The sequence below is a fragment of the Equus caballus genome, chromosome 12 (genome assembly GCF_041296265.1).
Source record: "Equus caballus isolate H_3958 breed thoroughbred chromosome 12, TB-T2T, whole genome shotgun sequence".
Taxonomy (NCBI): Eukaryota; Metazoa; Chordata; class Mammalia; order Perissodactyla; family Equidae; genus Equus; species Equus caballus.
The window spans coordinates 25838257-25897578 of NC_091695.1; the positions used below are offsets into that span (position 1 = coordinate 25838257).

The window sequence follows — 59322 nt, forward strand, 5'->3', positions numbered from 1 at the left end:
ATCCTAGAACCAGGTAGCTGGATACCAGTCTGAAGGCTCCTACCCCACTCTGGGTCCAGCTGCCACATCAGGTTGCTGAAGCCAGATTCCTCGACTCCACTGCTGTGTCCACTCCCCAGGAAGCTGGGGCATGAGGGAGGAACACACACACACACACACAACATCCCCAAAGCTGAAGAGGTGAAACAGTAGTTGCCTTAAGCAGAAAGAAATGATTGTTCTGCAAAATTCTTCTCCCAAGAACATTTTTATATAATTCCCAAAGTCAATCATCATCTCCCTTCTTGTTGAGGAAAACATCCCTAAGAGGCTTTGTCAGAAATCCTTCAGTCGAGCAGGCCAGCTGGTGCCCAAGGCTCTCTGGGTGGCCTGATTCTCTGCCACTCCTCTTAAATCCTTCTAGAACGTTAGCTTCAGAAATAACCTCCAACTCCAGAACCCTCTCATTTTACAGATGGGAAAACTGATGCTCAGCCCAGAGGAGGGTCTGCTCAAGGGCCTCCAGCAACAGTGGCAGAGCTGGATCTCAGGTCCAGGGGCCTCCCCACCCCACCCCGTCTCTCCTCTTTCTCCCAAGACTCTCTAACCAAGCCTTTGTCGCTGCCACTCTCTAACCAAGGCTGTGCCTTTGAGGGAGAGCTGGGCACCACCTCCAAATGCCAGGGGGCGTAGCTGAGGCCATGACAACCTCACCCTCCACCTGGAAATTTACCTGGCGGTACAGGGTCCAGGCACACATGGGCTTCAGGGCCAAAGAGGCCTAGAGAAGCAGGTGACACACCTCCTCTCCCATCACATCACCTCCCTTCGGGTCAAGGATCTGCCAAGGCCATGTGCTTCCTGCTCTGGGACTAAGGAGAACTTTCACAAGCTTTTGCTTTGGATCTGTATGGTATCAATCAGCTTGGCATTGACATTCTTGTCCTGCCTATCAGAAGTCTCAGCTAGCAGTTACGTTTCTTCTTTTTTTTAAGAAAAAGTAATTTCTGCTTAATACAAGAAGCCTGAGTGAGCAAAGACTTTCTGGATACGAGGTCCTCAAAGGTAGGGGAAGATTAGCAAAAGCATCTGCAGAGCGGAAAAGGGAGGGCTCCCGAACTAAGCGATTAAAGGGGGGCCTTCCTTCCGCTGGCACTCTCGGTACACCAGGAAGGGGTGGATGAACGTCCGAAGAGTGAGGAGCACCAGCATCACGTTCACCTGGAGGGAGACAGGAAGCAGTGAGGTGAAGTCCAGGAACTCTGAGCAATGCCCACGACCAATGAGGGGACCAGAATTCCGCCTAGTTTATCTTCCACTTTTCACTCAGACACTCTGGTAGCCTGGAGGAAGGACTGTGCGTTACTTTTCATTCTGACCTGCGGAGCCAGGTAGGGAGGGATATTGTGCCCATTTCATGGAGGAAGAAAGAGAGGCCCAGGCGGTATTCAGTGACCAGCTCAGGGTCACACAGGAAGCTGACGGAGGGACCAGAGCTGCATTATATCTTCTGAATATTCAGTTAGGGTGCTCCGATATCACAACCAAGTAATTCTCCTCAGTCTTTCAGTTCAGGGCTTTTTTTTTTTTTCTCCCAATTACTGATTTAAACTCCTGTTCTACACTTTGCTGATCTTTTCAAAATGAGGCTAAAGGGCTGTGCAGTGGTCAGAACACTGAATTCAAAGTCAAAGGACTTCTGCTCCTTTGCTGTGGGCTTCTGAACATACAAGTTACACAACCCAAATCTTTGAGCCTCTGTTTCTTCTAGTTCAAACAGCTGGATCGTCACGCCCACCTCCCAGCGCTGGGCGGTTGAGCATCCCTGGCGGTGTGGGCATGCAGAGGTGAGAGCACAGAGCTCCTGCCACTCAGATCAGCTGTGTAATCCAATGCACGTTACATCCCTAGGGCCGATTCCAAGGTCCGCCTGTGCTCATCACAAGCAGGAAATATCTTTGAAGTCTTAGGTTTTCATGAATCATTGTGAGGATTTTGCGATCTCCTCTAGAATATGATTACTTGTCTCCACACACATAAAAAAATATTTTCTCCCCAAATCTCTGAAGCACGTAGGCCCCCTGGGCAGCCACCCCATGATAGCCCTGTGGTTTTAGGTACACACAGCACAAGGCAGGGTGCTCCCAATGACCCTAGTTTGAGAAGAAAGCCCACGGATGTACCCGTGTGCAGCAATGTTCCTGCAGGAAATACCTCAGCCAGATTTGGGGCGCCCCCTGCTGGGTGCCCATTGAGTCACCCAGATCCGGATGTCCGTGGTGGTCTGAGGCCCCCAACACTCACGTAGAACGGGTCATTCTGGAGGGGGCCCTTGATGAAGGTGAAGATGGGGAACTGGAGCAGAGACACAATGGCTGACAAGGCCATCACTAGCCCAAAGATCTTCCCAAAGTGTTCCGGAGGGAAACTGGGAGAGAGACAAATGGGGTTCCAGTGAGACTCAGGGACCCTCCCTCCAGGCAGGGCCTGATCTGGGTGGGCCTTCGTCAGGTACTTGCTCACAACTCCCCTGTCCTCGGCCTGCCTTCACCCACCCTCACCCATACAGCCCACTCCCCTTTGCCTTTGGTCAGGCTTTCAAACCACAGAACACAGAGAAGTTATTGTGCTTGACAGTGGGAAAACAGCAGGGACCCAGACACACGCTGCACCCCAGGGAAGTTGCAAGAAAAAGATGAAAACAAAAACACATCACTATATGCCAGATGATGTGCGCACCATCAAAGGCAGCAAGAATAGAGTGCCCAGGGCACAAATAAGAGAAGACACTTTCCAGCTCTTCCCTGGGAGTGTTGGAACAGAAGTGGACCTCGGAGGGTGAATATGCATTCACCAGGTAGAGAACAGAGGCAGAGGGAGAGCTGATATGAAGGCTCAAGTACATGAAAACTCTACTCCTCCGGCCAGCCTCACCTCCAGGCACCACCCCTACGCCTGCTCCCAGGCCCTGTCACCATCACCTCACCATGTCAGGCCCATCCTCACCTCCCAATTTCTGTACCTCCAGCACACTTCCCTTTGCCCCGTGTGTCCCCCATTATGTAACGCACCCCAAGCCCACTTACGCAAGGGTCAGGAAGGCAGCATTGCCCCCATAGAGGAAGGAGCGGCTGATCACTTGCAGGATGAAGGTGACGTACTGGAGGGGGAGGACAGGGACTGAGGCACAGAGGGCGAAGCCCAGGCACAGCAGAGACGTCAGCGCCAGAGAAGGAACCGTGGAACAAAGGGCCACCGCCGAGGCTGAGAAACCTGGTCCAAAAGTAAAGAGGAGAGGCTGCCTGGAGGCGGACACAATGGAGGGCAGGAAGGAGGCAAGAGAGATCTGGGTAAAGGGAGGAACCACCATCCGTCTAACTTTCCAGGCAGAAACCCAGGGGGTCATCCTCGAATCCTCTTTCTCCCACATGCCCCATCTCCAGTCCATCAATGAATGTTGATGATCCACCTCCTAATTATCATTCAAATGTATCCACTCTTCTCCATCCCCACCAACTCATCCTACTTTTAAACCACCATCACTCACTCACAGATTACACAGTTGCAATGGCCTCCTAAGAGGGCCTCCTGCTCTGGTCCCTGCAACCTGTAGCCAGGCAGTCTGTGTAGCATGACAGGTACTAACAAAAGATAGGGGCGATCCAAACAGGCATCCGGAGGGACAGCTGTCTTGGCTGTACTACAGCCCCGTCTCGGATGACTAGGCAGCATGAGAGGAGTGAGGAGAAGGCCCTGCTGGGGAGCATCATCGGGACAGAGAGTCACACAGCAGGAAGACTGCAGAACAGCACGTGCAGTATGTGGCCTTTATCTGAAAGCGAAATCTTGTCTATATAGTCTGTCTTTAAGAAAAAGATCATTGCGTAAAGACAGAGTGAATGAACAGGGTGCAGGGAACAGAGAGGAAATCTAAACTTCTTTCAATGTATACTGTTTCATGCTTTTGGCTTTGGGAAAATGTAAATATTTGATATACAAATGTTTAAAAATTCAATTAAATTAAAATAATAGGAAGAGAACAAGCAAAGCAATCCTCCAAAATCAGGAACGAAATGAAACCAATGAACAAAACTTTATGTCAAGTTGGTGTTTCTTAAAACATTAATTTGACTGTACATCCTCTTGTGGGATATATGCTAAGGAGGAGAATGGAAGGAAGGACGGAAGGACAGAGAGAGAGAAGCACAGCATTCAGCAACAGTATTGTTATTAATAATATCGATATTGCTAAAACTAGTGACAATATATAAAACATATTTTTAAAATACTTTACATGTGTGTGTCTGTATAGTATTGTTAGGAACCAAGATTTTCAGAGGAAGAGAAAAAGAGATACGAATGTAAAATTAAGGAAGTAAAATTTGAATTAAAGTATCATTATTAGGCATTCATGATATATTTTTTCTTCCAAAAAATTATGTACGCTTTAATTCTATCCAAAGCCCAAAAGCAATGATAACCCAGGAGAATTAGAAATGCTAGCATCCAGACTACAGTCTTTAAATACCATTTCCCATTAAAGGGACCCAGGGTTACTTGGAGAAACGGCTGGTTTCAGGTCTGGGATAGGAAACATACCTGACCAGATGGACGTCAACGTCTCATTGTGCTAGAAAGTAAAGACACTCTCTAAAACTAACAGGATGATGTCTAAAGGACACAGATACTGGATTGGTAAAGTTCCCAATGGCCAAAGATGTGACGATTTGAACATCAAAAAGAATCATGGTGAAAATGGATTGAAACACATCAAGTACATTTAAAATGAGACTTTGAAAGAGAAACAATGAGTAGTCACCCCTGGAAGTTGCTAGGGCATCACTTCATTATTCTCAAAACTGGTAAAAAGAAGAAAAACCAAGCATTTATGCCAGGGTAACAAAATAGTTAATAAGGGGAAGTTTTTCTTTCTAAAGGAATTCTCGCTGTTGAAAGCAGAAGGAAAGATGGAAACAGGAAATCACGAGTTGGCAACCCTAGTAAACTAATGGGTCTAGGCATTGATCATCAACGGCTGCTACAATCATCAGACGCACAGTCGATGGGAAACTTTGTAATAAGTGGATGAGACTGACAATGTCTTAGCCCATTGATCAATCTTAACATGATAAGAACAGGACAATAGGTACCAGGGGCCTGCTGACGGGAGCCCTTAGGAAGCCCACAGCTCCACCTCTGAATTACTCTTGCCAAAACTATTAAACTGAGGCTCCTTGAGCTTCCAACCTGTGTGTTTACAGGAAATACCCAAAGAAACATTTTAAATGACACCAAAAGGATGCCAAATCCAAAATGTGGAAATGTGACAGAACAAATCACCCCATTTCTTCAACAAATAAACAAGGACAAAAAGCATGTGGGAGATGACACTTATACATTTAAAACGACATAAAAGGCACATCAAACAAATATAGTGTGTGGCTCTTAATTTGAACAAATCAACTGTAAAAAGACATATTTGAGACAATTAGGGAAATTTGAGCAGAGTGCATAGTAGATGGTATTAAGAAATCATTGAGGGGTTTTTGTAGATGTGATAATGATACTATGGTGATATTCAAGTAAAAGAGGGCTTATCTGTTAGAGCTACAACCTGAAGTATTTACAGATGAAATGGTTTGATGACTGAGATTTGCTGTAGAACACTCCAGCAGGGTAGGAGAAGCAGGGCAGGGGAGTCAGGGAGGGGTGTAGATGAAAGTCATAGGAGAAATGTTACTCTCTACTTTTGTCCCTCCCCATCCCCAACCCCTGCAGGTTAAAATACCTCAGCACCCCTCTGTTCCTCGACTGATGTCCAAGGAGCTTGTCCAAGCTCCTCGGCATGGGGCACAGCCTGCCCCTTCTCACAGCTCTCTCTCCAGACCCTTCCATACTCCTTTGTACCCTGGCCAGCCTGAATTACTGTTTTTTTGTTTTGTTTAGTTGTTGCTGAGGAAGATTTGCCCTGAGCTAACATCTGTGCCAATCTTCCTCTATTTTGCATGTGGGTCGCCACCGCAGCAGGGCTGATGAGTGGTGTAGGTCCACACCTGGGATCCAAACCCACTAACCTGGGCCACCGAAGCAGAGCGTGCTAGGCTTAACCAATACACCTCCAGCCAGTCATTGAATCCCTTTAAGGGAGTCCTCGGAGTCCTCAACGTTTCCCTCTCTCCTTCACAACCTTGAGCCCACCGTATTCTTGGGCCACTCTCCCAGGGCCCTCCTCTTCATCTCCTCACTTCTGACTCATCCTTCAGGTTTCAGCTTAGATGACACTTTCTCCAGGAAGCCTTCCCATACACCGATCTCGTCCTCATCTGGAACAGGTTATGTGCCCTTATTGTGTCCCCACAGCCCCCTGTGGGTTTACTTCATGGATTGTAATGCCTAATGACTTGTCTTTCTCCACTCTCTAGACTGAGGACAAGGACATAGCTGTCTTGTCCGTTGCTGAATCTGGACTACGTATGGCCCATAACTGGCACTCAGCGACTAGTGGTTAGACAGACAGATGGATGGATGGGTAGATGAATGGAGGGATAGACGGATGGATGCAAGTAGAAAAAGATTAAGAACAAAAGAGAAGATGGGCATGAAGATAAATGATCTCTCCTCTCCTGGTTCCCTGATGCTCCCGAGCCCAGGTCTCACCTGTCTTGCTCGCTTTCTTCTGGTACCTCTGTTTAAGCTGGTCCATGAGCAGGCCATTCCAGGGGGCACAGAGCACTCCAAAGAACTGAGTGATGGCAAAGGCATTTGTGTAGATGCTGACTGCAGAGAGCAGAGAAGCATTGAGAGATAAGAAATTTCCAGGACTGCCTTACAGGAGGGGACCCTCCCACCCTGCCCTGACCGACCATCCTCCCCACATCCCTGCTCAGACCTTTCTCTGGAGCACATAGCCCTACTGGGCTTAGCACCCCGCACCGCTCGAGGTTCCAAGTCCCCAACTGGGATGCACAGATGGGATGCCTCCCAGCCCCGCCACATACCTAGTGCCCTGTCTCCCTTGGCCAAAGTGGTGAGTAGAGAGTTGAGGGTGCCGATAAAGAGGTAATGCCACAATTGTATCATAGACAGCCACATCAGGTGCCAGGCAAAGCGCCGCGAGAAAGCGTAGCTCCAGAAAGAGTGGAGCTCCTTCTGCTGCCCTGGATCTGGAAACTCTGATGGAGAAAGGAGGATCTGAGCATGAATTACAAGGAAAGTGGAACACTGGGGTGAACAACAGTGTAGAGGCCTTAATGGAACAGTTTGAGGTCCACGTTCACCTTGTATTCTTACCTCCCAGAACTCATCCAGCGTGCTCTCTGAGCTGCCCGCAAGTGGCACATGCTCACCTCTACGCCTTGGTCATTCTGGCCCTACCACCTTGAATGACCTTCCCCATGTTCTTCTCATCGACTGAAATCTGATCTGTCTTTCACAGTCTGATTTCAATGACACTTCTTGCACTAACACTTTCCTGATCTTTCTCAGCCAGGATGGTGGAAAAAAAGACATGGAGAGGAGAAAGTTAGACATGAGATGTGGGTTAGTGGCTGACAGCTGTTGTCTCAGCTGCTCTGCATCCCCTCTCTTTTGGTACCAGGATCCTGGTTTCCTCTGGAAATCTTCCCCTGCCCTTTTCCTCATGGTCCAGATGGGCCTGTGAATTAAGCATTCTGTTCCTCAGCCAGGGTGGCCCAATCCGATCGTTCTCCCTAGAGAGGCAGACTGGCTGTGACTTTCGACTGGGACCCCCAGGCGTAATCTGGTCCTGCTCATCCTGGAGCCTGGAAAGTTCATTTTTCCCTTGATTCTGTGAGCTTCCCAGAATCCTGTTCCTGTTTCTAATTCAGCCAGCAGGGATTGTGATGTTTGTAACCAAAGACCCAAAGAGATGAGGAGGCAACAGAGGCGGTGATGGAAATGGAACAGTGAGAGGGCAGACCCAGGAGACCTGCAGAAATGGGGACAAATAAGGCAGACTTAGGACTGAAGAGTCGGGGGACAGGAAGGAAAATGATGGAAGATGGAATTCAGGGGGTAGTGTGATAATGACATGAGAGAAAGAAGAGAGGGACAGAAAGGAGAAAAGAAACAAAAGTCTTGCCCCTGTCTGGACCCTCTATAAAGTGAGGGGGTCGAGAAGACCCCACAGGTCCTTTCTCCACCTGACCTTTCCTGACTGAGTCTCTAGGGGAGCTCTGGAGGTGAGGGACCAGGTCGGCCGCCACGAAGACCAGGTTCTGAAGGGAACTGGGTTCACCAGCAGGGCTCACCTTCCTTTGGCGAAACGAACTCCGACTGTCCCTCCAGCTCTTTGGACTCCACTGTCTTCTGCTCCTCCTCCCTGCTGTCCTTCCCAGAGCACAGGCTGTGGAAACAGAAGTCCCCTCAGCCCAGCCCAAGGGCTGTGAGCTGAGCCTGAGTCTCAGGCTGAAGGGAATAGTGCAGAGGATCCCCCATTTCACAGCACAGTGAAATCACCTCTTAACAACCCCGAAGCCCAAGTCACAGCCAGACCATTTAAATCAAAGTGTCTGGGAGTGGCAGCCAGACTTCCAGATTTTTTGAAGATCTCTGAGTGATTCTGTGATTCTGATACCCAGCAAAGTTTGGGAACCACTGGAGGCGTGGGAAGAGTAGGAGAGGCTGAGTTCACATCCTAGCTCTTGTTCTTCCTGGCTGTGGCAACATGGCTCAGACATAACCCTTCCGACCCCCATTTTTCTCATTTGGAAAATGGAGATAAGCCCATCTATCTGAGAGGATCATGGTGAGACGAAATCAGAGAGCACGTGGGATCTGGCAGATAGTAAGTGAGCAGCAAATGAAAGCTCTCCCTCTACTGCTTGTGGGGAAGAGCTGCAAAAAGGGTCACATTTCTTCACTTCCTCTGTTCTCCACGCTTTGCAATGGAATTTTGCAGCTCTGACTATTTCCCCATCCCCTGAATCTTCACTGAGCCATGTGAGCTGCCTCAGCCAAGAGAATGCAAGAGAAATCATGCTGTGCTCATTCCAGCCCTGAACTTTAAGAGAGCTTGTGCATTTTTGCACTCTCTCTCTTGGAACCCTGGAAGCACCACATGGACAAGCCCAATCCAGCCTGCCGGAGGATGAGAGCCAGGTGTCCCAGACATCCCTGTCACCCCCAATGACCTCCAGAATAAAACTCGTGTGAGTGAGGTCATCCTAGACAAGCCAGCGCCTAGCTAGCCCATTAGATGATCAGAGGCAAGAATGAGCCCTGTCAAGATCATCCAAGTCTGTCCCTGATCAGTAGAACTCTTCAGCTACCCACAGACACAGGAAAAATAATAAATGCTTAAGGTTTCAGGCCACTGAGTTCTGGGGTAGTCTGTTATGCAGCAATTGCCAGCTGACACACCCATTCTGGTCTTCCTCTCCTGTGACAGGTTTCCTCTGCCCTACTGTGACCACGACTTTCCCATCCCCTGCTTCCGTCCTAGGTCACATGGGGGGCTCTGGCCCACAATCGCTAGGTCATAGTGCTTACCCATAGCGGTCGTTGGGGGGCAGCGGGTAGGGGATGTGCCCCCGGGGCAGCAGGAGGAAAGTGCGCCCAACATGCCAGACACTGAAGACAGAGAAGAAGAGGAAGGAGGCCCTGAGGCTGATGCCCTGTTCATAAAGGAGCTGCAGATAAAGGAGTGGAAAAAAGTCAGTGTAGGGGCCAGCCCAGTGGCATGGTGCTTAAGTTCACATGCTCTGCTTTGGCAGCCTTGGGTTTGTGGGTTCAGATCCCAGGCATGGACCTGCACACTGCTCATCAAGCCATGTTGTTGTGGTGTCCCACATACAAAATAGAGGAAGATTGGCAACAGATGTTAGCTCAGGGCCAATCTTCCTCAACAACAACAAAAAAAGGTAAGGAAATTCTGACACGTGCTATAACATGGATGAACCTTGAGGACATCATGCTAAGTGAAATAAGCCAGTTATAGAAGGATAACTACTACATGATTCCATTTGGATGAGGTCCCTAGAGTAGCCAAATTCACAGAGACAGAAAGCAGAAGGGTGGTTGCCAGGAGCTGGGTGGGGTGGGATACTGGAGAGTTAGTGTTTAATGGGGACAGAGTTTCACTTACACAAGATTGAAAAGACTTCAATCTGGAGATGGATGGTGGTGTTGCTTGCCTAACAATATGATGAACTTAATGCCGCTGAACCATACACTTAAAAATGGTTAAGACGGTAAATTTTATTCTATAGATTTTACCACACCAAAGAAAAGTCCGGGTAAGAAGCAGGAGCTGGAACCCCAGTTTCTAAGAATGAGTCTTGGTACAGGCTGTTGCCTTCCACCCTGGAAGCTAATTAATTACACCTCGTACACACATAGCCTCCCTGTCACCCCAGGGCCCAACCAGCAGCAGAGGAGGCAGTGTATTATCCATCCCCACAGTCTTATAGAGCCTCCTAGTGAAGTGAAGTTTCTCAGAGATCTTCCAGCCTGCTGCCTTTTTTTTTTAATGGCAGCAAAGTCCTTTTGTTCAAACAGAATTTTACACAGAAATTACACTTATGAAACGTATCAGTGGGGAGTGGCCCTGTCATCCTCCCCCTTATTCTCCTTGGTGACCAACACAACATCAAAGGGAACCCCTCGGTGTTCTTCGACACCCAGTTTGAAAACCATTGACCTAGCCCAACCTCCTCACTTTACAGAGGGTGAAACTGAGGTCCAGAGAGGCACAAGGAATTGCTCAAGGTCAGAGTAAGCAGCAGCAAGGTCAGATTAAACGGAGATCTCCAGCTCCTGCTCTGGCTCGCTCTCTCTCCTTCCAACTCCAAAGAGGGAAGAGAGAAAGGGAAGCACATCCAGGGGAAGGAGGAAGTACCTGGAAAGCGGTTCTTGCACAAGCGGTAGAAAGGCTTGAGTACGTGCCCCAAGGCTCAGCCTGTGGGCGACCCTCCAAGCCCAGGTGCTCACAGTACTAAGATAGTTTCATATCTGGATAGTGACTCCCAGAGATCCTCTTCTCTTGCCCCTGGCCCACAGGCTGTGCCAGCTGCCTCTGGCCTAACACAAAGCCCAGAGGGAAGTCCCAAGTTGGTCGGCTTCAGGTGTCAAGGACTCATATTCTTTTATTCCTTTCACTCATTCATCCTTAGTTTGCTAGCTTTTGTCCTCCAGTTTGTTGCCTCATAATCACAGAATGGCTGTCACACATCCAGCTATATTCAAACATTCAAACAGTTGCCACAACATTCAAAGAGGAAGGGTGGAAAGGGGGACCAGGGAGGAAGGCTTTCTTTTTGCTCTGCTTTCATCTTCCAACAAGGAGAGAAATATCCTTAAAGTCCTCGTGAATACAACCCCTTCACCTCACTAACAATGACTGGAGAATATGCCCACCTCTACTCTCATTAGCAAGGAGGAAAAGGACTGCCTCAGTTGGCTGAGATCAATCAGGATTCATCCCCTGGGCTGGGCACACCACTGCCCAGATGAAATGTTAGCAATGAAGAAGGGAGAATGGCTGCTAGGTGGGCTACTAACAGCACTGGCAACAGCCCATCCCCTGATCACTAACCTCGGCCTTCAGGAGAGCTGGAGAGGACTCTGTGTCTGCCCCTGCTGCTCCCACGAGCCACCCCCCACCTCCCTGTCCAACCCAGAAGCTCACAGGCGCAAACACCCCCTTGCAAAGGGCCCCAAGCCTCTGCCCAACGCTGGCCCGGGCACATCATGGCCATGACTTCCCCTAGCCTCCGTGCAAAAATCCTACAGGAGTGTGAAGAAGGAGTTTAATGGTTACAAGCTCAGCCTCTAGAACCAGACAGGCCTGGGCTCAAGTTCAAGTCTCATGTTTTCTAGCTGCAGAAAGTTTGATGGAAAGAAATCATGTAAAATTCACAAGACAAGTGTCTGGCATATATTAGTGCTCAATAAATGTTGGCTATTACTATTTTTTATGTTTTCGTTTTTGTTTTTTAACACTGGCACCTGGACTAACATCTGTTGCCAATCTTCTTTTTTTTTCCCCTTCTTCTTCTCCCCAGAGCCCCCCAGTATGTAGCTGTATATTCTCGTTGTGAGTGCTTCTGGTTGTGCTATGTGGGACGCCACCTCAGCATGGCCTGATGAGCGGTGCCATGGCTACTTTCAGGATCCAAACCAGCGAAACCCTGGGTCGCCCAAGTAGAGCATGCAAACTTAACCACTCGGCCAATGGGCTGACCCCATATTTTTTACCTTAATGATAAGGAAGACTGCCGAGGAAGAGTCAAACGCTCCATTGTAGAGCGTGATGATGGTTGAGCGGTGTTTGCCAAACAGGTTTCCCACCTGGAGAGAATGTGACCAACCTGAATCACTTATTTATTCATGAAATAAATATTTCCTATGCACCCAGCATGTTCTAGGCCTTCATGACACCCAGACTCACCCTCCACCCCAGGAGCTACCACCCTGGCCTGGGCCAACCCCATTTAAGGTAGCCAATGTGGAAAAGTGCTTCTCCCTCCTTCCACCCTCCTGCCAGGTGCCTGGGATGAGGGCAGGCTCACACCTGCAGGTTGGTGATCAGAAACAGGATTCCCCCGACGGTGAGCATGGGCATGGCCAGGAAGAGGAGCAGGGCTGATTCTGGAACAATCAAACCAGAGGTGGGGCAGTATCATAGTGCAACCCAAACATGGAACCCCAAACTCTGGCTCCTACTTGCTCCAAATTCCCAACAATCCCGGGCTCAGGGCCCTAATTCTAGCATCCTTCGAGGTCTTACGGTACTGGTCCAGGCTCCCCCAAATGTCCTTGCAGAGGTCTCCTGAGCCACCTTCTTCCCCACCAAAGATGGTCCTTGGTCTGTGGCAGACCTGGATGTCTCCAGATAGACTCGAAGTGAAGCCACTGCTCACTTCTCTCATTCAACTACAAACAGCCCCTTCTATTCATCCTTGACACTGTGGGGAGAGAAGTCTGGATTCCGTCCCCAAGCCCACCTTCTTATTCACTGCATGACTTTGAGTTGGATTCTGAATCTGTGACTCAGTGACCCTATCTGTGAAATGGGAATAACAGTCCCTCCTCTTGCTGCCTTATGGGGTGTTGGCAGACCTCAGTGAGAAAATGGGACAGACTCTTTCCTTTGTTCATCAAACTTGAGCACTTCCTTCATGGGGCATTGTGCTTGGCATTGGAAATGAAGGATGGGTTAAGCATACTTCCTACCCTTGAACAGACTGACCTGCAAACAAACTACTACGATAGGTCTGGAAAGTGTTGGATGATAACAGAATTAAAATGCCGGGAGTTTGGAGCCCTTAATAAATTAGTCTTTCCAAACTACAGACTTCTTTCCTGATTTGGGCCATAACCCATGCCCATCCTATTATTTGTTAAAATGTTTTCTTCACGTTGACTCCCTTTTATCCAAAAGAAATCTATTATTTTTAAAGGAAACTTTGTATCACTACTGTAAATGAAAAGCAACTCATGTTGCTTGTCAAGAATAGAAAGGAATAGTAAAAATAAATACAATGAAAGGAAAACAATGTTATTAAATTGTAACTAGATGCAGTTGCCCTCAGAACGTTCCAAGCTTGAAACCTGCTCCTGCCATAGTGTTAAATTCATGCCGGCCCCGTGTCAAGACTTTCGCTCATGAAATCAGAGGACTGAAAGAGAAATAAAAAAAGAATGATTTTTCCACCAGACGATTCAGTGCTTAACGCGGCATGGTTGTACCTCCTAATGTCCTCTGAAGTAACTATTTTTCTATACCTTGAGAAGCACTGTAAAGTGCTCATTTTAGACTATTCACGCCATTTACCATTCAATTTCTGTCTTTATAAAAGGTACCTCTCTCCTAATGCACTCTCCTAAGGTTGGGTGAGATTCCTTTCACAATTGGGGCATTGTGGCCCCAACACTTTTTCCAAAAACCAAAAGCCCCGTTTTATGGAAGAAGGGACAACAGCTGCTCAAATGATTCACAAGGTGAGTCAAACATACCTAGCCACCACCGCCACATGCAGAAATTAAAAATCATTTACAGGCTCTTAGATAAGATAAAGCTGGTTTGATGAGGAGAGTGGTTTTAAATAACTGGCTTGAGGTGCCAGGCTATCTCATGAGATCAAAGACGCTCAGCCTGTGTTTACGGAGCACAAATGGAGACGACCTCATGATGCCATACGGCTTCAGCAAAGCACTACACACACAACAGTTATGTACTTTTACTTCCTATCCCCAAAATTGAACCACGCGATCTGATGCTGGGGAGAAATATTAGAAGGCATCTCTTGGCCAGCATAACCAAGATGCTAGGAGAGGGCACGGCCGGGGACCCCAAGCCCACTTCCCACTAACTTGCTCTGTGGCCTTGGGCAAGTCTTTGCAAGGGGTCTCTCTCTAGCTCAGTTTTCTCCTCTGCATACTGGGAGAAAGCAGGAATAAACCAGATTGGAATTCCTAGACTTTGGGAATTTTATACATTTATAGACCAGTAAAATTTGAAAAGAAAACTTTTGACTACCTAGGATCGTCAACTTTTGACCTGCTAAGTAAGGATATTTTCGAAAGCAACTGTCATTCATATTATCATTTCGTTGAAATAAGAGAGAGTGACCATTTTAAGACATAGAAGAGGAAAGATGTAATCTTTGGAAGAAATTCTTCTCTCTGAGGCAATCCCTCCATTGTGCTTATTTGTTGCATTTCTCAGTAGGAGAAACTGTTTTCATAGACCAGTAATACTCTCTCAAGGATTCTTTCAAGCTCAAAGTCTGTGGCTCTCTGATAACCGTGGGGGATCAGTGTGTCCTGTCCATCACCTTCGGCAACTGTCCCACCCAGCAGGTGCCCCTGAGCTTGTGTCCCTCCCACCCCACTGACAGCACTCACCTGCAGAGGTGAAGGCTATGGTGAGTGTGGCAGTGGTGTACAGAAATCTGAAACACAGAACAGGGGATGGAGGATGTTGTCAAGGAAAAGGAAAACTGGGGGACAATACCGAGAATTCTATTCACCCAATCTCCAAATTTGGCGCTAGAGTGCATTCTCAGCCTGCGGGTCCAATGGGCATGGATGCCTCTGGACCCCAGGCTCAGAGCCAGGTGCCAGAAGCCCGGATGTGATTTATATGTGGCCCTGACCTCACAAATGAGGGTATTTGGCTCCTCTCAAGGTCCAAGGCTACACTGGGAAATCCTGGGCAATGAACTCAGCTAAGGATGCAATGAGTTCAGGAGAAGGTTATCTGGCTTGGCCAGAGACAAAGTGAGTGGAGCGAAGGCCCTCCCACCTGGGAGTCCCAACAGGCCAATCTTTTGGAGAAAGGTGTTAGTGTCTGGTCTACAAATCAAAACCTTCAGTCCTAATTCCTACTTGCTGCGTGACCTTGGTCAAGACACTGCCCTTCTCTGGGCCTCAGTGGCCTTTTGTATAAAAGGAAATGATTGGACTGACCTAGAACCCAAGGTTAAAGTTCCAGGGTTCTGTGATTATAGAACCACAATCCAAAGGTTATGGGGATCTTCTAGCAGTTTGGGGGTCTTATAAGACGTGGGGTAATAAAAGTAGTGCCTGTGTGATATAGTGATTTAGAATAAGAAATATCTATTTGGTCCTTGTCCCTAGTCCCTATCACAGGACTTCTAAAATCCTTCAAATTCCTCAGTGATAAGAGCACTAGGAGCATCTTTTGTTCTAATGAGGTGACTCTGGGTGGGCTCCTGGATGGCTCCTGGAAGAGACTGGTCATGAGAAATACCAAGCCATAAATAGAAGATTGGAATTTTCAGCCCCGCTCCCCACTTCTCTAGAGAGGGGAGAGGGGCTGGAAATGGAGTTAGTAATTGATCATGCCTACTTGAGGAAGCCTCCACAAAACCCCAATAGTAGAGGGTTCGGAGAGCTTCTGGGTTGGTGAACATATCCACATACTAGGAGGGTGACACACCCCAACTTCCCAGGGAGAGAAGCTCCGGGGCTCAGGACCCTCCCAGACCTCGCCTACATATCTCTTCATCTGACCATTCATCTGTATCCTTTATCACATCCTTTAATAAACTGGTAAATGTAAGTAAGTTTTCCCCCGAGTTCTGTGAGCTAGTCTAGCAAATAATCAAACCCAAGGGGGAGGTGGTCATGGGAACCTCTGCTGTGTAGCCAAGTCAGACAGAAGTTGTGAGTAACCAGGGAACACACCACTTGCGACTGGTGTCTGAAGTGGGGGCAGTCTCGTGGAACTGAGCCCTTACCTGTGGGATCTGACTCTATCTCCAGGAAGATGAGGTCAGAATTGAGTTAAATTGTAGGTCACTCAGCTGTTGTGGCAGGACGGCTTGGTGTGGGAACACCCCCCACAAACACACATTTGGGTGTGAAGTATCGTGCGTAAAAGTAAAGGAGAAACACAGGAAGGAAGACTGAGTTTTTCTTAACACATGGAGGCTGGAGAAGAGGGAGGAGAGGGAAGAGGAGGAGAGGGAGTCAAACACCAAGAGAGACGAGATAAAGTCATTATGTGCCAAGCACTTAAAGACCAAGGGACCTGGCTATTTCCTGGCCCAGCTGGCCCTCCAGTCCCTCTGACAACTAATCTCTCACAAGCATGCCAGGGGCTGCTTGCTTTGGGTTCTATCAGCTCCCAGCAGGGCACCGCTTATCAATGACCCAGGCCAGTTGGAGTGGCACCCTGGATGAGCGAGAGCAAGTCCTTGGCCTTTTTGACTCATCTGCATGGGAAACCCCATTGCCTTCCCTCCAGCCCCAGGGGACCTGATATCCCACCACTGTGGGTCCCAGGAGACCTCACTGGCTAAGCCTCTGGGGAGTGACGGGGGTGAGGAAGATGACAATTAAGTCTGAGCAACCTGGCCATGAGGCCTTGTAGGAGCTATAGACAAGGGTCCCCGGGATGAAGTCAGAGTGACATTTTTAGGTTTTGCTAATTTCATAACCCCGGGCCCAGGCCAGCCCTCTCAGAAAGCCTGTCACATAGAACACACATTCACACCTAGCAGAGAAAGGAGTCAAGGAAAGGGAAGTAGGGGTGTGGGAAGAGAGCAGGTCTAGCCAACTTCACACTCTGGGCTGTTTCTCACACAGCTGCTGCGGCAGTGCCTGGCAGGGCTGCCGAGTTGCCTGGCCCGAGGCTCCCTCCAAGAGAGGCTAATGCCAGAAGAATTCCTCTTGCTCATCTCCACCAAGACTGGGCCTTTGGACTTACATGGCTACGAGGCGGGCCATGGTGGTCTTGAAACTGTCAAAGAGTTAGCCGGTGGGGAATGTCATGAAGTTGTTCATGAAGGACGCCAGGGTGAAGATGAGCGAGAACTTCTCATCCTGGGCTTTGCAGTCTGGAGGCTGGAAACGGGGATCTCAGAAGCCAGAGTGGATGGGCCAACCTCCCATCCAGCCCAGCCTTCCTGCCAGGTGGGTTCCCAGCCTGGCTCCCCTCCAGAGCAGCCTCTCCCGTCTTGGACAGCTGGCTGGTGGAAAGTTCTCCCTTCGGTGAGCTGAAGTGTGGCAGCCTCTAATTACCCCTCAGGAGCTAGTACTTCCCTCTCCAGGCACCTCCTAGACTGAGGTTGAGGGGTAGGGGACAGGGGAGGCTGACACCCCCTTTCTCTCACTGTAGAAAGGTTGGCAGGGTGGGCAGGGGATGGAGTCCTCCCTACCCCTTCCCACCAAGTGAGAACCAGCCTCAGCCTCCTAGAGAAGTCATCACTCCCTTACGAGCCTGTCCCATGGCATGCTCATCAGCGCGGTATTGCCCGTCAGCCTGGCATTTGGTTCACACAGCTCCTCAAAGTGATGCTCTGTCTTAAAGACAAACACCAGCGACACCCAGCCGAAGAGGATGCCTACAAAGCCAAGACATTCCAGCAGCCACCACACTTCAGTGGACATGAAGTTTGAAGATCCAGAAGGCCTCTCCCATGGAGGGTCCAGATCTTCCTAGCACCACCTCCATAAGCCTCCCACCTCCCATGCCTTATCATCTTTGATCCCCACTTCCACATCACCTCGGTTCCACATGGACACACAGAAGCCACCAGAGGCCAGGGGCTGGCTGAGAGCCCAGTACCAAATCTTCCAGGCACTGCCATCAACCCAGTACAAGCACTGGCAGCTGCCCTAGAGGAGAGAGGAAGGGAGAAGGTGGGCTGGAGCATGAGGCAAAGGGAAAGCAGGAGGTAGAGCTGGAACTGTCCCTGTCTGATCCTCCTGCTGCCTGCTGGGCATTTGCCTTCTCTGTTGGACCATCATGGACACAGTCCTCGTCAACCAAAATGTTGATCCACAGTGATCAGCACCATCACATTCTATGCATCCTCGTGACACACTCATCCTTCTGGCCCTGACAAGAGGTGGGACAGGAGTTTCAACCCCATTCTAGAGATGAGGACCCAGGCTCATAGTCCTGCCCAAGTCATACAGACAGTCAGAGGCTGAGCAGAACTTGAACCCAAACATACTCACCTAAAGCCTTGGCTCTTCCCGATGCCTAGGCAGCCACCTTGCTATCATGCCCAGGTGTTCAACTCTCCCCAATTCTTCAGAGGATCAGAGAGCAGAAGCACAAAGAAATTTGCAGCATGTTGAGCACAGGCTTGGGTCAGAAGGGGCTCCCCATTTAGATCTGGGACCCCTCTTACTCAGCCTGTGCTCATGCCTCAAATCCAGACTTGACCCTGGCTGACACTTCTGGCTGAGCACTGGATGTGGTAGGGAAAGATGAGGTTATGGATGGAGACGAGTTTGCCCCAGTAGCACCTCTGCCAAGTATACTGCAAGGCAGGATAAAAGAGGAAAAATGGGGTACCCCTCCTCAGGAATACACATGACATTAGCCCTGGGTCTTGAAGTCTCCACAATTCATTCCCCCACTCGCCAACCCAATCACACAGCCATTTGAAGATGGGAGATCAAAATGTAACTTCTGTTTCCACTTGACCCTCACTTCTTACCCTCTCTTACCCACCTCTAACACTTCTGTGAGCCTCAGCCCCTCCTGACACCCCCAGGGTCCTCAGTGAGGAAAATAAACAGTGACTCAGAGCCTGGGGACATCCCCTCCCTGCCTTCCTCCCCACCCCTGGACTCAGCCTCAGCCACAGGCCACTCACCTGAGCTTGACTAAAAGTCATGGCTCTCGCCACCACAACAAAGCGGCAGGTCTTGCATCCAGGGATGCTCACCTGTTTGACTGTATCCTCTTCCTTAGGGCACTGAAAGTCTTTGTCCATCTCTTCTAGGACTGAGACTGATTTGACAGCCCCCTCTTCCTCAGGGGCATCTTCACCTCCAGAGCCTCGCTCCTCCTCTTCCTCCAGCAGCGTCAGTCCCTCCCTAGGAGCCTCCATTGTCCCGTGTTCTGGCATCTCCCCATTCTAAGGCAGGATCTCATCTCCCAAGGGGCTCTCAAAGTTGGATGTTTCAGTCCCTGGCAGAGAGAAAGTCCAACTGCAACCCCTCACATCTTTTCCTGTTCCTCTCTAGAACCAAGGACAGTTCCCTCCTTGCCCTAGCCATCAGAATGCTCAGCCTTGGAAAGAGAGGAACCTAGAACCACGCCTCCATGAGGATAACCTAGCCTCCCACATGAGGTCATGGGGTGAAGATCAAGGACTCAGCACCAGGCCCTTGTGGGTTTGGGTACTGATTCCATCATCTACTAGCTTTACTTCATTTGCAATAAGCGTATACAATACTACATTCCTCATGGGGATGCTATGAGGATTAAAGGAGATAATGCATACAAAATGCTTAGCACAGTACACTAGGTGAGCTCAAATAAAAGAAAGTCATTATGGTGATCATCATGGGCATTATCTATAAAGGACAAAATTGAGAATGTCATACTACAAATGAGGCTGCAGATATACAGATGCCCCAAGGAGTCCCTCTAACTCCAGGTTCTACAGTCTCTGTTCCCTTAAATGCACACATCTTGCAATAGAGGATGGCCAGCAAAAGAGGTGGCTTTGTGACTCTGACCCTACAGACTTTAGAAAGGAGCAGAAGAGAAAGAAAGACTGAAGGCTAAGGAGACTTACCCAGATGAAGAGCTGAAACTGCCCCAGATAGAACAGCCAGAAATAGGGAGAGATTCATCTTGGCTTTTTCCTGCAATGGGGAACATAGTTTGTCAAACACACACATACACATACACACACACACACACACACACACACACCCCACAGCCACACCATTAGGGGACATTGGGAGTGAGGTAAAGAAACAGCAGGCATGAACAGAAGCCAGGATGGGCCAGAAAAGCTAATGCTGAGCCCAGCCTTTGATTCTCCAGGATGCTAGCACTTCTTTCTGAATAGAATGAAGCAGACCATGAGGGGCAGACAAGGTTGGCTTTCCCGTGGACCTGAATGTGAAGAGGGGAATATTATTTTTATGTTTTGTACTTAATAAGCCCCTCACAGTCTCTGAAACAAAGAGAATCCAGAAACAATGATTATTGGCCTTCCTAGGCCACGCAGCACTTAGAAAGTAGGTTCCCTCCTCAGAGCTCAAAAAGCCACATGTGCATCTCTGGTTCCCCAGAAAAGGAGACCTTTCACGTAACTCAGAAGGAATGTGACAGGCAGAGGATGAGAATTCCTGTCCCTGCTGACACCCTTGCAACCTGACAGCCACACACAATCCCAGCCAGCCCTCCAGAACCTCCCAGACCAGGCCAAATGCCTCCCAGGAGATGAACATTTACTTGGAATAAGTTCCACTACACCAGAAAGCACCTACCTGCCCAGAAGTCTTCCTGGGTCCTGAGGAATTCCCAAATCCCAGATCTTCCTTCTCTCCATCCCACAGTGACATTTTATGTAGGGACTTCGGAGGAAGTTCCTCAGAGGAAGGAAGGTTTGCCACAGCCTGAGGGAGGTGGGAGGGCTGATAAGAACCCTTCATTTCTTCACTTCTTTGGGGACACCACTCATTACCCTCCAGCTTCTCTCCTGTCACCCCTTTCAGGAACCTGGGGGTGGGGGGGGGGCCACTCTCAGATGTCTCAGAGCCTGTGGTTCCAATCCTGTACTGCATTTCAGAATCTTCTTGGGAGTTTGTCCAAAATGCATGGTTCTCCTTCTTTATTGGTGGGAATGTGAACTGTCACAGACATATTAACCCGGAAGTAGGTTTCATTGGCTTCACAGTAAATCTGCCTCCAGGAAAGTTGGAGTGTGGGCATGACCATGAGGACTTAGCAGAAATGAAGTTAACTGTAGATGAGGGCTGGCCCCTCGAAGGAAGGTGCAGAGAAAGGGGGTGTGGGCAGCTTTGGGAGTAGTTTGGGACGATCAAGCAGTGGGCACTTGCAAAGGCCCAACACCAGTGATCTCCCACCGCAGGGAGAGAAGGGGTAAGATTCCCACACACAAGGCCCATGTCGCTTCCCTGACTCTGCCTTCACCCCTCAGCTCCATCCGCAGGATGGTGGGATAATACCACCCCAGGAGCAGCCTCCAGAATAAGGCCATGTCTGGAGATCTGATCAGCAGACAATGAAGACGGCACTGCATTCTCCAACCAGGAGGCCCACAGGCATTCCCGGTGAATCCAGCTCTCAGGAGCCTGGGCTGGGGCTGAGGACGTTCTGTGAGGAGGACATGGAGGCAGCGGTGTCCTGGAGGGACCCCCTTCCCCAGCCCTCTCTTTTCCCACACTGGGCTGGTCCTCCTGTGGGTGCATCAGCCCCTCCTGGCCTGAACCCATGGGTGTGAGCCTGACACTGTCCTCCCACAGCTGAACTAAGTTAGCGCTTCTGTGTGCTAGACTTCGGGTTGACATCAGTACTAATAAAGTAGCTAACTTGTCTCTCCTGCGTGCTGGTGTCCTCAGCACAGTCACCAACATAATCACATGGACCTGCACACCAACCCTGGTGAGCTTGCTGTGGTTTGTTATTAATCCTATTTCATAGAAGAAGAAATGTGCAATACATGGAAATTCAAACTGGAAGCCATGCTCATTCCTACCACTACACTGCTTCCTTAATGACTCTGCACAAAAGCCAACATTTAGTGACAACCTGCCATTGCCAGGCCGTGGGCTAAATGCATTACAGATGTTGTCTAACTCAACTTTTATTTTATTGAAGAAGAAATTGAGGCTTAGTAAGGCTAAAAAAATTGAAATGTAGAACTGGGACTCAGACACAGAGCTTTGTGACTCTGGTGGCTGGGATCCTGACTTCTGTGCTATGTCTGTCCGGGAAAAATTAGGACATTCCTGGGCACCTTCTTGTCTATATGTGTTGGGTTCAACCAGGTTCTGCTGCAGTAACAAGTAGGCTGTGAAATCTCAAGGTTTACTACACACAGCAGGTCAGACAGCCCCTTCCATCGGGTAGCTATGCCTTCAGGGACACAGGGACCCCCAGATCCCTGTGGCAAGGACAGTGAGAACAGGAAGATCATAGGAGGTCATTTAAAGGCCAGGTCTGGAAGAGACTTACATCATTTCCTCCCACATTGCATTGGCCACACCCAGTAGCATGCTGCAGAGCCCAACTTTTTTTTTTTTAAGATTTTATTTTTTCCTTTTTTTCCCCAAAGCTCCCTGGTACATAGTTGTATATTCTTCGTTGTGGGTCCTTCTAGTTGTGGCATGTGGGACGCTGCCTCAGCGTGGTTTGATGAGCAGTGCCATGTCCGCGCCGAGGATTCGAACCAACGCAACACTGGGCCGCCTGCAGCGGAGCGCGCAAACTTAACCACTCACCCATTGGGCCAGCCCCTGCAGAGCCCAACTTATGCAAGGAATACCAGGAAACACACTCTACCTCAGTCCCCAGCAAGAAAAAATGGTGAATATTGCACTCTCTGCTTCCTTATCCCCTTTTCAATGGCTTCTCTTCTCCACAACTGCCCTCTCCCCATGCCCACTGACAGTGGCACACATCCTTGCCTTCTGTGTTCCTTCTCACAGAACCACGTTCTTGGCAAGTTACCAATCAACCTCCCAGACGAATTAAGAGATAATGCTCTTAGGGGTTTCTTCTCCTAAGAGTATTTGCTTTTTAATCAAAGGCTATTCAAGACTGCAAGACCTTAAACAACCAAAGGAATGAATATATAATGGTTGAAGTTGAGCCCAATAACAGACAGTGCTGGATATTTGAGGGACACCTTATCTACCCTTGCCTGCCTCAAGCAAGCTTCAATCTGGAGACGTCTAAGCCCCTCCTCTCCCTGCCCTCCCTCTACCTCCAGTCTTGGCTGGCAGGACAGTGGGTGACCGGGATTGGCTAGAACCAAGTCCCCAACAAGGAGTAAAGTGGAGTCTTGCCATTCAGCCGAAATACCAGTCCAAGAGCTCCCTATGCAGATCTTCCTTTACTGCCTATCACTCCCACCCCTGAAAGCCAGATTCTACTGTTCTTTTAGAAGCAGAGTGTCAAGAATTACCCTGTTGCAGGGTCGGCCCTGTGGCTCAGTGGTTAAAGTTCCACACGCTCTGCTTCAGTGGCCTGTGGTTTGCAGGTTAGGATTCCGGGTGTGGACCTACTCCACTTATGGGCCATGCTGTGGAGGCATCCCACATACAAAGGAGAGGAAGATTAGCATAGATATGAGCTCAGGGCAAATCTTCTTCACACATACACGAAAAAGAATTCGCTTGTTGCAGTATGCAATGCAGGGACCTAGGTGGGGCCCTGACCCCCAGGCAGCCCCCATTCCATGCCGTTGGGGAGACTGACATGCTGTGATTAGCAGCTTCCTGACCCAATCTGCAACCAAAGCTGAGGGACACACCCCTCTGTGGAGGACAGGCCTCTTCACCAGAAGCAGTCCCTGAGGTCAAGCATTGGTGAGATTCATGGCAAGCCCAAGACCCATGGTCCCGTTGTCAGAGGCCCGCTCATATTCAGGGAACTCAGCCCTGCTGCTTCTTCGCCACCCGCTTCCCCTGGGGTTCTCCGACCCTGTCCTGTTCCACCACCTCCAGAGCCTTTAGAAAGAAAGCACATCTGGGAGACCGTTCTTTTAGTTCCTGAAACTCCACATCCCATCAGATGCCGGGACAGGCACACACACATGTTCACACACTAATGTAGACCTGTACACAGGTGTGCTCAGACACACACTAACATGTATACACACCTCAAAACATACTGGCCAAAGGCACCCAAGTACACACGTGCGTGCACAGACACATTCAGGCATCTTACGGTGCGGAGCTTCATAGGTGTCCACGGACACACAGGCCTATCCATTAATACAGAGATGTACAAAATGTACACTCTCAAACAACACACAAATACACACTGACTCAAAGATTTACGCACATTTACATATACAGATTCACACATACACAGATACACACAGGTATACAAAGAGTGACTCGCTTACACACCAAAATACACATACACGCATGTGCATGTGCATCTCCAGAAATATTTGCACCTTCTCCCTGTGCCCCATGTAGAACGACACCCAAAGAAGTATTTCTGTCTCAGAGTGCCCCCCTCATTCTCTCCCCACAACCCAAGGCTGTCTGCCCTCTTAATACCCAGTCTCAGATCTGAACTCCTGCTGCATCAACTCCAGATCCTACCGGGAGCCAAGCATCCTGCCTCGAACAAGGTAAAGAGCAGCAACAGTGCTCTCTCTCTATGTCCCCTGGGTCAGAGAACAAGGGATGAGGGAGAGAAGCTGAAGCCTGGGGCTATAGACACAGCATGGGAGCCAGAGGCAACCAGATACCCTGACTGGCCCCAAGACTCTAATGCTGGGAAGCACCTCTCCCTCCTGAGAATGTAACCCCTTTAGGGAGGTAGACTGTGGATGGGGGAGAGGGAAGGACAGGCACCCTCCTGGGTATGGAGTGGGGAACAGATCTCAGAAAAAGTTGGGGCCTTTCAATTCACCCACAGTGGCTGGAAGAATGGAAAACAGGGGCCAGTATCTGAGGCCAACAAAACAGAAGAATAGAGGAACAGGCTGCCCCCAGACAAGACTACTTTCTCCTCCCTCCCACATGCTTATCCAGATGGCATCTCACTGCTCCACCCCAATCCTTCAATCAGCAAGATCAGCTCCGTTTTGGAAAACCACCCCACTCCCACCCCACCCCACCCCGCATACTGAACCCAAACAAAATAGGAGGGCCAGTTCCGCACCCCCCACGGAATGGGATCTTCCCCCAGAGCCTGGGGGAGAGGGGTGAGAATCCCTGAGCCAGGGCTGAGAAGGGTCCTCCAGAGTCCATGCTCCGCCCCCAGGTGGCGCTGCAGCCCAAAACCTCAGCACCCCCACCCACCCCTACCGGGAGCCCTATAGGCTCCACCACCTTTTACTTTCCTCAAAGCCCCACCCTGCAGGAGTGATGGCTTTCAGGTGTTTCGAACCCCAGGGAGTCCTCCAAAGTGAGCGATGAAGAAAAGAGTCAGGAAATGCTGTGGGAAGTCTGGTTTTATTTCGAGGAGGGACAAGGGGACAAGGCCAGTGTCCAGGGGGCTGACAGGATGCTGTGAAGTGAGGAGGCTTCAAGGCAGGGTCTCCGTGCCAACGGCTTAGGAGGAGCAGATGAAAGGCAGACGCCTGCTGCAAGGAACTCGTCGCCAGTGACCCCCTGGCAATAGAGAGCACAGTGAGGTCAGCTGCCCATCTGAGTGTGGCTTGTGCCCCGCTCCTTCCCTCCTCAGGCACCTCATACCCTCCCTCGCCTGCTGTGGCTGTGATCAGTCAGCCATATGTTGCCTACACATCCCTACCAGCTCACATTTCGTGAGCTCCCACAGCGAGGGAGACAGGGTGATTGAGTGCTTTCATCTTCACAATGACTCCAAGAGATGGGTGCTAGCTCATCCCCATTTCTCAGATGAGGAAACTGAGGCTTAGTGGGGGTAATAATTTGCCTGTGTCTCTACTGGCCCGTGGCAGAGCCGGGATGTGAACCGCAGCAGTCTTACTCCAGCGCCTGTGGTCTTAGCCATTGTACTGTGCTCCCTCACATCCCTCATCCATGCTGTTGGAAGCTGGAGAACTGTCTGTCAGCCATCCCTAATTCCCACATCTTTCCTTAGTCCCTCATCCACAGTTTAGTTCACCTCTGCTACTCTCATCTGTCGCCATCATATCAGAAGAGGGAAAGGACCCCCACCCAGGCAGTAAGATGGAAAGCCCGCATCTAACCCCCACACAGGACACCCCATCACCTGGTTTTGCTTTGAGGAATCTGTCCCTACATCTCAGCCCTTCTCACAGAGAGGACGTGGCTCTCCAGTTGGGAGAAGGGTGTGAGTTTGGGGAGGAGTGTTGAGACAGCCCAAAGGGACAGTATGTAAGAGGTCACCTTACCCCCATTCCCCTTGCCCTGGTGCTCAGTTCCCCTCACCTCTGGTGCATAGAGCCACGCAGCGGCCTCTCCCCTTTCTAGGTTGCCCTGAGGCCCAGTAGCTAAAATTCCAGCGGCTCCCATCAGTCCAGCGAAATCTCCTGCGGCAGCGCTAGAGAAGGGATAGGCTGCATCAGAGGGCAGAAATCCAGGAAGACAGAGACAATCACAGGCTCCGGAGAATGCACACCGAGCACCAAGCATCCCTTTCTGGACACTCACTATACGTATAGTCTCTTCTCGCTGTTCACCCGGCTAGAAGCCAGATACCCTAGAGATCCATCCCTGAGTGCAGGCAATGGCATCATCACACAGAGTAGGCTTCTCAAACTTCATTGTGTATACAAATCTCCTGGGGATCTTGTTGAAACGCAGATTCTGATTCAGGAGGTCTGGGGTGCGGCCCAAGATTGTGCATTTCAAGCAAGCTACCAAGGATGCTGATACTACTGCTTCATGGACCACACCTGAGTAGCAAATGTGATGGCACTTATTCATCCACAATCCCAGAGCCACTCTAACAGAAGAAGGACTCCATTTTTGACATGGGGCAACTGAGGCTCAAGGAAGTCATTCAGCTAGTAAGTGACCAAGATGGGCATGGAACCTATCTCGTGACGCCAGGGGTGTGCTGGTAAGTGTTTAACAACCATCTCTGGGGGAAGGTGAGAAGGCAGAGGGACTTGTAGCAGTTGCCAACTTCCTTGGTGTAAATTCATCCACCATGGGAGATTTCAAGCTACAAGCGTGAAGTCACTGAACATTGAGTTGGGAAGAGACATGCATAATCAGTGGTTCTCCTGAGCCAGTACAAGCCAGCTCCAGCTCATCCCCACCTGCCTAGGGTCACCTCAGCTGCTGGGATAAGACTTGAGGCCAGCAGGTGTACCCTCGAGGTGACCAGAAAGAACTTCCCGTACCTGGGAGTTGGCCCCACACTTACCCAGCCTCTCCTGATGCCTCCAATCCAGACCTGGCCTTGGTTGATACACCTGACTGAGCACTGGAGGCGATAGTTTAAGTGGTAGCTGTGTATGGAGACAAGATTGCCTCGGTAGCACCTCCTGCAGACATTCTGCAGAGACAAGAAGAGGTGGTGTAAAGAATTCACTCTCCTTTTACTCAAGTCCATGAGTCTCCAGCAGAGAGCCTACATCCCTTTTCAGTTCATAGATCAGGACCTACTGCCCTCCTCAGTATCATCGCTTGCTCCTTTTACTGTTGTCAGGAACTTCTTGCAGGAAATAATAATAATACTCAGCATCATTATAGCCCCCATTTATTGAGAGTTTACAATGACCCAGGGAGTATTCTAAATACTTTCCATGTATTATTTCATGGAAACTTCACCAGAAGTCTAGGAGCTTGGAACTATGTATCTCCATTTTACAAATGAAGATACTGAAGCTCTGAAAGGTGAAGTGACTTGCCCAGGTAACACAGCCACTGACAGGCAGAGCCAGGATTGAACATAGGTCTATCTAATACCAAAGCCTTTTGTCCAAATAAGTGGTTCTCAAAGTGCAGTCTCCAGGCAACAATATCATCATCACCTGGGAACGTGGTATAAATGCAAACTCTTAGGCCCGACCCAAGACTTGCTAGATCGGAAATTTGGGGTAAGGGGCCCAGAAATCTGTTTTTTAACAGATTTCATCTCACTAGGAGATTCTGGTACACATTAGACTTTGATAACCACTAGTCTAAATGAGTATGGAACGGAAGGCTGAATCCACTCTCTTCTTCTCCCCCAGGTCCTCCACAGTAGCTTTCCTGCCACTCACCTGAGCTTGTTTAAACCTCCTAGGAGTTCGCACCAAGCGGTAGCGGCAGGTCTTGCACCCAGGATGGTGCAATTCAATTGTTTCCTCTTCCCTGGGGCACTGCAAGTCTTCACCTAGGGCTGCTGGGTCCGACTCCATGGCCTGCTCATCCTCAAAGGTGTCTTGATTGGTGGAAGCCTCAGCCTCCTCTCCTTCTGACTGGATCACCTCCTCTGTTAGGGCCAACTCTCCCTCCTGCTCCCCTGAACCTTCCACATCCTGGGTCAGGTCTGCCTGTGTCTCTCGGATGTCCAAATGGGGGTCATCACTCTCTGGGAAGAAGAGGTAACTTGCCATCAGATGAGTTCTCCCCTCTTCCAGTGCCATGGACAGCTCTGATCCCACTCAAGCCTTCCTATGGATGCCACCTGACGACAAGACTGGAAGGATCTCCAAGGTGTTGAGTGAGGCAAGAACTCTTGGGTCATATGCACAAAGGGATGAGAACCTGACTTCTAGCTGACACCACAGGTATGTATTTTGAGTTGGGAGAATTCACCTGTGGGAAGCCCTTCACCTACACGAGTGGGTGGTTTTTCCTTGTGAAGGAGCCCTGATAGAAAGTTCAGGTCACAGTTGTGAGTCCAGGAGAAATCTTAACAGAGATGAGCTAGGTCAACTGAAGAGGGGAGGCTGTGGCCTCGGCCCCACCAGTGCAAAAAGGGTGCAGAAAAGAGGAGAAAAGAGAAATATAGACGAGACGAGAAGGGGAGGACTTACCCAGATGAAGAGCAGCAACTGTCCCCAGCAGGAGAAGGGGCAGGAGCAGAGGGCATTTCATATCTGCTCAGTCTTGTGACAGGGACACAGCTCCACCTTGCCTCCCTGGGATGTCCAGTGTGTCTGCACAGCCCCTGGCACACGGCAAAGAAGAAGAGTTTGTTTAACTGGTTTATTAAAGAGCAATCTAGAGAGCTTGCTTCTCGTCCAGTGAACAGACTGAGCTGGAGAATCAGGGAAAGGACGTGGGGGTGTTGGCTCAAGGTGAAAAGTCCCCTCTTTCCTGAGAACTCCATCACTGCTCACTGGAACAACACTTAGCCCAGACCCTGGAGGAACAGGTCTGCTCAGGTCCAGGGCCTATTTCACTCACAGTGGAGAAGAAAAGGAAGAAGTGTAGCCATTAGGCTCTGAAGGACAGACCTCTGAGGTGTTTGCCAGATAGGGTTCTGCTTCCTCCCAAGCCCTGGACCTCTCCTCCATGGGCAGCCAGGGGAGCACTCACCTCCTGAGAGTCTGAGGCTCTGGTCTCAGCGTCTCTGGCTGCTGGGCCCCAGAGGCAGCCCTTATACTGGGCTTTTGGGGAAGTGGGAAGAGACTCAGTGTGGGGTGTGGGGCATTGGAGCTGATCAGGAGTTTGCTCAATCCTCTCCCCCATGAGCCCTGCTCTCTACTGGGGTCTACTGCCATATGTGGGTACGCATCCACCCTGGTGTGATTGAGAAGACCCCAGATGTCTATTGTCGAGGCAAAGTTATTATTAGTGCCCCTAAAGGGCCCCGGCCTGAACAATGCTCCTTAACCCCAGGAGCAGCCTCCCTTTGGTCAATATCCCAACAAATGGAGTGGAGCATCCAGGGATCCGGGAGACCATGAGAGGAGGAGGGAGGAAGTGAAGGGAGCCTCAGTGCCCCTTGGCCCTTATCTAGAACAAGTCCTTTATATGCATCGCGTCCCTGAAACTTCACTTTCATCTCATTCCCTTGAAAATGTATGACTATCCCTACTTCACAGACATGAAAAGTGAGATTCAAAGAGGGAAAGTGACTGGACAAGATTTCACTGGAAGTGGGTGAACCAGGATTTCGAAGTCTTTTTGGCTCTACAACCTCTGTCTCTCTGACTCCCCTCCCTCCCTCCTTTCCTAACTCTCCTTGTCCCTCTCCCTCCCTTTCTCACCTTTAATGTGTGAAAGACCTATGCTCTTTCTTCTGCACTGAGGATCTAGATCAAGATGCTCAACCTTTGCACTCTTACTATTTGGAGTCCATTCTTTGTTGTCGGGGGCTACCCTGTAAATTGTAAGAAGTTTAGCAGCATCCCCAGTCTCTACCTATTAGATGCCAATAACACCTCTCCCAGTCATCACTATCAAAATTGTCTCCATGCATTTCCAACTGTCCTCTGGGGAGCAAAATGGCCCCAGTTGAGTATCACTATCTAGAATATGACATTTTGTCCAAACTCAGCTCGTATCTTCTGGCAAGGCGGCAACAGCTTGAATGGAAAGCTTCATGCAGAGTCCTTCAAACATTGGTGGACCAGCTTCCCCACCCCACCCCACTCTCCATCTCCCTCCCGCCATCTGCCACCACAGGGTCCGGAATAGGGGGAAGTGAGTGATGCATTCGTCTCGAGTGCAAGATTGAAGGGAACACTACAGAATTCAGTAGTCAAGGCAAATAATATTTCAATGCAATCTTTCTTAAAAGTCAAAAAAAATGCAAAAATATCAAACCCAGCTTTCATCAACCAAGCTCCAGCCAAATTCAGTGCAGTCCAAGGAGAGACTAGCAAGTGCTAAACAGTGACTTACCTGGATATCACTGCCAAGAGCTAGTGGACTTGTTGGGATGGAGGACTCAACTCTGTGACCTCCTGGTTTTCCTCAGATTCCAGCCCAGACCCCAGTTCTCAGGGCACCAGGAACAGGTAACTCAGAGGGTGAAAAGGCCTGGATTCCTTCCTCTCTTCTGCTCTCCCAGGGGACCTACAAATGGAGAAGTATCAGAGAGGTCACTTCTTGGCCTGATTGCAGGGTAACCGTCCTGGCTGTTATCTCCCCAGCCCAACGGACCAGACCCTCAGCTTATCTAGCTGACTGAGGGGATTGGCCAATTCCAGGGCCCCCAAACCCTGGTCTCTAGGTTTCCAACTTCAGATCTCTTAGTGGAGGAGGGGATAGAGGACTAGACTTCCTCCTTATTGTTCTCCCCCCTCTTGGGGTCCAGGCCAGGGGCATCATTTCACTGAGTGGTTGGGTTGACCAATAAGGTCAACTACTCTCGTGAACCAGCACCATGACAAGCTTTGCACGTGTTGTCTCATTTCAACGTCCATATTTCACAGATGACGAAACAACATCTCAGAGCACTTAAACAGGTGCCCAAGATCACACAGCAAGACAGAGACAGTTCTACACCAGAGACAGGCTCTTTATGCACTCACGACTGCCTTCCCTCTGCCTCCTCTCACTCACCTCCCTTCTCCACAGCCTGCTCCTCCTCTGCATTGACCCAGTTTTCTTTGCATATGAACCCTGGGAAAAGTCATTCCAATGACTTGCTCAGTCACCACAGTGATGCCTATCTAATTTAAAACTGAAAATAACATTTTTAAAGATCTACCATAGGCCACATATTATGCTTCGTTAAGGCTTTTACATCCATTATCCTACTAAATTAGTCACTAAAATCATCCTACAATCTGGTGTTGCCAACTCTAGCCTATATATCTGCTACAAAAGCTCAGAGAGGTTGAATGACTTGCCCAAGTCCACACAACTCATAAGAAGTGGCATGCTGACCCTACTCTGTCTGACTCCCAAGTCCTCCCTTTATTGGACACACCCAAATTTGTTACCTCCAGACACTCTAGCCAATGGTGCCAACATTTTCAACATCCGTCAAGTTCCAAGTCTCTGGCTCACTGTTTGCATTTATGTTCATAGGGTTTTCACACTCTGCCTCCTGAGAGTCTGTCCACCCCCACATTGTGCAGAGGGTGTGTCTTGCCATCTTGAGAGGCAGTGTTGTGTGATGTATAATGAAATCACAGTTCACAGAGTCAGCCCTCTGTGTCTCAGTCTTCTCATCCGTAAACTGAGGCTAATGCCAGAACCTACCTCTAATGAGATCAGCTTCAGTACAGCTCTCAGAACTGTCCCTGGCGGATGGTGTTGGGAGCGGCCCTTGTCAGGAAAGCAGGGCTACAACTGTGACCCTAATCAACACACAAGCCCTGAGTGTAGATTCGGCTCTGCGCTTCGGACGGTGTGAGGAGCTCCTCAGGTTCCATTGTAAACACACCATCTTCCTCTCACAAAGCTTAGTTAATATCTTGTTGGAGAAAGAAAATGCACACAGAAACCCATATTTTCAAATGTAAAGCCAGTGCTCTTATTTCACTCATTCATTTTTGTACAACATTTTTTGTGGATGTATAGCATGCATTCTGTCAAGTATGGTACGCTGCTCAGGGAAGTTTTACAGAGTGAATGCTCCCACACAACTGTGCCCACAACAAGATACAGGACGTTCCCGGGAACTCAGTCGTCTCCTTCATGCCCCTTCTTGACGTTAATCCCCCGAAGGGGATCTCCACGGACTGGAAGTCACACTTCTATCACAACACATGCCCCCAACAGAAGAGATTTGTGAGGGGCAACGCAAAATCCACCTACCGCTTAGCACAGAGGCTGGCACCCAGTAAATGCTTAATAACTGGGTGATTTTGTTACTCTTTTTATTAATATAGGAATAGAGGGAAGTAATGCCTTCCCACACCAGAATATAAGGTCCGTGAGGGCAAGGAGTGAAAATTCTACTTCAGCTGCATCCTCCACAGTACCCAGCACAGGGCTGAATCCGTACAGTATTTCAGAATTCCAGCATCTTTGAAATCAACAGACTATCGTGGTACAATTACAGTATTACAATGGACCTGTTTTATTTCTATCTCTTTCTCAATTTGCTGTGCAAACTTCAGCAAGTAGCTTCTCCTATCTGAGCCATACTCAAAAACTTAAAGGTCTTGATTGGCCTCTCTCTATGACCTTGATCCCATCTGTAATTCTCTCGATTTGAGGTGTCCTGGAGGAAAGGGGCTTCAGGACACTGACCCCTTACTTTCTGCTTGCCTCCCAGGTGGAGAGAGGATTCAGAATGCCTTCCTTCCTCATCTCTGATTGAGACACCCTCACCTCCAGCTAGGTTGGAGTCCTATGCCCCAAGATGAACACAAGGTTAAGGGAGTCCATCCTGCCCGCCTCCCTCTGCCCCCTGCACTGTGCTCCATCCCCATAAGATCATGTCCTGGAGGGGAGATCAGCCAATGCCTCCACCCAGAGAAGCAAAATGGTTAAAGCAACATGCTCTGGAGCAGATAGTAAAACCACAGGCTTGCTTGCATCTGGGTATTCAGCCTTGAGAAAATCTTTTAACAGGTCATCCCTTCTCTGAGCCTGGCTCTGTAAGATGGGATAATAATTATGGATCACACAAGGTCATCTCTGTATAGTGCCTGCCACAGAAGGGGTCATTTGTATGTGCACTGTGTGGTAACAGTTAGTGGATATTGTTGTGCTTATATTATAAACAACTGTATGTTCCCCAACAGTAAGGGGCTGTGTCCTAACATATTCCCAGGCCTTATATAGGGTTGAACATATAGCAGGTTGTCTGATATTGGGTATCCCAAGGAGCAGATCCTAAGTCAAGAATTTGTGTGCAAATTTGTTTGGGAGGTGCAAGGGTACTAGTAGCAAAGAGAATAATTCACAAGAAAATATGTGTTGTAAAGACAGCTACCTCCATGGGTAGCTGGAAGTTAATTCCACTGGGAAATGGTACCCAGGGCATGCCTTAGAATTATTCCCCCCGAGGACTGGGGTGCTCAGATACCCACTCCTGAGAGTTGTCGGCTGTACCTGGGTCATGACAATTTCTTAGCACATTAAGGTAAGCACAGTCTGTAGGAGAGAGAGGCCAGGACATTGAGGATCCACCGTGAAAGGTTCAAGAGGGATGGATGGGGTCCTGGCAGAACCTGTACATAGGCGCCCGGTAATTTGGTGTTGTATGAAAAGAGCTAGCTGAGCCCATACCTCTGTCTTCAGGATGGCCCCACCAACATCATCCCATATTTCATGCTTCGTGAGAGTGATAACTTCTGGTCCCTTTCATGATGGACAGTGGAATAGGGAATCATTGTAGGACACAAAGTTCATGAGTGGGGCTAAGCCGAGTGGATCAAGGATCAGAGGAAAAATAAATCAATTTCAGCAAAGCAATTTTACTGCTGAGGGTGAAGGGAGGGGAGGCAGGCAGGCGAAAGGAGGCAGTGTCCTAGGAGGGGGCAGCTCTGAAGTCTTGGCTGGGTTCCGCTCAGTGGGAACAGACAAAGGGGAGGACCATGTCACACCGAGATAGTCTCCAGCGACCTCCTGTGAAGGCAGAACCAGAAGCGGCCTTCAGCCTCTTGTTTCCCCTGACTCAGCCCCAGGAGTTTTCACTCCCCACCCCACCCCACACTTCAGTGGAGATGAAGTCTGTAGATTCAGGAGGCGTCTCCCTTGAAGGGTCCAGCTCTTCCTCGCAACTCCTCTAGGAGCCCATCCCACCTCCCCAGGCCTTTTCAGATTTCATCCCCACTCCCACCTCACCGTGGGTATACATGGACACACAGCTTCCACCAGAGGCCGAAGGCTGGCCAGCAGCCCAGAACCAAAAATCCCAGGCACTGCCATCCATCCAGTAAAAGCTCCTGCAGCTACCCTAGAGGATAGAGGAGGGAGAAGGTGGGTTGGAGCATGAGGCAAAAGGAAGACAGGAAGGAGAGCTGGCACTTTCCCTGTCTGTTCCTCCTGCTGTCTGCCAGCTATTTTCCTTGACTATTGGACCATGATGGACACTGTTCTGGTCAACCAAAATGTTTATCCACAGTGGTCATCACCATCACATTCTATGCATCCCTGTGATGCCTTGATCCCTCTGGCCCTAACAAGAGGTGGGACAGGAGTTTCAACCACATCCTAGAAATAAGGAACCAGGCTCACAGTCCTGCCCAAGTCATACAGACAGTCAGAGGCTGAGCAGAACTTGAACCCAAACCTCCTCGTTCTAAAACCTTGGCTCATCCTGATACCTAGGCAGCCCCTTTGATGTCTTGCCCAGGTGTCCGTTTATCCCCAGTTCTTCAGGGGATCATAGAGCAGAACTACAAAGAAATCTGCAGTAAGTTGTGCACTGACTTGGGTCAGGAGAGGCTCCCTTAGAGCTGGGACCGGTCTTACCGGATATCTGACTGCACCACCAATCCAGACTTGACCCTGGTTGAGAAATCTGGCTCCCCACTGGATCTTGTAGTTACAGGTGTGGTCATGGATGGAGATGAGGAAGCCCCCATAGCACCTCCGGCAAGTATCCTGCAAGCCAGGATAAAAGAAGAAAATGAAGTGCCCATCCCACAGGAATTCACACTACCTTAGCGCTGGGTCTCCAAGTCTCCACAATTCATTCCCCCACTCCCCACGCCAACCCCACAGCCATTTGAAGACTGGAGATCACAACACAACTTCTGTTTCCACATGATCCACAACTCTTATCCCCTTACCTGCCTCTAACACCTCTGAGGGCCTCAGCGCATGCTGGCACCCCCAGGGTCCTCAGTGAGGAAAATAAACAGTGAGACAGAGGCCAGAGACATCCCCTCCACGCACTCCTCCCCACCCCAGGCCTCAGTCACAGCCACAGGCCACTCACGTAAGCTTGATTATATTTCATGGCTGTCGACACCACAATAAAGCGGCAGGTCGTCCATCCAGGGGCGCATTCCAGTTTGACTGTATCCTCTTCCTTAGGGCACTGAAAGTCTTTGTCCACCTCTTCTAGGGCTGAGACAGACTTGACAAGCCCCTCTCCCTCAGGGACATCTTCACTTCCGGAGCCCCCCTCCTCCTCTCCCTTCGTCAGCGTCAGTCCCTCCATAGGAGCCTCCATTGCCCCACGTTCTGGCATCTCCCTATCCTGAGGCAGGGTGTCATCTCCCAAGGGGCTCTCAAAGTTGGGTGCTTCAGTCCCTGACAGAGAGAAAGGCCAATTGCACCTCCTTCACATCTCTCTCCCTTCCTCCACAGAACCATGGACAGTTCCCACCTTGCCCTAGGCATCTGAGGCTTCAGCCTTGGAAAGAGAGGAACTTGAAACAAGGCTCCCTGAGGAGAACCCAGTCTCCCACATGAGGTCATGGTGTTAAGAGCAAGGTCTTAGGGTCAAGGGGTTGTGGGTTTGTGTACTGATTCCATCATCTACTAGCTTTACTTTATTTGTGATATGTGTGTACAAATGGGCAAGCTCCCAAGGGGAGCTCGTGGGGATGACATGAGGATTAAAGGAGATGATGCACAGAAAATGTTTAGCACAGTGCACTCAGTGAGCTCAAAGGAAAAGGAAGTCATTATTGTGATCATCATTAACATTATGAAGAAAGGACAAAACGGAGAATATCATACTATAACCAAGACTGCAGATATACGGATGCCCTGAAGAGTCCCTTTAACTCCAGGCTCTAGAGACCCTGCTCCTTTCAAGGCAGAGATCCTGAAATAGGGGATAGCCAGAGAAGGGGTGACTTTGTGACTCTCACCTTATGTAATGTAGAAAGGAGCAAAGGAGAGAAAGAAAGACTGAAAACCAAAGAGACTTACTTAGATGAAGGGCTGAAACTGCCCCAAATAGAAGAGCCAGAAGTAGGGGGAGTTTCATCTTGACTTTGTCCTGAAATGGAGAACACAGTTTGTCATAAACATACACAATCACAGCAACACCATTAGGGGACCTTGGAGTTAGCTGGAGAAAGAGTAGGCATGAGTAGAAGTCAGGATGGACCAGAAAAGCTAATGCTGAGCCCAGCCCCTGAGGCTCCAAGATGCTAGAATAGAATGAATCAGACAATGAGGGACAGCCAAGGTTGGCTTTCCTGTGGACTTGAGTGTGAATAAGGGAGTTATTACTTTTACTTTTTGTACTTAATGGGCCCCTCACAGTCTCTGAAACAAAGAAGATCCAGAAACAATGATTATTGGCCTTCCTAGGAGTACACAGCACTTAGAAAGTGGGTTGCCTCCTCAAAGCTCAAGAAGCCACATGTGCATCGCTGCCTTCCCCAGACAAGGAGAGCTTTGGCATACCTCGGAAGGAATGTGAAAGGTAGAGGATAAGAATTCCTGTCCCTGCTGACACCCATGCAACCTGACAGCTGCACACAGTGCCAGCCAGCCCTCCAGAACTGCCCAGTCCAGGCCAGATGCGTCCTGATAGATTGAACATTTACTTGGAACCAGTTCCACGACACCAGAAAGCACTTACCTACCAAGAAGTCTTCCTGGGTCCTGAGGAGTTCCCAAATCTCAGATCTTCCGTTGCTCCGTCCCACACTGACATTTTATATAGTGGCCTTGGAGGAAGTTCCCCAGAGGAAGAAAGGTTTGCCACCGCCTGAAGGATGTGAGAGGGCTGATAAGAACCCCGCATTTCTTCACTTCCCTAGGGAGCCCACTCATTGCCTTCCAGCGTCTCTCCTGTCACCCTTTTCAGGAACCAGGAGGCCATTCTGAGATCGCTCGGAGCCATTGGTTCCTATCCTGTACTGCATTTCAGAATCTCCTTGGGAGATTGTCCAAAACGCACAGCTCTCCTGCTTTACTGGTGGGAATGTGAACTGCCACAGACGTTTTGGAAGTGAATCTTCCAATATGTAGTAAAAGTAAAAGTATCATTTGATAAATTTCAGTCTTGGAGACTCTCCTTTGGAAAGAAAACCAGCTATAAATAAGAACACTTTTAGAAAGTTGTGTATTGCTTTACACTTTGTAGAAATGAAAGTTTCCACGGCAACAAGGAGCTGACTCCCAGCTAGATGGATTGGTAGTGAATAGAAAGGAAGGAAACAGGGGCATTCCAGGTGGAAGGAGCAACATGAGCAAAGGTGTGGAGGTGGGGCGACCTTGGCACATGCACAGGACAGTGTCCGTTCCTTCATAACTGATGCTAACAGTGTACACAATGGAAACGACTGGGAAAAACAGGGAAGAATACATCCCATCTTAAGGCAAGGAATGGAAATGTCCTTCCTCTGTATCCACTGATCTCCTTAAGGAGATCGAAGCAGAAGTCAAGGGAATGAGTCAACAAGAAACCAGACAGAAGCTTTGAGCTGCCTCCTGCTCACTTGCCTCCCTTAGCCTTGCCTGCGGGGCCACTTTGCATGTTGGACAGAGCTACTGCAGTCAATGACAAGATGGAGCTGATTCTTGGAGGTCAGTTGGCCGCTCAGGCACCTCTCCCCCAAGGAAAGTCTCCTCTAGGTCACTCAATCCACAATCTGAAAGCCACAGCTTAGTGACCCTGGAAATTCCATTTCATGAACATCCAGTGGAGGTATGGAGCAATGGCTGAGGGTGTGTGTTCTGGAGTCTGACAGTCCAGGTTTGAATCTAGGATCTATCACTTACTAGCTGTGTGACCCTGGACAACTTCCTTCACCTCTCTGTACATCATATCATCGTTTATAAAGTGAGGATAACAGTACCTACCTCACTAGGTATTCAGTGTGTAGTGGACATACTGTGAGCTGCCTGACTCCGTTACCACCTTCCTGAGGTTTCTGGAACTCCTCCTCCTATGGATCTTGGTGGGTAGCGGCCTCTCATTATTGAAGATGAAAGAGCCAAATAGGTTCCCAGCCTCCTTTACAGCTAAGGGATATGACTCGGCTCTGTTGAACAGAAGCATCCATTCAAGTCTTTGAATGTGGACCTAATGACCAAAAAGTGGGGGCCACGAAGACCTCTCTCTGGTTGTGGCAATGGCAATATCACATTCCTGGCACTGCAGTGGCCATAGTGTTAGAAGATGGATCCAGAGTCCCTATGGTCCCAGCCACAGGGTCTGAATTATAGCTGCGGCAGTGGGGTCCTCCCCAGACCTGTCCTGTGTCCTGGTTTTGGCCCCAAGTCTGCTTCTGTAGCCCTTCCTGCACTTCTATTAGCTACCTCACTTCCTTTGAACAAACTCATTTTTCTTCTCAGATCAACAAGCGAGAGTTTCTTTTGCCTGCCACTAACATCCCTGAGCGATGCAGGAACTGACATTTAGTTATTGCTCAACAAATGACAGCTACTCATCTTAATAGGCAGAAGTGATCAGGGTCTTTGGGGCTGACCCACATTAATCATCTCTCAAGAGACCAATGTCTATATCTGGTCCGAATAACGTAATTTAAGTTGACCTATGCCAACAATGGGCACACTTGCCTGGGCCCTCTGATCAGTGCATTCTCTCCTTGTATCATACACTACAGTGTGTTCAGTAGACCTAGATTTTTTTTTTATTGAGGGTATAATAGGTTAAAACATTGTGAAATTTCAGTTGTACATTCTTATTTGTCAGGGAGCTTATAGGTGCACCACTTCACCCTTTGTGCCCACCCATCACCCCCCTTTCCCCTGGTAACCACTAATCTGTTCTCTTTGTCTTTGTGTTTGTTTATCTTCCATGTATGAGTAGAGTTATACAGAGTTTGTCTTTCTCTATCTGACTTATTTCGCTTAAAATAACACTCTCAAGGACCATCCATGTTGTTGTGAATGGGACTATTTTATCCTTTTCTTGGCTGAGTAGTATCCCATTTTATGTATATACCACATTTTCTTTATCCAGTCATCAATCAATGGGCACTTATGTTGCTTCCATATCTTGGCTATTGTGAATAATGCTTCGATGAATATCGGGGTGCATTCATCTCTTTGAATTGCTGATTTCAAGTTCTTTGGATAGATACCCAGTGGTGAGATGGCTGGGTCATATGGTATTCCTATTTTTACTTTTTTGAGAAATCTCCATACTGTTTTCCATAGCGCATGCAGCAATTTGCTTTCCCACCAGCAGTGTATGAGGGTTCCTTTTTCTTCACAACCTCTCCAACATTGATTTTCTGTTTTGGTTATTTTAGCCATTCTAATGGGTATAAGGTGATATCTTAGTGTAGTTTTGATTTGTATTTCCCTGATCAGTGCTGATGAGCATCTTTTCATGTGCCTATTAGTCATCTGTATGTCTTCTTTGGAGAAATGTCTGTTCATAGCTCGTGCCCATTTTTTGATCAGGTTATTTGATTTTTTGTTGTTGAGTTGTGTGTGTTCTTTATATATTATGGAGATTAACCCTTTGTCGGGTATATGACTTGAAAATATTTTTATCCAGTGGTGGATTGTGTTTTTGTTTCAGTCCTAGTTTCCCTTGCCTTGTAGAAGCTGTTTAGTCTGATGAAGTTCCAATTGTTTATTCTTTCTATTGTTTCCCTTGTCTGAGAAGACACAGTGTCCAAAAAGATCCTTTTAAGACTGATGTCAAAGAGGATACTGCCTATATTTTCTTCTAGAATCCTTATAGTTTCAGGTCCTACCAGTAGGCCTTTGATCCATTTGGAGTTTATTTTTGTGAGTGGCGTAAAAGAATGGTCCATTTTCATTCTTTTACATGTGGCTGTCCAGTTTTCCCAGCACCATTTGTTGAAGAGATTTTCTTTTCTCCATTGTATGCCCTCAGCTCCTTTGTCGAGGATTAACTGTCCATAGATGTGTGCTTTTATTTCTGGGCTTTCAATTCTGTTCCATTGATCTGTGCGCCTGTTTTTGTACTAGGACCATGCTTTTTTGATTACTATAGCTTTGTAGTACCTTTTGAAGTCAGGGATTGTGACGCCTCCAGCTTTGTTCTTTTTTCTCAGGATTGCTTTAGCAATTCGGGGTCTTTTGTTGCCCCATATGAATTTTAGGATTCTTTGTTCTATTTCTGTGAAGAATGTCCTTGGGATTCTGATTGGGATTGCATTGAGTGTGTAGATTGCTTTAGGTAGTATGGACATTTTAACTATGTTTATTCTTCCAATCCATGTGCATGGAATGCCTCTCCATCTCTTTATGTCTTCATCAGTTTCGTTAAGGAAAGTCTCGTAGTTTTCACTGTTTAGGTCTTTCACTTCCTTGGTTAAATTTATTCTATTTTATTCTTTTCCTTGCAATTGTGTATGGGATTGTGTTCTTGAGTTCTCTTTCTGTTAGTTTATCTTACAGTATAGAAATGCTACTGATTTACATAAGTTGATTTTGTACCCTACAACCTTGCTGTAATCGTTAATTACTTCTAGGAGCTTTCCAATGTATTTTTTCAAGGTTTTCTATATATAATATCATGTCATCTGCAAACAGTGAGAGTTTCACTTCTTCCTTGCCTATTTGGATTCCTTTTATTTCTTTTTCCTGCCTAATTGCTCTGGCCAAAACCTCCAGGACTATGTTGATTAAGAGTGGTGAGAGTTGGCACCCTTGTCTTGTTCGTGTTCTGAGAGGGGTGCTTTCAGTTTTTCCCCATTGAGTATGATGTTGGCTGTGCATTTGTCATATGTGTTCCTTATTATGTTGAAGTACTTTCCCTCTTATCCATTTCATTGAGAGATTTTATCATAAATGGCTGTTGAATCTTGTCAAATGCTTTCTCTGGGTCTATTGAGATGATCACGTGGTTCTTCTTCCTCATTTTGTTAATGTGGTGTATCACGTTGATTGACTTACGGATGTTGAACCCTCCCTGTATCCCTGGTATAAATCTCACTTGTTTGTGGTGTATGATCTTTGTAGTGTATTGCTGTATTTGGTTTGCCAATACTTTGTTGAGGATTTTTGCATCTATTTTCATCAGAGATATTGGCCTGTCGTTTTCCTTCTTTGTATTGTCCTTGTCTGGTTTGGGGATCAGGATGATGTTGGCCTGGTAGAATGGGTTAGAAAGTGCTCCATCTTCCTCAATTTTCTGGAATAGTTTGAGAAGGATAGGTATTAAATCTTCTTTGAATGTTTGGTAGAATTCTGCAGAGAAGCCACCTGGTCGTGGACTTTTATTTTGGGGGAGGTTTTTGATTACTGTTTCTATTTCTTTACTTGTGATTGGTCTATTCAGATTCTCTTTCTTCCTGATTCAGTTTGGGGAGGTTGTAAGAGTCTACGAATTTATCCATTTCTTCTAGGTTGTCCAATTTGTTGGCATATAGTTTTTCGTATTATTCTCTTATAATCTTTTGTAATTCTGTGGTATCAATTTCTCCTCTTTCTTTTCTGATTTTATTTATTTGAGTCTTCTTTTTTTCTTAGTGAGCCTGGCTAAAGGTTTTTCGCTTCTGTTTATTTTCTCAAAGAACCAGTTCTTTGTTTCATTGATCCTTTCTACTGTCATTTTTGTTTCAATTTCATTTATTTCTGCTGTAATTTTTATTATTTCCCTCCTTCTACTGACTTTGGGCTTTGTTTGTTCTTTTTCTAATTCTGTTAGGTGTGTTTGAGATTGCTTATTTGAGACTTTTCTTGTTTATTGAGGTGAGCCTGTATTGCGATGATTTTCCCTCTTAGGGTCGCTTTTGCTGCATCCCAAATGAGATGGTATGATGTGTTTTCATTTTCATTTGTCTCCAGATAATTGATTTCTCCTTATTTCTTCAATGATCCATTGGTCATTCAGTATTGTGTTGTTTAATCTCCACATGTTTGCCCCTTGCCCACCTTTATTCTTGTAATTGATTTCTAGTTTCATAGCATTATGGTTGGAAAAGATGCTTGATATTATTTCAATCCTCTTGAATTTCTTGAGGCTTGCTTTATTTCTCAACATATGGTCTATCTTTGAGAATGTTCCATGCACACTTGAGAAGAATGCGTAACCTACTGTTTTTGGACGGAGTGTTCTATATACATCTATGAAGTCCATCTGGTCTACTTTTTCATTTATTTCTACAATTTCCTTGCTGACTTTCTGACTGGATGATCTATCCATTGGTGTTTGTGGACTGTTGCGGTCCCCTACTGTTATTGTATTGTTGTTGATACCTCCTTTTACTTTTGGTAATAGTTGCATTATGTAATTTGGTGTTCCTGTTTTGGGTGCATATATATTTACGAGTATTATGTCTTCTTGATGCAGTGTCCCTTTTATCATTATGAACTGCCCCTCTTTGTCTCTCTTTACCTGTTTCGCCTTGAAGTCTATTTTGTCTGATATAACTATGGTAATACCTGCTTTCTTATGTTCACTATTAGCTTGGAGTATCATCTTCCATACCTTCACTCTGAGTCTATGTCTGTCTTTGGGGCTGAGGTGTGTTTCCTGGAGGCAGCATATTGTTTGGTCTTGTTCTTTAATCCATCCTGCTACTCTGTGTCTTTGATTGGAGAATTCAATCCACTTACATTTAGAGAGATTATTCAATTGTGGGGGGCCTAGTGCTGCCTTTTTATCACTCATTTTCCAGTTCTCCTGCATTTGCTTTGTTTCTTGTCCCATGAATTTTAGACTACCAATTCAGTTAGGTAGTTTTCCACGTTGGATTTCGTCTTATTTTTAATTTCTGTCTCTGTTCTAATTATTTGCTTTGTGGTTTCCATGTGGTTTGTATAAAACATCTCATAGATGAGATAGTCCATTTTCTCATAGCCTCTTATTTCCTTAGACTAAGCCAGTTCCATACCTTTCCTCTTCCCTTTCTAAGTTGTTATTGTCACATTTCTTTTCTTCTTGTGTTGTGAGCTTGTGGTCAAAATCACCAGACTATATTTATTCTCGGTGTTTTCCTTCCCTTTATCTTTAATGTTATGCTTAAGTATTTGTTAACCTGTTCTGATGGAGAGCTGTGATTTTCTGATTTTGCCTTTCTCCTTATATCCTTTGATCAGGGTTTGGTAACCCCTTTCCTCTTTTTTTTTTTTTCCAAGTATGAGGGCTTTCCTGAGAATTTCTTATAGAGGGCGTCTTGTGGCAATGAACTCCCTTAACTTTTGTTTATCTTGGAAAGTTCTTATTTCTCCATCACATTTGAAGGATATTTTCATTGGATAGAGTATGCTCGGCTGCCAGTTTTTGTCTTTCACAATTTTGAATATATCATTCGACTCTCTCCTAGCCTGTAAGATATCTGCTGAGAAACCTGCTGACAGCCTCATAGGGGAATCCTTTGTAGGTTATTGTCTTCTCCTTTGCTGCCCTTAATATTTTCCTTGTCATTGACTTTTGCAATCTTCACTACTATCTGCCTTTGGGTTGGACTTTTTACATTGACAAAGTTTAGAGATCTATTGGCTTCTGTCACATGGATTTCCAGCTCCTTCCCCAGGTTTGGGAAGTTCTCGGCTATTATTTCTTGAACAAGCTTTCCGCTCCATTCTTCTTCTCTTCTCCCTCTGGGATACTTATAATCCTTGTGTTGCATTTTCTACTTGAGTCAGATATTTCTTGGAGAATTTCTTCATTTCTTTTTAGTCTTAGTTCTCTCTCCTCCTCTATCTGAAGCATTTCTATATTCCTATCCTCCAAACTGCTAATTCAGTCCTCCATATTATCAGCTCTACTGTTCGGGGAGTCTAGATTCTTCTTAATCTCCTCTATTGTGTTTTTCATCTCCAACATTTCTGATTGTTTCTTCTTTATAGTATCAAGCTCTTTTGTGATGTAGCTCCTGAACTAATTGAGTTCTCTATCTGTATTTTCTTTTAACTCATTCAGGTTTTATTTATTTATTGTTTTTGTGGAAGATTAGCCCTGAGCTAACATCTGCCACCAATCCCCCTCTTCTTGCTGAGGAAGACTGACCCTGAGCTAACATCCATGCCCATCTTCCTCTACTTTATATGTGGGCGGCCCACCACAGCATGGCTTGACAAGCAGTTTGTAGGTCCTCACCCGGTATCTGAACCAGTAAACACCAGGCTGCCAAAGCAGAATGTCTGAACTTAACCACTGCACCTCTGAGCCGGCCCCTCTTTGAGCTTTTTAATGATAGCTATTTTGGATTCTTTGTCATTTAGATTACAGATTTCTGTGTTTTGGGGATTGTTTTCTCGGTACTTTTAATTATACTTCTTCTGGAGATTTAATATATTTGTTCATACTGCTTTATGATGTGGATTTGTGCCTCTGCAGAGAGATAAAGTTTGGTTGCTGCTTTCACTTGCTGCCACTGTGAGGGAAGGGGCATCAGCTGTGTAATGTGCACTGACCAGGATCCCTGTCAGCTGTTCCTGACCAAGCCTGGGCCACTCCTCGGGATTGCAGTGGCCCTGGGGGGGTCTCCTGTAAACTGGGTGAACAATCACATGACGGCTTCGGGTTGCTGCAGTCTGGTTCCAAAGACCCACTTAGACATGCTGCCTCCTTCGGACTGCAGTGGTGTTATGCGCTTTCATGGTAGGTGGGAGCTGGTTCTCCCTGACTTGCAGCCCTGCTGCCATCAGGACCTGCTGGATCTCACTTGCCCACTCTGGGCCACAGCAGTGCCAAGGGGGTTTAATGCAGCCAATCGGCAGCTCACCCAGCCATGCCACTTCTGCTCATATGTCGCTCAGACTTTGTGCTTGGTGAGTGGGGCCTCTCCACTAGGGCCTAGCAGAGACTCTCCCTGGGGCCACCATGGGACTGTGAATTTTCCCATTGGACTGAGGAGAAATCACACTGTGGCTCCAGATTGTCCCCACCCACCCATGCAGTCCCACTGGATCTCACTTGCCCCCTCTAGGCCACAACAGAGCTATGGGTGTTTAATGTAGACCTAGATTTTTAATTGGAACAAAAAGCTGGAGGTCTTGGAGTTCAGTGACTTTGAGCAAGGAGACCTGATGCCCATCATCTCTACTCCAGCCTCAGACCTGCCCCCTTCCCCGAAGAAATGTTAGATGAATACTGCAAGATCCCAAGTCTTAGAATTCCCCTCTTCTGGCCCAAAAGTTACTATAGCACCTGGATGTCCCTAATCAGACTTGCCCATTTCCATATCAGCATTCCCATGGAGGATCCCAAGAGACCACCCCTGCATTTTATCTTTCCTAATCTCATTCTCAGGGACTCATTCCAACTTTCAGTACATGGGGGAGCTTGCTGTAGCCCTGCTGCAGCCTGTCCAGGGGAAGACTTGGCACTGAGGGCTCTCCCATGGCACAAGTTGGGCTGCAGGACAATGCGTACAACATGTGTGTACAGAGCACTGGGTAGAGTTCACCTTGATTATGGTGGCCAATACCAAGGAGCACAAGTTTATATCCTTCCCGTGACCAACACACAGCAGCTTGAAGATAGAAAGCTCTGCAGATCCAGATACCAATATCACACTGTTTAGCCTTCATGCTAACCTGCATCATTCCCCACTCCCTGCTCCAGGGTTTATCAACCTGTCAGTGATGAATGAGTTCAAGGGGCCATGGATTCTCCAATCCTATGATTGGACAACATACGATGTGATGTTCCTAGGGTGAGGGTCCAAACCTTCCATGACATTCTTTTATGGGCTCCCAAAAGAAAAAGGACCTCTAGATTTAGGGAATGATTTGTTCTCAAATCTCATCTCAAATTTGTCCATTGCCAGGAATGACCTCTAACCTTCTTCAACAAAAAAGTCCTGCTTGGCCCTTCAGATAGTCGGAATTCTAAGATGTCCTCCAAGCTCCTTCTCCTACCCCCATGCACACATGCAGCACAATCCCTGGGAGTGTAAATATGATGTATTTTTACTCCTGTGGTTGTGTTATGTTATATGGTACAGTCCAATTTAGGAAAGGGAGATTATCCAGGGTGAGTCTGGCCTAATCAGGGGAGCGATTCAAAGTAACTGAGCTCTTCCTGAATGAGAGATTCCACGCGTGAGGGAGATTCAACTTGAGGGAGATACTCCACTGCAGGCTTTGAGAATCGAGGGGCCAATGTGGCAAGGAATGTGGGCAGACTCTAGGACCTGAAAGCACCCCCCATCTGACAGCCAGCAGGGAAACAGAGACCCCAGTGCTACAAGTACAAGGAGGAGAGTTCTGCTACAACTAGGCGAGCTTGAAAAAAGACCCTGAACTCTAGACAAGACCACAGCCCAGCCAACACCTTCATTTTAGCCTTGTGAGATCCTGAGCAGAAAACCCAGCCATGCTGTGCTCACTTCTGACCTATAGAACTGTGAGCTAATAAGGGCATGTTGTTTAAAGTCACTAAATTTGTGTCAACTTGTCATGCAGCATAGAAGACTAATACAGCCCTCGTGGCCCATTTTCCTCCCAGGATGAAATTGATAGTTGCTGCAGTTGGCGGGAGGTCAGGGCTGATTGACACAAAGGAGTGTCCCAAAGGAACGGATTTGAGGACTTCCTGGAAAATATCCCAGGGATAGCTGATCAGGCAGCACAGACAGAGAAAAAAGAGAAACTCGGTTCAAGGCAGATGTCCCACCACCTTTCCTTTCAGACCATAACAGTCTGGGAAGTCACTTCTAGTTCCAAGTTCTGCCCTCAGAGACATGATGGACTTCAGCGACCAGACCCTCAACGCTGATCAGCTGGCGGCTGACTGGGCTTGGCCAATACCCCTGTGGGGCAGATAAGACATGGTGAAAGGACTGAGATCATCCAGGGGTGAGCAGCCCAGGAGATAGAGACCTGGACCGTTGCTCTGTGAAATCACCCTCAACAACAGTTCCTCAGACACTTCCCCATTTCGATGCTCCAACGATTGACATAGACCAACAATACTGGCGCTGGAAGGGCCCTTAGAGGTGATCCAGTCCAGTCTCCATGTCTCAGATGTGGAAAGTGCCCTTAACTGGACTCAGATGTCCTGAATCCCAGTTCAGTATTCTTCCTGTACCCTCCGTGAGATTACCCTCCTTCCCCTCCAGGCACCTCCTTCCCCTCCAGGCACCTCCTCTCCCAGAGACTTCATACACACAAGGCTGGAAGGAATATGTCTTTGCAGTCAGTGCCTCCCCCTGCACCACCTTCTTCCTTCAATATATCCCCAGTCCGTCTACTACTTTGACTTCTGCTGCCATCTCCCTAGCCCAAGCTGCCATGTTTGATAACACACATCAGAGCCCATCATCCCCATACTTCCCATTCAATGTCTTCCTTCTGCACTAGCAATTAATCCAAACTCATTACCACTGCCTAAAAGGCTCCTCGTGGCTGGCTCTTGTCTGCTTGTCCAACCTCACTGGTATGAGTGACCCTGGTCATACTGGTTTCAGCCCCATTGGGCAAGCTAGAGTTTTTGTACTAGCTCCTTCTCATCCGTCAGGTCTCAGCTCAAAGGTTGCCTCTTCAGAGAACCCTTCTTTGAGAACTTTCTACATAAAGAAGCCTACTCATCCCACTCTCGTGTCTAGTTACTTTGTCCCACATCTTCCCATTTATTTCCATCAGAGCATTTACCAAAATGATATCATCTTTTTTGTTTATTAGTTTCTTGTTTATTGTCTGTCTCCTCAGTATGAAGATAGATCCATGAGAACAGAGACCTTGTCTTTTTTGTTCACTACCTAGGACTCTACCCAGATCATTGGGTAGAGTTTTTAATTATATGTTGAAATAACTAATCAACTGATTAATCAACTTCAGCTTTATCCCCTGGAGAAAGTCCAGCTGAGTTTAGATCAGAGTATAAGTCCATTAATTTTGATTCGACAGGTATTTTTCTGAGTTCCACTTGCCATAGGCACAATCCTGGGCCAGGCTGTGTGCTCTGGATCATTCATTCATTTATTCATTCATTCAACAAATACTCAGAGGTAGTCTCTACTCTCGGGGAGGCTTCATGTAGCTGATAAAGCATGGCAAACAGAATGAACCTATTAGTCAGTCAGTAAGACAAGGCCCTGGATTGAGTGGAAATCTAGAAGCATGGCACTTATATAAACTGAAGATGCAAAGTTCCAGTGCTACCTGAGTCACATTAAGGGCAAGGGCAGTCAGCGAGGGCTTCCTTGAAGAGATCTTACTTGGACTGGGCTCTGGAGGACTGACAAACAGGATAAGAGAGACAGAGGAGCAGTGGGAAGTACTTCTAGGGGCCCAACCATGACCAGGATACTGCTGGAATTTAAGCCAAGATATGGATGATTTGGTGTTTCCTGGAAGTTAAATTGAAGAACGAGTTGGCTTCTCTGCTTTGCACCAAAGCCCAGCTCCTCCAGCAACGTACACTTGCCTGTCAGTTCCTCAAACCCCTCTTACTCCCCACACTCTAGTAATCTACTTTCTGCCCACCCCGCTGGTTCACAGAAACTACTCTTACCAAGGTCCCCACCAGACAACCAATTGCCAAACCCAACAGACACTCTTCATTTCTTATCCTACTTGACCTCTGTCATACACAATACATCTTTACTTCCTCCTTCTTTAAAGCTGTCTCCTTTCTTAGCAACTTTTCTGGTTATTTCTTCCCAGTTTGGGACTGGTAGGCTCCCCTTCTTCTTCTGGAAACTTAAATATTGGTAATCACCTCATCCCTTGGTGCTCTTTTTTACTAACTCCGCACAATCACCATGGACTATCTCATCTACACCTATGTCTCGAGGTTGCATATATATGCTGATCACTCCCAAACTCCAGCCCCAGACCTGTTCCTCACCAAGTCAGGTCCCCAGCTGCAGACTCACATATACAGCCATGCAATAAGCTTCCCAACCCGGACGCCCGATGAGCATTAAGAACTGACAAATAAAAGTGACAAATAAAAGTGATCCCACCCCTGGCCACTGGAAAAGCCCATAACACCGTTGCAGACCCCAAGGAGAGAGCGCATCTAGGTGGGCAACAACAGTAGGCACCTGCAGCCTGAAGCCCCCCGTGACGGCCCCCACGGCAGAGGAGGGAATCCAAAGGGCCACTGTGGCTACGAAGAGGGGCCCAGGCCCAGTTAGCAACTACGGACAGGGTTCCTGGTTGGTGAAGTATAAACAGCTGCTCCCCCCACTGCAGCAGCTGAAACAAGTGAAAGGAGCAACTAAACTCTATCTCCATGCGGAGGCACAAATCAACATCATCAAGCAATATGAAAAAATACATTAAATCTCCAGAACAGAAAGAAAGTAACAAATACACAGAAAACAATCCCAAAGAAAATGAGATATATAACCTAAATGATGATGACTTCAAAACAGCCATCATTAAAATACTCACTGAGTTAAGAGAGAATTCTGACCGACAACTCAACGAGTTCAGGAGCTATGTCACAAAAGAGTTTGATACGATAAAGAAGAACCAAACAGAAATACTGGAAATGAAGAACACAATAGAGGAGATTAAGAAAAATCTAGATGCTCTGAACAGTAGGGCCGATAATATGGAGGAAAGAATTAGCAATTTGGAAGATGGCAATATAGAATTGTTGCAGGCAGAGGAGGAGAGAGAAGCAAGACTTAAAAGAAATGAAGAAACTCTCCGAGAATTATCAGACACAATTAGGAGATGCAACGTAAGGATTATAGGTATACCAGAGGGAGAAGAGAAGGAGAAAGGGGCAGAAAACCTATTCAAAGAAATAATGGCTGAGAACTTCCCAAATCTGGTGAGGGAGATGGATCTTCAGGTGACAGAAGCCAATAGATCTCCAAACTTTATCAATGCAAGAAGACCAACTCCACGGCATATAGTAGTGAAGCTAGCAAAAGTCAACGACAAGGAGAAAATATTAAGGACAGCCAGGCAAAAGAAACTAACCTACAAAGGAACCCCCATCAGGCTATCAGCAGATTTCTCAGCAGAAACTTTACAGGCTAGAAGAGAGTGGAATGATATATTCAAAAATCTGAAGGACAAAAACCTACAGCCGAGAATTCTCTACCCAGCGAAAATATCCTTCAAATACGATGGAGAAATAAAAACTTTCCCAGATAAACAAAAATTAAGGGAGTTCATTGCCACAAAACCTCCTCTTCAGGAAATCCTCAGGAAAACCCTCATTCCTGAAAAATCCAAAAAAGGAAAGGGGCTACAAAACCAAGAGCAGAGGAGATAAGTAGAAGGACAACAACAGAGAGTAGCAGCTCTACATCAGAACAGATTAAACCATGGGACGAGAAACAAAGGAAACTGAAGAAAACCGGAAAACAAGACACAAAATGGTAGTGGTAGGCCCCCACGTCTCAATAATCACTCTAAATGTAAACGGATTGAACTCCCCAATCAAAAGACACAGAGTGGCAGGATGGATCAAAGAACAAGATCCAACAATATGCTGCCTCCAGGAAACACACCTCAGCCCCAAAGACAAACACAGACTCAGAGTGAAGGGATGGAGAACAATACTCCAAGCTAATAATGAACAAAAGAAAGCAGGTGTCGCTATACTAATATCAGACAAGGTAGATTTCAAAGCAAAACAGATAAAGAAAGACAAAGAGGGACAGTATATAATGATAAAAGGGACTCTCCACCAAGAAGACATAACACTTATAAATATATACGCACCCAACACAGGAGCACCAAAATTTGTAAAGCAACTCTTAATAGAACTAAAAGAAGACATCAACAACAATACAATAATAGTAGGGGACCTCAACACACCATTAACACCAATGGACAGAACATCCAGACAGAAAATCAACAAGGAAATAATAGAATTAAATGAAAAATTAGACCAGATGGACTTAATAGATATATATAGAACACTTCATCCAAAAACAGCAGGTTACACATTCTTCTCAAGTGCACATGGAACATTCTCAAGGATTGACCATATTTTGGGAACCAAAGCAAACATCAATAAATACAAGAGAGTTGAAATAATATCAAGCATCTTTTCTGATCATAACGCTATTAAACTAGAAATCAACTACAAGAAAAAAGCAGAGAAAGGTGCAAAAATGTGGAGACTAAACAACACGCTTCTCAACAAACAATGGATCATTGAAGAAATTAAAGAAGAAATCAAATATTATCTGGAGACAAATGAAAATGAGAACACGACATACCAAATCATTTGGGATGCAGCAAAAGCAGTCCTAAGAGGGAAATTCATCGCAATACAGGCTCACCTCACTAAACAAGAAAAAGCTCACGTAAGCAACCTCAAATGACACCTAACAGAACTAGAAAAAGAAGAACAAACAAGGCCCAGAGTCAGTAGAAGGAGGGAAATAATAAAAATAAGAGCAGAAATAAACGATATTGAAACAAAAAAGACAATAGAAAGGATCAATGAAACAAAGAGTTGGTTCTTCGAAAGAATTAACAAAATTGACAAACCCCTAGCCAGACTCACCAAGAAAAGAAGAGAGAAATCGCAAATTAATAAAATCAGGAATGACAGAGGAGAAATCACAACAGATACCAATGAAATACAAGAGATCATAAGAGAATACTATGAAAAACTATATGCCAACAAATTGAACAACCTGGAAGAAATGGACAAATTCCTAGACTCCTACAATCTCCCCAAACTGAATCAGGAAGAAATGGAGAATCTGAATAGACCAATCACAAGTAAGGAAATAGAAACGGTAATCAAAAACCTCCCCAAAAACAAGAGTCCAGGACCAGACGGCTTCTCTGGAGAATTCTACCAAACATTCAAAGAAGACTTAATACCTATTCTCCTCAAACTGTTCCAGAAAATTGAGAAAGATGGAGAACTCCCTAACACATTCTATGAAGCCAACATCACTCTGATCCCCAAACCTGACAAGGACAACACAAAGAAGGAGAACTACAGGCCGATATCACTGATGAACATAGATGCAAAAATCCTCAACAAAATTTTGGCAAACCGATTACAGCAATACATCAAAAAGATTATACACCATGATCAAGTGGGATTTATACCAGGGACACAGGGATGGTTCAACATCCGCAAGTCAATCAACGTGATACACTACATTAACAAAATGAAAACCAAAAACCACATGATCATCTCAATAGATGCAGAGAAAGCATTCGACAAGATCCAACACCCATTTATGATAAAAACCCTCAGTAAAATGGGTATAGATGGAAAGTACCTCAACATAATAAAGGCCATATATGATAGACCCACAGCCAACATCATACTCAATGGACAAAAGCTGAAAGCCATCCCTCTGAGGACAGGAACAAGACAAGGGTGCCCACTTTCACCACTCCTATTCAACATAGTTCTGGAGGTGCTGGCCAGAGCAATTCGGCAGGAAAAAGAAATAAAAGGAATCCAAATAGGTAACGAAGAAGTAAAACTCTCGTTGTTTGCAGACGACATGATCTTATACATAGAAAACCCCAAAGAATCCACAGAAAAACTATTAGAAATAATCAACAACTACAGCAAAGTAGCAGGGTATAAAATTAACGTGCATAAATCAGTAGCATTTCTATACACTAACAATAAACTAACAGAAAAAGAACTCAAGCACTCTATCCCATTCACAATCGCAACGAAAAGAATAAAATACCTTGGGATAAACTTAACCAAGGAAGTGAAGGATCTATACAATGAAAACTACAAGACTCTCTTGAAAGAAATAGGCGATGACATAAAGAGATGGAAAGACATCCCTTGCACATGGATTGGAAGAATAAACATAGTTAAAATGTCCATACTACCTAAAGCAATATACAGATTCAATGCTATCCCAATCAGAATCCCAAGAACATTCTTCACAGAAATTGAACAAACAATCCTAAAATTCATATGGGGCAACAAAAGACCGCGAATTGCTAAAGCAATCCTGAGCAAGAAAAACAAAGCCGGCGGAATCACAATCCCCGATTTCAAAACATACTACAAAGCTACAGTGATCAAAACAGCATGGTACTGGTACAAAAACAGGTCCACAGATCAATGGAACAGAATTGAAAGCCCAGAGATAAAACCACACATCTATGGACAGCTAATCTTCGACAAAGGAGCAGAGGGCCTACAATGGAGAAAAGAAAGTCTCTTCAACAAATGGTGCTGGGAAAACTGGACAGCCACATGCAAAAGATTGAAAATTGACCATTCTTTTTCACCACACACCAAAATAAACTCAAAATGGATCAAAGACCTAAAGATTAGGCCTGAGACAATAAGTCTTTTGGAAGAGAATATAGGCAGTACACTCTTTGACATCAGTTTCAAAAGAATCTTTTCGGACACTGTAACTCCTCAGTTGAGGGAAACAATAGAAAGAATAAACAAATGGGACTTCATCAGACTAAAGAGCTTCTTCAAGGCAAGGGAAAACAGGATTGAAACAAAAAAACAGCTCACTAATTGGGAAAAAATATTTACAAGCCACTTATCCGACAAAGGGTTAATCTCCATAATATACAAAGAACTCACACTACTTAACAACAAAAAAACAAACAACCCGATCAAAAAATGGGCAGAGGACATGAACAGACATTTCTCAAAAGAAGATATGAATATGGCCAATAGACACATGAAAAGATGTTCATCATCGCTAATCATCAGGGAAATGCAAATCAAAACTACACTAAGATATCACCTTACCCCCGTTAGATTGGCAAAAACATCCAAAACCAAGAACGACAAATGTTGGAGAGGTTGTGGAGAAAGAGGAACCCTCATACACTGTTGGTGGGAATGCAAACTGGTACAGCCACTATGGAAAACAGTATGGAGATTTCTCAAAAAGTTAAAAATAGAAATACCCTATGACCCAGCCATCCCATTACTGGGTATCTATCCTAAGAACCTGATATCAGATATCTCAAGAGTCCGTTGCACCCCTATGTTCATTGCAGCATTATTTACAATAGCCAAGACGTGGAACCAGCCTACATGCCCAGAAACTAATGATTGGATAAAGAAGATGTGGTATATATACACAATGGAATACTACTCAGCCATAAAAAAAGACGAAATTGGCCCATTCACAACAATGTGGATGGACCTCGAGGGTATTATGTTAAGCGAAATAAGTCAGTCAGAGAAAGACGAACTCTATATGACTCCACTCATAGGTGGAAATTAGTATATTGAGAAGGAGATCTGATTGGTGGTTACCAGGGAAAAGGGGGGGTGGGGGGAGGGTACAGAGGGGGAAGTGGTGTACCCACAACATGACTAACAAAAATGTACAACTGAAATCTCACAAGGTTGTAATCTATCATAACATTAATAAAAAAAAAAAAAAAAAAAAAAAAAGAACTGAACATGCGTCAGACTGAACTCACCACCCACATACACACTCACGTGCACCTACAAAAACCTGCTCCTCTACTTGTGGTCACTTTCTCAGGAGAAATCATCCCCTTGCACCCATATCACCAAGCCAAGACTCAGGGACCATCCTTGACCTGCCCTCCTCCATCACCCATGCATCCATAAGTAACAGTGCTCTCTCTTCCCCACCTTGTCTACCCCCCACCCCAGCCCTATTTCCTCTGCCTCTCTCCTAATCAATGGCTGACCATCTTTCACCTAGATCATTTCAATGGCCCACAAATTACTTTCCATGCCTCCAGGATTACCACCTTCTCCCACCTCTAATGTGTTGTCCACCTGCTGCCAAAATGAGCTGTCTAAAACCCAGAGCTAATGACACCAACACTTTTCAATTACGTCTTCTTGCTCTTGGGCAGATGCTCTCTTCAAGGTCAGACCCCTATGTACCTCAGCCTCAACACTGTTGATACTTTGGACTGGATGCTTCTCTGTTGTAAGGGTCCTCCCATGCATTGTAGGATGTTTAGCATCAACCCTGTCCTCTACCCACTAAATGCCAGTAGCACCTTCCTCCCAGGTTGTGACTATCAAAAATGTTTCCAGACATTGCCAAATGTCCCCTCAGGGGCAAAATTCCCCCAGTTGAGAGCCCCTGCTCTACAACCTCAACTCCCCAAACACACACACACACATTGTGCTCCAATCATTTTGAACACCCTGCTATTTCCCTAACATGCCATGAGCTCTCAGGCCTGCATGCTTTTGCTCATATCATTTCATCTGCCCAGAAAGCCCTTTCTTCCATAACCACTGGGCTTACTCCTTCTCTTCATCTATGTCTCAGCCAAGGATTGCCTCTTCTATGACGCCTGCCCTGGTTCTCCCAGAGAGAAGTAGAAAAGAGTCTAATCAGGGCTTATTTCTACCCCAGTCCCTGTTCCATCTCACTCCAGCTTTCTTCTGATTTCGTTTCCTCGGTGGACCAAGGCATACTCACCTGTGTATCTCTGGTACCTCCACACTCCTAGAAACATGCTCGGGGCACAATTCATGTCTGCCAAATGAGTGAATAAACGACAAAAGGCAATTCTTGTTGAAGAGTGTCACAGACTGAATGGGGCAGAAGCTCCCTGAAATGAGACCTTACGCAGGAACTTTAATAACAATAACAACAGCAGCCACTAGTATTTAGGAAGCATTTTTTATGTGCTAAGTTGTCCGTATCATTTAATCTTCTAAACAACTCTATGAGGCAAGTACCATTGTCATCCGTAAATTAAAGATAAAGGACTGAAGCTCAGAGTGGTTAAGACACTTTCCAGGTAAGTGTCAGAGCCAGGATTTGAATGGGAGCCTGCCCTCTTACCCTTCACACCTCTCACCCCGTGGTGGCAAATGACTAGCACAAAGCATTCACGGTCATTCTCTAATGTAAGTGACACACATGGCAACCCTGTAAGTTAGTGGGACAGATGATGATATGGGAAGCAGGAAGAAGGTGCTCCTTGGAATGGGAGGGACCCGGGCTCCATTCCTGGCTCTGCCACTCAGGAGCTGGCCCACTTCAGCAGACACCTTATCTCCCATTCTCCGTTTGCCCATCTGTGAGTTAAGGATGACAACTTCACTCAGGCTTTGGGGAGGATGAATTGAGAAGGTGGTTGTGCAATAATCTACTAAGTGCCTGACACATGGTAGATCTTCAACAAACAATCCTGAATATTATCCCTATTTTAGGCATAGAGAAAGTGAGGCTCAGAAAGGTTACGTGACGGTCCAAATTTCACAAACTAGCAAATGACAGAGCTTGAAAAAGAACTCGAACTCATCTGTCATCCACGAGGAGAGGTTTTCTTAGCATCTTCTGCGTACTCATCACTGCGTGGGACAAGTCACAGCCCCACCATTGAGGAACCAAGTCATAAGCACCTGGAGTTATAGCTCTGCTCTCCCCAGCTGGAAGCTCAGAGCTGGAATCGGAGGTTCAGTTGGTGGGAATAGCCCAGGCATGGGGCTCTCACAGACACAGCAAAGGAGGTTTGCGCCCAGGCAGTGAGGGCCTAGGGATGTAAGCCAACTCACAGATTCGGCAATGAACAAGAAAGGTGGGCTGGCCTGTGGTTATTGCTGTAGTGGGCTTTCAGGTTTGCTGGGCTCAGCACCAGGCTGGCCACACACCATCCCGGAAACAGCTGCTGTCAGGCCCCAGGGAGACTCCTGGAGAGGGGCTGGGTACCTCAGGGTCTTCCTCCTATATAGGCCATGCTCTCTTGGTCAGCTGTAAGAGGACAGCATTCTGACCCAAACCATACATCCTTCTATGCCTGCCCAACATGACACCCCCAGAAACATCCCAACCCTCACCAACGCCTTCTGGCTCATGTGTTCCTGCAGTGTCTGCAAGCAAGTCTCTGTGAGTGGGGGAACAGAAATATCAGAGTGGTGGAGGGCTAAAGAGGCTCTTTCCTTTCTTCCCTCCCCCTTTCCCTCCCTCAGTCCCTTTCTCCCTCTTTCCTTCCTTCCTTTCTTTTTTTTTCTTTTTGAGGAAGATTAGCCCTGAGCTAACTGCTGCCAATCCTCCTCTTTTCACTGAAGAAGACTGGCCCTGAGCTAACATCTGCGCCCATCTTCCTCTACTTTATATGTGGGTTACCTACCACAGCGTGGCCTTGTCCTACCCCCTGGTGCCTTGTCCGCACCCAAGATCCACACTGGCGAACCCCGGGCCAGCGAAGTAGAACTTGTGAACTTAACCGCTGCGCCACCTGGCCGGCCCCTCTCCCTCTCTTTTTTTCTTTCTTTCTCTTCCTCCCTCCCTTCCTTCCTTCTCCCCCACTCTTTGTGTCTCTCTCTGTGTCTGTGTGTGTGTGTGCGTGTGTTTGTCTGTGTATGTGTATGTGTGTGCCTGTCCCTTATGTATCCAGTATTTCTTGACCCTCCATTCTGTGCCTGGTAAGGTGCAAAGCCCTGAGGATACAGTGGGTAAACAAAGATACAGTTAATGCCCACATGCAGTTCCCAGCCTAATGGTAGACACACATTAACTCTGTTTCATCCTATGTCAAACTGCAACTGTGACAAGCTCTATGCAGGAGAGGTGCCTGGTGTGAAGAAAATCTGTTCTAGTTAACAGAACAGAAGGAAAGTCTGAGCAGAGAGGTGAAGGAACTGTAGGAGTTAACTACGGGTTGGGTGGGTGCATTCCAAGTAAGGAAAACTAAACCAGTTCACTTTTAAATGGTGCCCTTGAGATTTAATGTGATTTTTTGTATATAATAAAAATTAATAGCTGCCCTTAATTGAGGACCCACTGTGTGCCAGGGCCAAGCGCTGTTCATGTGGAGTCTCATTTATCCTTACTACTCTCTGAGGTGGGCTCCATACCCCCATTTCAGGTGAGGAGACAAAGGCAACTGAGCGGCTATGACTCGGTCAGGGACAAGCAGCCTGAGAAGGTGAGAAGGAAATGCGGGGCTGCATGCCTGTCCTCTTCCCCAGCCCCAGCCATCTCTGACCCCAAGCCCCTGGCTCCTGAAGGAATGTACAGCCCAGCCCCTGATGATTCCCATTTCTGTGATCATGGGTTTTCCACATTGACTCCTGGAGAAACAGAGTAGTACAAAAATTGGATATGAAGATTGATGTTTTTCATTGACTTTGGCTTAAGATTTGGGGTAATTAGAAAGTCTTTTTCCCTTCGTAATGTTCCCATTCTAAAGGCTACAAGAGAATCTAGGCTGTTTTGTTAGGGAGAAATCAGCTTGGGCAGATGCCTGCAGAGTGGTTTCTGTCCTGAACCAGGTGGTGACATACCAGGCTCCACCAGGAGTGAAATGTAGACACACCTTTTGCCGCCCTCCCCTCAGGGGATCTCAGATTGTACCAATAACATCCACAGTCACACATGCCAGTTGGTTTGTATGTCCTCTTTGAAGTGATTTACATTCACTGATTGACTTAATCCTTACAACTCCATGATGTAGTCCTACTGTTATCCCCATTTTACAGATGAGGAAACTGAGGCACCGTGAATCTCAGTCTCAGACCTTGTGTGGGGAAGAGCTGGAGGTTGGTTTTGGATAGTCCAGCCGCAGAGCCCGAGCTGCCTCACCTATTATTCCCAAACGTTCTCTCTAGTCCTCCCTACGAGTCCCCGTGGTACTTATTTTCTCCGTTACAGGGGAGGAAACTGAGGCTCCACATGATTAAGGGTTTCTTCAAGGTCACATAGCTGGTCAGCACTTGCAAAGCCCAGAGCCTTTCTCATGCACCTACTGCTTGAGTCCACCTTCAGGCCTGGGAGGGAACATTGGACTCAGGAAACAGAATGCTGAAAGGCCGATAAGCACATGTGTGAGTTTAGAAAAAAGAAATCAAAACCCCTGGAGTGGGGGCTGGTGAGACCACTAGCTGTGGCCCTGGGTTTAATGAACCTGCCAGTGAGTCAGCCCCTCTGTTCACAGAGACGTGGGTTG

The 59322-nt window shown here is 47.1% G+C and overlaps 2 protein-coding genes across 5 annotated transcripts; both read right to left on the bottom strand.

Annotated features, from left to right (window-relative positions):
* Positions 1-1083: 1083 nt before the first annotated feature.
* On the bottom strand, positions 1084-12653 carry LOC111767483 (equilibrative nucleobase transporter 1-like). The gene is made up of 9 exons (XM_023654075.2): positions 12512-12653; positions 12196-12288; positions 9490-9629; positions 8250-8344; positions 6978-7151; positions 6637-6756; positions 3066-3252; positions 2284-2407; positions 1084-1200 (listed from the first exon to the last, which is right to left on the bottom strand). Exons 1-9 carry the CDS (start codon positions 12560-12562, stop codon positions 1099-1101), a joined length of 1086 nt encoding a protein of 361 aa, XP_023509843.2. The 5' UTR covers positions 12563-12653; the 3' UTR covers positions 1084-1098.
* Positions 12654-25364: 12711 nt separating this feature from the next.
* Positions 25365-37301, bottom strand: LOC138915063 (proteoglycan 3-like). Of its 4 annotated transcripts, none has more exons than XM_070228684.1 (6): positions 30667-30915; positions 28851-28984; positions 28092-28402; positions 27251-27382; positions 26308-26419; positions 25365-25542 (listed from the first exon to the last, which is right to left on the bottom strand). In XM_070228684.1, exons 2-6 carry the CDS (start codon positions 28909-28911, stop codon positions 25484-25486), a joined length of 675 nt encoding a protein of 224 aa, XP_070084785.1. In that variant the 5' UTR covers positions 28912-28984; positions 30667-30915; the 3' UTR covers positions 25365-25483. The 4 variants fall into 4 exon arrangements, with proteins under 4 accessions (XP_070084785.1, XP_070084784.1, XP_070084782.1 ...); XM_070228683.1 differs by lacking the exon at positions 30667-30915 and adding an exon at positions 29356-29459; XM_070228681.1 differs by lacking the exons at positions 25365-25542; positions 26308-26419; positions 27251-27382; ... (1 more) ...; positions 28851-28984; positions 30667-30915 and adding exons at positions 34123-34293; positions 34513-34624; positions 35143-35274; ... (1 more) ...; positions 36556-36625; positions 37217-37301.
* Between the last annotated feature and the right edge of the window lie 22021 nt (positions 37302-59322).

Bases quoted from the DNA above. Each gene is read 5' to 3' on its own strand.
- LOC138915063 (XM_070228681.1), bottom strand. From the start codon at position 36,613: ATGAAACTCCCCCTACTTCTGGCTCTTCTATTTGGGGCAGTTTCAGCC. The intron at 35,929-36,555 runs GTAAGTCTCTTT...TCTCTCTGTCAG, and splicing joins AGTTTCAGCCCTTCATCTAA to GGACTGAAGCACCCAACTTT. The intron at 34,294-34,512 runs GTGAGGTGGGAG...CTGCCTTCACAG, and splicing joins TGTGTCCATGTATACCCACG to GAGGTCGCTGGAGACTATCT.
- LOC111767483 (XM_023654075.2), bottom strand. From the start codon at position 12,562: ATGCCCATGCTCACCGTCGGGGGAATCCTGTTTCTGATCACCAACCTG. The intron at 8,345-9,489 runs GTAAGCACTATG...CTGTTTCCACAG, and splicing joins CCCCCCAACGACCGCTATGG to CCTGTGCTCTGGGAAGGACA. The intron at 7,152-8,249 runs GTGAGCCCTGCT...TTTCTCCATCAG, and splicing joins GTTCGTTTCGCCAAAGGAAG to AGTTTCCAGATCCAGGGCAG.